We start from the raw sequence: 72089 nt of genomic DNA, 5'->3' as shown, positions 1-72089 counted from the left end.
AATGCCCAAATACTCAAGTAGACACTTAGGGACCGTTTGGTCAAGCGATATGAAATTATTTTATGAAATCGTGATATGAAATAATGAGATGAAGTTGAAGTTTTATTTGGACATACGATTTAGACTTTTTATGTTGTATGTTTTCTCATAAACATAAAAACTCCATAAGTTGTAAGACTATCAAAATTGTTCCAGTTATTTATACAATCTCACCAAATAAACAAAAGTTTATAAAATAGCATTATACATTATCACAAAGTTATTCTAAAAAAATACAACATTTATTGATCAAATCTTAATTAATTCAATAGAAAAATAAAATTGAACATAAGTTGTAGTGTTCAAGTTGTTAGTAGTCATGAAAATTATTTTTACAATTAATGCCACAGACAAAAGTAATTAGTCTTCTCCACTCAATATAATGATGGGATTTTTTTTATTATTAAACATTAATTTAAATGAAGTAGTAATAAATTTGGTCAAAAATAATGAATTTGGTGAATATAAATGGTAAGCTAAGAATTGATTTGAAGTAAAAATAAATTTCATAATGGAGAGAATAATCGTTATATGAGATTTAAACGATTTTAAAAGTAATAATATGAATTATAAATTTTATTTACATATGAAATAAATGGCTAATAGATATATATAAATTAAATATAGGTTATTTTTATAAAATATACACTTGTGAGTCAGTTTTTATATTTAAAAAATCTCATATCATGATTTAAAATTCTCAAATCATGATTTTTTTGTGAATTTAGGATTTTTATCTCATATTGTGAAATCATGAGATAAAATCAACGTAAAATCACATGTCCAAATGTTGATTTCAAAGCATGAGATGAAATCACATGGTTAAACGCCTACTTATACTTGTATAATATTGAAAAAATAAACATATTCATCTTATATGACTACCTACAAGACAATTTCGTGTTCTGCGTGTATTATGTCATGAAGGATGCATGTGTGTAATTGTTCAATTTTATACAAATTTAAATATCTACTTGTGCACACCCAAAATTGAAAGACATTAATGTCAGCCGACACCAAGTTAAATGACATATTTATGTATTATGCCAAGTATATGTGTTCGAAATAAATTAAGAGTAGAAATCCTCAGTTGTTTAGGATTAATTATTTGATATTTATTTAATGCATGTCTAGTTAGATTGTTTTTGTCCTAGTTCATATAGGAATAAGTTTTCTAGTCCTAGTTTAATTCTGTTTGTTAGTATTATAAATAGGGGTGTCTTGTTACATATTTTCAATATAGTGAGATACAAGAGTTTTGAGTTATTAAGTAAAGTCTCTTATTTATTCTCTCTAGCTTAATAAATTTCTTCTATATCACCTTTGTTGGGTCTTTCACTTGCACATATATTATTCTGCTGTGTGATTTTATTTCCTTCAAATTAGTATCAGAGCTTGTGTGAGATCTTATTAAAGTTTTGTGTAAAATCCGACATATACAAAAGAATATGGATATTCAATATTTATCCAATTGTCCCATTTTTGTATTGATGGCAAAATAATTTTGAGAGTTGGTATTAACAACTGACGAATTTTTTCAATGCGATTGGACTATGGTCCATTATTGATAATGGATTCGTGGAAGCTCCAGAAGGCACAACATTGACTGGTGAAGCAGCTAAACAATTGGAGAAAAACGGACACTTGGATTATAGGGCACGTTTTTATTTTGATAGCAATGTCGGATTGCATGTATATAATATTTTTTTACATGCTAAGACAACAAAGGAGACTTGGACAATTTTAATGAATTCACATCGAGGTTCCGCATACGTAAGAAAAGTCAGATTGCAAAAGCTTATAAGACAATATGAGCTAGCCCAAATAAAATCAATAGAGTCCGTTAATTTTTTTTTGACAAAAGTTAATAATATTGTCAACGATATGAGAACAAATGGAGGAGCATTAGACCAAGTTAAAATTGTTGAAAAAACATTGCGATCCTTGAGTATAAAATTTCACACCAAGAAAACGGTCCTAAAGGCCACCAAAGATCTTAGCACTTTGACACTTGGTGATTTAGAAGGTGAATTGGTGACATACGAGATGTCCATAAATCAACAAAAGATAGAAACAGTTAATGAAGTGTTGCAAGTAAAGGTTTCTCAACCTAATCGAAAAGAAGAGATATCAAACATAGCTGAGAGTTGAGACAAATCAAATAGGTGAGAATTTCAGAGGTAGAGGACAAGGGAATAGGAGTAACTTTCCACGTCATGGTAGAGGTAATTTCTCTTATCAATAGAGAAATAATAATAATTTTAAAAAGGAACAACAAAGTAATCAAAATTTTCAGAGACGTGATAAATCAACAGTTCAGTATCATAATTATGGAAAATTTGGACATTATCAAATAGATTGTTGGTTTAATAAATCTGAAAATAGAAAAGCACATACAAAAGTTGACTGAAAATTATGGAGATAAACAAGAGACTTTATTATTTTCTAACTCAGGAATCAAAGAAAATAAAGGAAATGAATGGTTCATCGATTCTGGTTATAGCAATCATATGTCTGAAAAAAAAGAAATTATTTATTGATCTAGATGAATCATTTAGAGCTATCGTAAGACTTGGTAATAACTCTAAGGTGTTTGCTGTTGGAAGAGAAAAAATTTCAATTACTACAAAAACTGAATCTTCTCACTTTATATCTGATGTATATTATGTTCCAAGTCTTTATCATAATTTTTTGAGTTTAAGGCAACTGACAGAAATGGGATATGACCTGCGGTTTATGTATGGAATTGGCACTATTAGTAATGATAAAATAGGACTAATTACAACGGTAAAAATGAATCAAAGTCGTTTGTGGCGTCTTTATCTCAATCGTGGAGACTTACCTTGCTTTAGTTCTGTGAATTTTGATGAAACTTGATTGTGGCATCTATGCTTTGGGCATCTAAATTTTGGAGTTTGAAACATCTTGCAAGAAATAAATTGATTGATGGTTTGCCTTCCGTTGATTTTCCTAATACAAAGTGTGAATCTTGTATTTTGAAAAAGAAGTACAGAGAACATTTTCAAAAGGGCAAAGCCTGGAGGGCTGATGCACCATTGGAGCTAATACACTCACATTTGTGTTCAGTTAAAGTTCCTTTCAATTGAGGTAGTAAATACTTTATTACTTGTATTGATAATTTTAGTCAGAAAATCTGGTATATTTTCTGAAAAGTAAATCGGATGCATATAAAGTCTTTAAAAGATTTAAAGCTTATGTGGAAAGGCAAAGTGAATATTTTGTTAAAACATTAAGAACCGATAGGAAAACTAAATTTCTTGTTTGTGATGACTATTTGAAGAAGTTTGACATTAAATATCAATTGACTACTAGATATACTCCTCAAGTAAATGGTGTAGCTGAAAGAAAAAATATAACAGTGATGGTTATGATGAGATAAATGATGCATCCCAAAAATATTCCCAAAGAGTTCTGGGCAGAAGCTGTCGCCTGTGCCATTTATGTTCTAAATAGGTGTCCTACTCGATCTAATTTTGAAAAAAACTCCACAAGAGGCTTGAACAGGTAAAAAATCAAATAATTCTCATCTAAAAGTATTTGGTTGTCTTGCTTATGCTCACGTTCTTGATGTTTTGAGAAAAAAATTGGACGATAAAGTAGAAAAGTGTATTTGTATTGGCTATAGTCATGAGACAAAGGGTTACAAGTTATTTAACCCAAATACAAAAAAGATAATTGTAAGTAGATATGTAATTTTTGATGAGCAAAGTACTTGGGAATGGTCAAAAAAAAATCCAGAATCATCTTGGTCTCAACTAATAATTTTAATTAAGGAGGAATGAAGTTCTAGCAAACATCAAGAGGAACAAGTAGTTTGTCCTATTCAAATAGAGACATCCAGCCGCCTACAAAGACATTGCCATTTATCACCCCGTTTTCAAGATTATATTGTTGATAATGATAATAATTTATCCAATGAAGATATTGTGAAAGTTGCACTATTTGTAGATTGTGATCCAATTACTTTTGAGAAAGTTTCTAAAGATGATCGTTGGGTGGATGAAATGAATGAAGAAATTAATACTATCGAGAAAAATAACACTTGGGAGTTGATAAATTTGCCACTTTCAAAACAACCAATTGGAGTCAAGTAAATATACAAGACCAAATACAAATCAATCGGAGAAGTAGATCTATTGAAGATAATATTAATTGTTAAAGGATACAAGTAGAAGGCAGGTATTGATTATTTTAAGGTCATTGCACCTGTTGCAAGACTTGATACTATTCGAATGATTATTTCTCTTGTTATAAATAACTATTGGAAAATTTATCAAATGAACGTTAAATCAGCTTTCTTGAATGGTATTCTTGAGGAAGAAGTATATGTTGAGCAGCCTATAAGGTATATAAAAGAGGTCAAGAAAACAAAGTTTACAAGTTGAAGAAGACATTATATGGGTTGAAACAAGCCCCTAAATCTTGGTATACTCGTATTGATTCTTATTTTATTGGACATGATTTTCATAAATGTCCTTATGAGCATACATTATACATAAAATTCAATTCTGATTGAGATTTTCTCATTGTGTGCTTATACGTGGATGATCTGATATTTACTGGCAATAATCCCAAATTAATTTATGAGTTTGGGAGGCTATGACTAGCTAATTTGAAATGACTGATTTGGGATTAATGTCTTATTTTCTTGGTATTGAAGTCTCTCAAATGAAAGATGGAATTTTTATCTTTCAGAAAAAATATGTGAGTGATATTTTGAAAAGATTTAATATGGATAAAGCCAAAACAATCTTGACCCCCGTTGAAAAGTTGAAGTTGACTAAAGATGGAACTGGTGATTTTGTTGATTCTACATATTTTAGGAAATTGGTAAGGAGTCTAAGGTACCTGACTTCTAAAAGGTCTGATATTACTTATGGAGTTGAATTAATTAGCAGATTTACGGAATTTTTGCGGCATCTCACTTGCAAGCAGCCAAGAGAATTTTGAGATATATTCAAGGTACACACTGTGATGGCTTATTTTATTCAAAGACTAATGATAGTAGTCTTGTTGGATTCACTGATAGTGAATGGGATGGTGATGTGATGGGATGGTGATGTGATGGAATGAAAAAGTACTTCTGACTATACATTTTATTTAGGATGTGGCGTATTTTCTTGGTCTTCAAAGAATCAACAAGTTGTTGCTTTGTCAACTGCTGAAGCAGAATATATGGTTGTAACAAATAGTGTTATACAAACTTTATGGTTGAGAAGGGTGCTTGGATTTCTTCAACACAAGCAAAATAGTTCTACAAAGATATTTTGTGATAGCAAGTCTGCAATTGAGTTAACAAAGAATCCAGTTTTTTATGACCGTAGCAAACACATTGACATCAAATGGTACTTCATTCGTGATTTGGTTCAAGATAAAGAGATAATGGTTGAATATTGCAAGACTGAAGAACAAGTTGCTGATATTTTCACAAAGACATTAAAATTGGAGTTGTTCATAAAGTTGAAGAAGATGCTAGGCATGGTCTCATTTGAAGATCTTGGTTTAAGGGAGGTTGTGTTGGAAATAAATCAAAAGTAGGAAACCTAAGTTGTTTCAAATTAATTATTTGATATTTATTTAATTCATGTCTAGTTAGAACTTATATGTCCTAGTTCATATAGAAATATGTTTTCTAATCCTAGTTTAATTTGGTTTGTTGGTATTATAAACAGGGATGTCTTGTTACATATTTTCAATATAGTGAGATACAAGAATTTTGAGTTATTAAGTAAAGTTTCATATCTCTTCTCTCTAGCTTAATAAATTTTTCTATATAACCTTTGTTGGGTCTTTCACTTACACATATATTATTTCGCTGTGTAATTTTATTTCCTTCAATATGTGATCAGAAAATGATAAAGAAATTTTAAAGTCATTTATGCCATCAAATATTATCATTTTTACCTAAAAATGATTGAAAGATAAAGAACTTTGTCAGTTTGTCATTTTCACGGGGAAATTTTAAATAATAGGCCTTGTTCATTTGACTTAGGAAATCAATTGAAAGCCCAATCCAATATAGGAATTATGACGGGCCGAATTTTGAGTTAAAAGCAATGGAAAATGAGTACACGACTAGGTGCTTTATGAGTAATGCTTGGACATGGAGAGGAACGAAGCACTCGGTTGTTCTTCCCTTAGTAAAAAAAGTATCAAGATCGGAGAATCAAAAAGCGATTTCAAATTATGATTTCATTTTTTAAAGGCATAATACATAAATATATTCTTTAACTTGGTTTTATTTTACATTTATGCCCTCCAACTTTGGGTGTGCACAAGTAGACACTTAAATTTGTATAAAATTGAAAAAGTACACACACATGTCCTACGTGACACAATACACGTAAGATGCCACGTAGAACACAAAATTATCATGTAGGATGCCATGTAGGACGAATGTGTCTGTTTGTTAAAGTTTTGGATAGTTAAAATGCATACTTGTGCACTAGTAAAGTTAGATGTCCTAGTTTTCAGCTGACGCCAAGTTAAGAGTCATACTTATGTATTATATCTTTTTTCAAATTATCTAAAAAGCATAATTTGAAATTTCAAATCATGATTTTAATTTTTTAAAATATAAAACTTGACTCATTAGTTTATTATATATATAAAAGACCGATCGTTATAGAATTTGCAAAAAAAGTCTAATTCTCAGCGTGATGAGATTGTTAGTGCTTGTGAAAAGATTATATTAAAGAATAACTAGTTGTTACTATTGTATACTGGTGAATCTTTACAAAATTATATTTATTTAAAAGTTTGTTATCGCAAACATTTATTTATAAAGGAAACATGGAGATATGCAATATATCAGTGCAATATTACGATATCTTGTGTAAACCTAGGCTAGCTCATTTGATAAAATTGTATAAGAATTGGAGAAATTTTGATAATTTTCACAACTTACGGGAGTTTTCATGTTTATAAAAAAATAAATAATCTAAATTGCATGTCCAAACAAACAATTTTAATCGATATCAATCTAATTTCATATCACATGTTCAAACGGCCCTTAATTAAATTCTATTAATTTTAATCCATAAATAATATGGGCATTAATGATATTTTTGTAAAATAAATATGACTCATTCCTAAAGTCAATATTGCCGTCCTACCATTTCATTGCCATTTTTGGTCACCATTTGCTAGGACGTGAAAACGGACCCCCCGCCTCTGTATATTTAATAGCTAACTAATTAAAATATGTATTTTTAGTCTCTACAATAATAATAATTTTGGTATAGTTTTATAAGTGATTTTTTTATTACGTCACACAGAAAATATATATATATTATAGAGTTAATTGTACTTTGGTTCCACAATTTTTATAGTTAAACCTGATTTTTATTTCCGTTATATATGGTCAAGCATGTATAACGTTACATGTTAAACGTGCTTTGCCAAATATCATAAGGATCAAATCAAAATTTATCAATATATGGGAAATCAAAAATACTTTTATCTTATTTTATATTTAAACTATTTTAAAATTATGTATATATTACCATTCAAATATGAGATATCAATACATTATTATTATTATTATTATTATTATTATTATTATTATTATTTTGTCTAAATCAATACAAATTTAATAAAAAATATGAATAATTAAATAATAAAACAGTTAATAATTCTGATATATATGAAATATTGATAAATAAAAGATCTATTGAAGCAATCTTATGCTTAGCTTGCACGCTTAGCACAAGAGAGTTTCTACGCCACTACTATTCACACAAAGTTACTAAGTATTATAATTCCATACGCAATGCACTTTCCTTGTGTAGAAATTGTCTCTCCTTCTTCCCATTTTCATACGTTTATAATACTTTAATTTAATAAATAATTGATGGACGCAACAATTGACAACCGTTGCTTGCTTTTCTCCTTTTGTTAGTCTATTATTAGTCTCCGGTTTGTTTGTTTGTTTTCATTTTTCGTGGTAGATATTCATGTTGAAATCCAACTAATTTAAATTCGCTCCATATGTAACTTATTCAGCGGAAACACTTTTTACTAAATATTTTTCTATACACAAAACTCAAAATCAAGACCTTTAATTAAGAAAAGAACATCTTCATTCACTGCACAACATCATTTGGTGATGCTCTCTAATTTCAAATTGCTTATTTTAAAAGTTATTTTTCATCGTAAGTAATTTTGAAAATATTTTTGTAGAGTATATTTTTTTGTTTGGCTAATCATTATTTTTTATAAAATATCGATCGGAAGAAAAATTATGCTTACCCACGAATTTAAAGTGCTTTTGAAGAATTTTTTTTAGCTTTTGCTGCTACTAAATGATAATTATTTTTCCTCCTAAAAACTCGACCAATACCTTAACTTTCTAAAATAAATATAAATATTTTCTGTATGCTCCATCTAATAAATTGTTGTAAACTCAAGCATATGATGCTACTTTGCTTACCGCCCATTTGGATATTTTATTATACTAATTGTCTCAATTTCTTTAACATCGGAATATTCCTTCTATCGTGGGCATGGCAGATGTACTTTAATGGTATTAGTTGAATTGAATCTCTAATATTCGACCCAAAACATAAATTTATAAAATTTTAAATTCATCTCTATTTAAAAATATGCTTTTGTTTGCAAGCCCAACTTAGCAGCATCTTTTTGACAACTGAATTGGAATAAACACAAACAAAACCAAACTTTTGGATTATCACTTGGTAACAAAAATCCGAAGCTGTGGAAAAATCATTTTAAGAAAGACACAATTGTTCGTGGAAGTTTTTACAAAAAAGACCTATTAATTCTGACAAATGGATTATAATTATAAATACATGAAAGCATACTGATGAAATTAATGAATGAAATAAAAACAATTAACATAATATGCTCATAAATCTTAGATGGTAACTTGAATGATAAGCTAAATAAGCAACATAATCATGCAGCATAAAATCCAAACTGAAATCAATTTTATCAAATATCAAAAATCTCACTTAACAGCTAACAAATATTAAAAAAAAAAAAACTAATATCACTTGTTAGTTAGTGGATGGCAGACAAACTAATAGTAGGTGATTGTGGGATCTCTTCTGCTTCGAAATTAAAAAAATCAATTGACATGTGCTTTTACGTAAACCTATAAACATTAATTACAACTTTGATTTAGACGTGATTATTTAGCAAATAGATCATAGCAGAAAAACACTTCAAATAAAGAGGCAGATCCTATATTTAAATTTTATGAATATAATATTTAAGATTTTAATATTAAAACAATATATTTTGAAGTTAATGATTCTTATTTAATATTTCTTGTAATTTTAATAAATTTGTGTACATAAATTTATGTTCTAGGTTATTAATAGGATCCGACATTAATACATTGAATCCACCACTGTTCAAATAGCATGCCCTTTTTACTCAATGCACCATACTAATTGTTAAATATCTTAATTTAATTATAGTTAATTTCATGCGTGGTTTGTTACATTGTTATAAGATGTCATCAAATTAGAAGTTGTACTCTGCCAATAATTGTCATGTATAAGAGACCAATAAATTTGAGCCACATCAACTGCTAAGTTTAATTTGAACGAGTTAAAATGAATAGCGTCGATGAGCTAATGAATTATAGTGCAACTTGCATAATTCTTGACAAATTTTGATTTATTTATTTATTTTCTTATGATTCATTTAATTATTAAACATAATAAAAAAAAAGTCTTCTTCTTTATTACAATATATGTGGCATATCAATAATATATATATATATATATATATATATATATATATATATATATATTGGGAAGAGGTGATTAGACATGACATGACACAATTACAACTTACCGAGGACATGACCTTAGATAGGAGGGTGTGGAGGACCCACATTAGGGTAGAAGGCTAGTTCATAGTCTCATCATTCTTCCTTATTAGTAGGCGTATTAGGGCACTATAATTTCCACTATAATTTTCTGATGTTTGTTATTATCTATTACTTCCACTACTTTCTCTACGTTGATTGCTTTATCTTATTTGGGTTGCTTTCGTTACTTGCTTTTCCATATTGCTTTGAACTTCTTATTCTTATCTGACTTCTTTTTTTTGATTTTACTAAGCCGAGGGTCTTTCGAAAACAGCTGTCCTACCTTGGTAGGAGTCAGATATGCATACACTTTACCCTCCCCAGACCCCACGTCGTGGGATTTCACTCGATAACCCGAGTGACCTCATTCTCTGTATTTTTTATTTCCTGATTCGTTCTTCAAAATCTGAATTTGAACCGTATCTGAGAATTCTTCAAAGATTTCTACATAAAAATCATTACTTTTAATAGAAGTTACTGATTCTAAATATGAATCAATATTCTCTCTGTCTAATTTTGAAATTTTAACCTTCTTTTTGTTACACTGGTAACTTTTGTGGCCTTCTTCTCCACAATTATAGCATTTACATTGTTCTGCTGTTTTAATATATATGTATATATTACTAAATTCAAATTAACCCAACTTCTAAATGAATTAAATTTGAATGATCAATTAAAATGAGCTGAATTTATAAATGAATATGTTATTAATCTATTCAAATTCAGATAAGTTGGACGAATCATATTTTTAGTGCTAATTTTGCTCATAAATATTCAACAACATATCCGCAAGTAACTTCAAGAATCATAACATAGTTAGTATATTTTTACAAGAATTTAATGAAGACAAGGATGTACACAAATTCTGCCACTTTCCGGTTGGGAAAAGTCTGATATATATTTAACACATGTAGAAAGAAGTAATTCCCTGGAAATTGGAACTAAAGTCCAAGATAAGAAAAAGGTGACCCGTATTTTGACCCGTTGCACTGAACAAGTTGGTCAATTGGTTGTCTTTCCTTTTCTGAAGTTTGTCCTCTTGTCTACAATATTCATCGGTTCGATTTTGAGTATTATCGATTTTTAATTTTTAAATACGTTAAATTAATAATAAAATTAATAAGATATTTATTATTGATTTATTAATTTTTGGTCCTTAACGGTTCAATCTTCCGTATAACCAATAAGAAAATACTCTTAAAACAAATATATGATTTCTGAAGTCGCCGTCATAGCAACTTGCAAATCCTTGCCGCTGGACTTAAAGCGACAAAGCTTAAAGGGTAAATACTAAAATATTAAATACTAAATAGTATGATATAGTGATTAACTGATTACATATTTATATTCATATTTTTTGTTTGATATTTGTGTATGAATAAAAAACTAAAAAATTAAATTAGTAAACTATTATAATCTTAATGGGTTATCGATTTACCCAATAACCCAATATTATAAAACCAATATCGAATCGATAACCCAATAATTATTTTTTATAAAATCATTAAATATCCGTTAATCCAATAACAATAAATCAATAACACTTTTTTCGATTTAATTTATCAATCGGTTCAATTTTCTCACACCTTTCTGTGCTCCGCTGCCATCCTCCTACCCACAAAATTCGAAACTTGGTAGGAGTTACTCAAAACTTCACTTAAAATAATTAATTAAAAATATTTGGCAAATCATACCCCGAACGCTAGCTTATATACTTAAATTAATGCTATGACAATTGACAACCCTTTTTGAATTAGTAACTTTTCTAATGCCGCCACAATCCAAAAAAAATAGCTAATTAATGAGATGATAATTGTTCTAAGGGCCATCGTTACACAAAGCACACAATAATTCATTTAGATACTTAACCAAAGTGGAAAAAACGAATGGTAAATGAATAACTATTAATAGTTGGTTTAATACTTGCAATTTTCATAGATTCCCTATTTTTTCATGAACAATCAATCATACATTTCAATATATTCCATTAATTATAGTTTTTTTTTTATAAAAAAATTGTTTTCGTTTTTCATGGATTTCCTACTTTTATGAACAATCCAAACACACGATACAATTAAGATGTGAATTTACTAAACTTAGCCACAACAATCACTACGTACTACTTATTTGGATTTGAACGTATTTAGCAAATTGAATAATGCAAAAGCATCCATATAATTCCACTATCGGCAGTGTATGTACCTCGTAATTTTTCCAATATATATAAAATTGTTCAAATATCAATAAAATTAGCATAATGTTATTCTCAAATAGAGCTGTGCATAATATGAAAAGAGATAAGAGCAAATTAGTAGTAAAATAAGACTTTTGATAAAGAGCGCCTAAAATAAAAACGTAACAATTACTAATATAGAACTAAGGGAATATCTTTCTTTTAATAAAGAAACCAAATGGAATATAAAATTGAATCAAATTGCAAATTGAGTCAGATAAATAAAAAATTGATTAGTGATTTAATTTGACTTGATTTGATATTCAAAAAAAAATCAGACTATATTTGAATTGGTTTGATTTAAATTAAAAAAAGTCAATTCGAGATCAAATCAATCCGACATGAAATATATAATTTTAAAATTTATTTTATACATAAAAGTATTTACTTGGATATAATTTACAAATATTTCTTATACTTTTTCATAGTTTTTATCTTTTAACATATTAATTTAATTTGAAACTTAGAATTTTGAGTGGTCCATTAAAAGTTATAGTCCATAGATATTACTAACTCTAATAAAATTTAAATTAAAATCAAATCAATACTAATACTAGCCCCCCCCCCCCCCCCAAAAAAAAAACAAAACTATTCAACACTAAGAATGACAGTAATGTTGAATATTTGTTTCGTTTATATTAGTTTAGACAATTAATATATATATATATATATATATATATATATATATAACCTAATTGTATTTTATCTTTAATGTTTAATCATGTAATTAATACTTTTTAGATTTATTTTAGCATGATTTAATACTTTTAAATTATGATCATTTTCATTATGACATATTAATTTGCAATATTTATTTAGTGATTTCATTATTATTTTTTGTGAATATTTTAGTGTAATCATTCATCTCATATTTTGTGTTATTTTCTTAAGAAACACCCTAGATAATTGTATTTTGGTAAGACTTAAAAAAATTTTAAAGCACAAGTTAATTATATGTTGGTATGAATATTTTACTGAAAAAAATCCAGGAAATTCAAAAAATCCGAACAAATCTGAGGTTGAAAAATTTGAATTTAATTTATTTAGTTTGATTTGGTTTATAGATTTAAAAACCGGACATAAATTATTTGATTTGGTATTTGAAAAATCGAAATCAACCCTATCATGTACACACCTATGTGTTGCAATAAATTTTAAAGTGATAAAAAAAGATTCAATCACAAATAAAATATGAAGAGACAAAGATATTTTATTAACAAACAATATGAGTATAATTCTGTTTCTTCTTTAATTCTTCTTTTTGAATTTTCTTTGTGATTCGACGATCGTTAACAACGTATTTTTCAAATATTTTATTTATACAGATATAAACTACAATTTAAGATAAGAGTAATCTACAAAACCTTAAACAAAACATGACTTTATCTTGTAGTCCCACAATATTTCAAATGTTAGGATATGATATGCAAGCAATGCTGCTAATTGGGTTATTAGTTTATTACTTACAAGATTCTCTTGTTTCATCAATATAATTCAAGCTCATTTGTATCCATGGATTGAAAAACTAACTTTTATCTTCTTCTTTCCCGAAATTGGCAGGTCTACCTCATCATTTCAATAAAAAAAAACATTTAAGAAATGAAAAAAATGATTAATTTGAGTGTCTTGCTTTCAATGTATCGAGAATTTATCAAAAACGATAATATTACTCTATTGTCGTTGGGTGTCGACTGGCAGATTCGAAGTTGGACACGTGGACTGTTGATGAAATTCAGAATGTACCATTCGCATTCAAAAGTCACAGCCGCCAAAAATATCGTGCAAGTGTTACGCTGCCACTGCTGACCACGTGTGTGTCCATGCTCCTTCTTCACACGACACGTTATACTATTCTCATAGTTAAACCCATTCAACTTACGGGTCGGATAAATTAACCCGTCCTTATCGCCTTCATACACCTAACACTCCTTCTAGAAACAAAATTGAGACGGGGACCGAGGGACAAGGCGGGTTCGTTGAATTGTTATTTGGTAAAAACATATTTCCGTATTTACCCTTCCATTTCCCTTGAAATTACTTGCTTTTTGGGCGGGACCCGTTATTCTTTCCCGCATCTAACGGGTGATAATAGACGGTCAGGATTTCCCCCGACATGTCCTCCCTATAGATCAACGGTTAAAAATCGTGCCCTCTTAAATCAGGATTTGGATTATATGTTAAGAGATTCATCAGTGGAATCCTGTATATTGGCCCCATTTAGAATTAGGAAAATAATAATATCTAAGTACAGCAGGCCAAGAAGAAAAAATAAAATAAAAACAGAACAAGTTGCCATTTTGCAAGAAATGACTAGGAAAAAAACTACATAAATCCCCTTTTTTTTAGAGATTCGAATAACCTTTTCAAACAGAGATGTAAATAACCATAAATAAAGAAACAGTACATATAATAATTGAAAGGAAAAGAAAGAAGGTAAAAGGCTTAAAAGTATTGGATGAAGTCATTCAATCACAATTAGTGAGTTAAATATTTCACTTAATAAAGCCACACTGGATTAAAATAATGACGTATCTGATCCCCTTTCTATTCGGCAAAAAAAAAAGATTAATTGTCAAACATAAAAGCATTATAACTGTACATTATAAAAATAGGTTTAATACTCCTAATCTAACCACTAATGACCTTATCTTCCAATGATTAAATTTGCACAAAAAGGAACTAGATGCAAGGCCGAGTTTTCATATTAATGCATCATTAAAAATTAAATGGTAGAAAAATGAGGCACTGACTAAATACCGTTCCAATCTTATCCGAACACTAATTTTCATTAATCTAATCTTATTTTAATCTATCCATTCGTACAATCCTTTCATTATTAAAATATAATACTTATTAGTTTTAAAACATTGAAAAAGATCTTACCAATAATTTAATTTAAAAACTCTAAACCGGAGAAACAAACGCCAAATGAAAAAGCAGGAAATTTCCCGTTATTTCAGAGACATCTCGAGGCTATTCCGGTCATTATACTTTTCGTATTCCTGGCCCCTAAGCAACCATAAAGAGGAGCATGAATGTATTGAATATCAACCCAAATAGTATTTATTTTCTCAGATAGGAGAAAGAAAGAGTAATTGGAGAAGAAAGAAGAACAATTCGAGTCAAATTCAGTTCTCTAACGTCTTCGATTCTCTTTTCCAACGATTAATTCGAATTTTTAGGAGTTGTTTTTTGTGTAAATTCTTGTTAAAGTTTCATTTTTTTCACTTTCCCCATTTTTTTTGGGAAAATAAATCACTCAGATCTTAACATATTTGTTGTATATACCGCACTTATCTTGAAAAATCTCTGAATTTATAGGTTTTCACACATTTGTTCAGGCTTAGATTGATTATTTCTGAATTGATTGTACACAATTTAGGGATTAGGGTTTCGAATTGCTGTAAAATTTGGATCTTTGGTGGTAATATTCAGAATTTCAGCTTCCAGATTGGTAGGTCATGGCGGTTCCGACGATAGCACTGTACGCAAGTCCGCCGAGTAGTGTGTGCTCTACGCCGTATCAATGCCACTCTCATGCGTCTTATGATTTCGATTTGAACGGTAGATCAACGTCGTCTTCCTCGTCGACATCCTCTTCGTCCCAGAAATCCATTGTCGGTGGCCTGTCGTCTCTGTTCTCTTCGTCAACGGTGAAGGCCAGCTATTCAACTGGAACGGAGGATTTGGGATCTTTGTGGCATGATAGAGGCGACGAATTGAGTAGCTCTTTTCGTTGTTCATCCCTGAGCTCGTCCTTGAAAAGGGATCAGAGTCCAGTTTCTGTGTTTCAAGGGCCTGTTTCATGTAGCACTAGTAGTAGTGGAATTGGATCATATTCCAGAAGTCCTCAAAAGAGAATTGCTGGGGATGTGTGTTCCATTCGTTCCGGGACTGGTGGATTGTTCAGTGGTTTTGTTAGGCACGCTTTGGGATCCTGCGTTGATCACGATCCGGCGACTTTTCAGGTCCTGGATGTAGATTCCCGTTCATCAGGGCTATTGGATGAACTCACCTTTAACATGGAGGAAGGTTTCTTAGAGTCCAATTCTGAACCTTATGCTAAAAATTTGCTGTTGGGTGCACAGGCGAGGCATAAAATCTTTTATGATGATTTTGTGGTGAAGGCATTTTATGAAGCTGAGAAAGCACATAGAGGACAGGTGATTGTTTCTGCTTTAACTTTTTACTAATTCCCTTCGCTATTAGAGAGTTTTAGTTTTTACTCATTGTATGTATTGGTTTTGTAGGTGCGAGCGACTGGTGATCCGTATTTACAGCATTGCGTTGAGACTGCAGTTTTACTCGCAACGATTGGTGCTAACTCGACTGTTGTTGCTGCTGGACTTTTGCACGACACACTTGATGACACTTTCATGACTTATGACTATATTTTCCGGACACTAGGAGCTGGTGTTGCTGATCTGGTTGAAGGGGTATGGAGATTGACTTGTTTATTCTTGTTTTCTTATCTGAAGCTCCCTGTTGACACAGTGTTTCTTAACTTTGGTCATTTAAACATGGACACCCGACTTTGTTTATAGTAACTTTTCCATATGCAAAGGGAGTAGCATTTAATTTTCAAATGTAGATTAAATTTCGGTGGTGTTACTGATTTGGTTGAACGGGTATGGAGATTGACTTGTTTTGTTCTTGTTTATTTATCTGAAGCTCCCTGTTATTGAAACTGTGTTTCATAACTTTGGGCATTTAAACATGGACAATTGACTTTTGTTAATGGCTTTTTTCCCATATGCAACGGGTGTTGCATTTAATATTCAGATGTAGATTAAATTTGGCTTTCGTTTAGGATTTGTTTTAGTAGGCATTTGGACAATACATAGGTTGAAGTTGAAACAAGAGTGTTGAGTTGAAGTTGAGAAAGAATATTTGGAAACTGCAGTTATTTTTGGGTAGTCATTTCTCTCTGCAAAAAATAGTTGTAGGTTTGCCATTACAATACATTGGTTCATTTGAAGTACTATGCACAACAAGTTTTGAATGTTTCATCAGTATTCAAAATGTCTTTGCAAATACTCGCGGCCAAATCACTATTTGCAAAAACTGAACTTTAATATTGGTATGAGCATATCTTTGATTAGTGAAGGTTAAGAGATCATAGGACTATCAAGCATCTACATTCTTCTATGTTTAATAATGAGAGTCCCGAGTGTTAAAACTTGTTTTAACTTGAATCATTTCCTCCAGGTGTCAAAGCTTAGTCAATTGAGCAAGCTTGCACGAGACTTCAATACAGCTAGTAAAACTGTCGAGGCAGATCGATTACACACCATGTTCCTTGCTATGGCAGATGCCAGGGCTGTTCTCATAAAGCTAGCTGATCGTTTGCATAATATGATTACTTTGGATGCATTACCATTGGCGAAGCAGCAAAGATTTGCAAAGGAAACTTTGGAAATTTTTGCTCCCCTTGCTAATCGCCTAGGTATCTCAACCTGGAAGGAGCAGCTGGAAAACCAATGCTTTAAACATCTTAACCCGGATCAGCACAATGAACTCTCGTCAAAACTCGTGAATTCTTTTGACGAGGCTATGATTACCTCTGCAGTGGGGAAATTGGAGCAAGCGTTAAGGGATGAATCTGTTTCTTATCATGTGCTTTCAGGGCGTCACAAGAGCTTGTACAGCATTTACTGCAAGATGCTAAAGTAATTTCTCTTCCCATTTAGTACTCTTTTTAAAAGTTGTATCAATGGATTAGGCTAATCATAATTATTTAGTGCCTGTAGTTAATAGATATACATGCTATTTGGGGCCTGTAGGAATCGTTTTTCTGCAGAGTATTGAATGTGATGATACATACTTGTCATTGTCATCACACCATAGAAACTTTTGAAGCCTTCTGCATTCCGTGCAATGTTGCTTTCTTACTGATGTTGACTTTGTGACAGTTAACAGTATTTTCATGTTCTACAGGAAGAAGCTTAATATGGATGAAGTCCATGACATTCATGGGTTGAGGTTGATTGTTGAAAATGAGGAAGACTGCTATAAAGCACTTCAAGTTGTTCACCAGCTATGGCGGGAGGTACCTGGGAGATACAAGGACTACATTGAAAAACCCAAATGCAATGGGTAAGCAGCATGAGAGACTTGATTCTGCCTTTCCTTTTTCTTCCGAGTTTTTGCACCTAATATGGTTGTGTAATTTTTAGGTACCAATCTCTTCACACAGTTGTTCTCGGGGAAGGCATGGTACCTCTTGAAGTTCAGATCCGAACAAAAGAGATGCACTTGCAAGCTGAATATGGCTTTGCTGCTCATTGGAGATACAAAGAAGATGACTGCAAACACTCCTCTTTTGTTCTTCAGATGGTGGAGTGGGCTCGTTGGGTTGTCACCTGGCAGTGTGAGACAATGAGCAGAGACCAGTCATCTGTTGGCCACACTGAGTCGATTCAGCCACCTTGCAAATTCCCAGCTCATTCTGAAGATTGTCCCTTTTCTTGCAAACCTGATTGTGGAACTGATGGGCCTGTCTTTATCATTATGATTGAGAACGATAAGGTTCGTCTATATCATTTTAATCTACCTGTGAATCCTGAAAGTTACAGAATTGATAATCATGGTGTCAACTATCAGAATGTGTTTTTAATTCTCGTGTTTCTGCTTTGCAGATGTCTGTGCAAGAATTCTCGGCAAACTCAACCGTGAAGGATCTGTTGGAGAGAGCTGGTCGCGGCAGCTCTAGATGGACACCCTATGGATTTCCACTGAAGGAAGAGCTAAGGCCAAGGTTGAACCATGAAGCAGTTAGTGACCCCAACTGCCAGCTAAGAATGGGAGATGTTGTAGAACTAACTCCTGCTATACCACACAAGTCGTTGACCGAGTACAGGGAGGAGATCCAGCGAATGTATGATCGTGGTGTAAGCCCTCTTCCTGCTGCTGCTAATACAGTTGTTGGTCTGAGGAGTTGAAAGCTGATGTTTTTCCCTTCTCCTAGATCAAGGTCTACCTTTAATCGTGTACATAATTACAAACGATAAGCATTTGGTACAGAACAGCCGTGGTTCTGTTTATATAAAAAATTAGGTAACTGATTTATTCAAGTCTCGACTTCCATTTCTTAGTGCTTTGGAATTGTAGACTCGCTTTCGTTATTAGCTGCTTTTCCATTTTCCCTGATATTTTTTATCCAATGGTATATACCTCTATTTTACCTTTTTCATTGCTCAAAGATTTCACTGTCCCTCTTCTGCTTTTATAGCTGGATTGCAACATGAAGTTTTACTACTTATGATTTTCTTGTATGTTCATGTAATCTGCTTTGATAACTGATTTACACAAACGTCACCTCTTTTGGGTCACTATTTAGATTTTATCCGAACAAGTGAAGATTCGTGTTTGATGTTTCCTTGCATATTGTTCAATTCTACAGATACATACAGTTGTTTCTGCTATTATATAAGCTCAATACTCGCTCAACAAACAGTTGTTGCTGTAATTAAAATAGCGGAGATACAATAGTTTTATAGAGGAGAACAACATGTTCTATGCAAAGAGAGGAGTACTTAATTTCGGTTGTATTCTATTCTAGTGATCTTCCCAACTCCAAATTTCTTAACGCAATGGTGTGAATTTTCTTTGATTACATGGAGATAAACATGATTCAAAGACGTGTACTGATTAGCACAAAGGACGAAATTAAAATCTGAGGTTCATCCTTCAACGTCTACTTCCACAAATAATGTTGCATAGAATTCTGCCATGAAAGCACACATAAGAGCATCACCAAAACACCAGCAAGACCCCCAGAGGAACTCCCAATTCTAAACACAGAGGAAGGTTCTGGAGATGCGAAAATCGAAGATCTACTCCCTCGTCCTTGTACTGATGATGAAGAAGTGCTTCTAATTGCAACAATCAATCCAGCCAGTAGAACAGGCAATACAATTCCTCCACAACTTCATCTCGTTTCGTAATAACTGCTCTCTTTCTTTCGTCTATCGACATACAATGGCGATAGAACTACAGCGGAAACAAGGGCTAGAACCATAGCTACTCCTTTGTGCATAATTTTCCATTGGGATCAAAAGGTTGATTTCTCGTTTGGTCAAAGAGAATCGACCTTCAATTGGATCGGATCGATGATAGTTCAATTTTACAACATTAAGTTGCATAGTGAAGGAATTTATAGAGGAGCAAGATGAGCTATCAAAGGAATGTAGGTGTAAAGTGTAGGATCTCATGATAAAAGTGACCGAAAACAGCCGTCCAAAAAGCATAAAAGAAAGAAGATTAATTATTCAAAAAATAAGACTTGGGCAAGAAGAAGAGGCAAAAAGTGAAGGAAAATGGTAACTTTTCCTTGAAAAAGATGTTCACAATTGACAGCAACAGTTGAGAATTCTGGTTTATAACTGGCAATGAATATTCATTTGGCTACTTTTTCTTTACTATTAGTATGAACAAGTGACTATATTGGGGAGGAAAAGAAATGCACCTCTTTTCACATTCTTTTGGGATTTTCATCAGCTCATTTAATTCGTTCCAAGACAGGCATGGTTCTAAGATTTGGACCATTTAATTTGTCTCTCATGCTCAATTATATCAGATAAATTATTTTATCTTTATATGAATGATTGAAGAAAATATGTTATATATGATTGTGAATCATATCTCTCTTTTTATTACATGATAGGATTGCACATTGTTGCTCCTTACAGGGGAAACAGAAGGTAATGATAGTAGTATATCCTTAGCTGGCAGACGAAATTTGTGGAAAATCTAACAAGTCTATTGTTCAAGTAACAGCTCAAAGTTGTACAAACCCTTTGGTAATGGTATTAACATAATAATATGACATTTTCAAAAAAAATTATTTATATATACTGATTGATAATCATATATTAAAAAAGTACTTTTTATCATCAAATACTGAATAACAAACGATTAAGAGAGATATTATTGCACACGTGAACTTTGAACGATGACATTACTGAGAAGTACAGTAATTTATTTGGAATAAATTCATTACTTTCTTTCATTTATTGTCCTAACTATCAAACAAATATATTGTTGAACAATCACTCTACTAGACACTAGTAGTCAAATTAAGTCCATAGCAATAAAACACTTTAAATTGGATATTCAACTTTTTTTTTGGTTTCGTGTTCAATATTCAGACTAATTTGAATTCGTATTAGAAAATCACACTTTTAAAAAATAAAATACTTTCATTAAAAACAACTTCATATAAAGACATGAAATCGAAACTTCTAATTATGTATAAAAAAAATTTTTACTCTCCACGAGAAGCTTGGTAAAATATCTTTTTGTTTTTGATTTTTTAAGCAAATGATAAGCTAATATGGGATGGAGGAAGTAATTGCATATATTTATCATGAAGAGAAAGGAAAACCCACCAAAAGCTCATATATATTCACTTTACTTACCCACTCATGTTACTCACGTATGACAAATGAGTCATGATCCTATTTTTACGATTTTTTTAAATTTTCATTTTTTTTTTTTACTAATTTGGATTACCTACTCCCTCCCTTGGACTCTTTTTATTTGTCACATTTCATTTTAAGAGATATAGTTAAACTAATTTTTAAAACTAAATTGAATTAGAATAATTCATTATCTTTTAAATTTAAAATTTAGATGTTCGCATATTAATATAATAAAAAAAAATTATCTTAAAATATTAACCAAAATTTATATAATAAAAAAGAAGGATGGAAATAATAAGTTCACAATTAACCCAAATTCTGATGAGCGAATTGTGATAAACTGAACTAGTAAGTCACAATTTCAATCATAATGGGTCGTCCACCCGTTACTCCATGAAGTATAAAATACTCCATTAACTCAATTCTTTAATTTCAATTTATTACGTGACATGTTTAAGAATATAATATTAAAAAATATTTTAATTTATTCTACATATTTTTATGACAAAATTCAAAATTTATTTATTAAATTAAATTAAATTTTATATCAATTCAAATAAGATAAACAAATTAAAACGGATACCAACCAATTCTCCATCAATGTTTGAGTTAAATGCCTACAATTTCTACACGTTTTGGATCCGCTCTGAAAACAAAAGTTACCCATTTTTTCGGTTCAGTGTCCAAAAGGAATCTTGTTTACTGTTACAGTGTTCTAACAACACAGATACCAAGGTGATGAGATACTGCCATATCAGCAGTACATGTCCACAACAATCAAAAGATTTGTCGAGTTACATATAGTCAGGCGCGGCTGACTTCTTAGCTTAAGGCTTAAGAGGTTCTTAAATTTATTTTTTAAAAAATTGTACATTAACAAAAAAAAAATATTTTTTACTAAACAATAGAGAAATCATTTAAGACAAAAAATAATAAATTTCACATTAAAAAACTAAGAACGAACACAAACATTTAAGTAGTGGATTATCAATGTTAAGGTCCGAAACTTAAATTAAAATTTTAATTTGGCTATCATCACAAACAAGAAAAAGAATAGAACGTACATAACTTAATAGATGAGTTTTGAGTATGAATATGTCAAAAATATATACACCTTCAAATCAAATTTCTGATTAATTTCAATTATAATATTAATTCATTTTATAAAATAGCACTCATTGATTAATATCTAAAATAAATTATAAGAAATTAATATAATATATTGAATTAAAATAAAAAGAAAATCGATGCATGAATGTTTTTGTGTTCATGCAGTTTCAGAAAAAATTGAAAAAGGAATTCATTATGTTATCAATGTATATAACTTAGTTCCGATATAAAAAGAATATATAAAATTAAAATTGTAGGGTGAAGCAAATATAAGTACCAATTAATGAGTAAAGAAAATTATCATAATTTATAAACTTGTTGATATAAAATAACCTCAAACTAATAATGAAAAAAATATTGTTACAATTTTATTTATATAAATTATATGATATATAATAAAACTAACAATGATGATAATAATAATAATTAAAAGTAAATTTGGAGCCTCAAACTTTTCAGGGGCCTAAGGCAATGGCCTTACTGGCCATTGGCCAAGCCTTAGAGGCACCCCTGTTTACAGTTTGAAAAAATGGAAAAATTACTTGTACTAGACGTTAATCCGAAAGCGTATAATTTTACATGCCGATGCAGAAAAAATAAAATCTAATTAAGATAAGAAAGAGTTATGCATACAACTTATTATAAAGTGGGAGTAAAAATATGGAACTCTTTAATTATGTGAAAGTTATAATATGTCACATTGCTTTACTATAAAAGAGATCATTCTACAGCCATATAAGGAATCACTGATTGGTGGTGTGCTAACAGACCATCATATGTCAAGTTGTTTTCAAAAATGAATTAAACGTGATGAATAAAAAATATGCACAATGTCAGGACCCCAAGAGAAATTAAATTTGGTAGAGTGTATTAAAAGAAATAATAGATGTATTAATTTTGTGTATTAGTAATATCATGTTTGGTACATTTTTTCAATCTATACATTAGTTATACACTTTAATCTTTTTTACATTTTTTTCACTATATTTGTGGATGGTATCTTTATAAAAGATATTTTTTAAAAAAATTATACAATGAATATTATATTTAATACATTGAACCAAAAAATGCATAAGAAACAATCTTTGCATAATTAATATACAAACATTACTAATATACTTTATTTATCATTATTATTATTATTAGTATAAACTCTACCAAATGATTCCTAAAGTATTTTACTGTCTTTTTTGGTCTATTTAAAAAAGATATTTATAAATTTTCAAATCTTAATATTTTACGTGACACAAAATTTAAAATATATTTATAGTTTTAACATCATAAAATTCAAAATTGTCCATGTATTTTTAATTTGTATCCAGTCAAATTGGCAGTGAGTGAGTATATTAATGTATGTGCTTGCTAGCCTTTGGCAGATCCTATTGTTGTGTTGTGTTATCCTTTGAGGGGCAGTGATGGAGAGTCTGCGCCTCTGCTTCCACAATCTCTTATCCTTCCATCTCTCCATCATCTCCACAATTTTCCGGTGGTTACTTTCTCCTTTACCCACCATCAAACGCTTCCCTCTCTTCGTCCCCTTCCTCGACGCATATGTATCCCTCTTATTCCGATCCTCCAACTTATCACCATGCACTCTCGATTTAGACGACCAAACCACCATCCACTTCTGGGCTCCCAATCATCGCCGTTACAACAAGCCCAATCTCGTCCTCATTCATGGTTACGGAGGCGATGCAAAGTGGCAGTTCATGTACCAAATCAAATCACTGACCCAATCGTTCAACCTCTACATTCCTGATCTGATATTCTTCGGAAAATCGCATACGACTAGGAAGGAACGGACGGTGGAGTTTCAGGCGAAATGCGTGGCTGAAGGGTTAAAGGGACTGGGAGTGAGAAATTTCTCGATGTTTGCGATTAGTTACGGGGGATTTGTTGGGTATCGAATGGCGGAGATGTATCCGGAAATGGTGGAGAAAGTAGTGATACTGAGTAGTGGAGTGGCGTGCTCGAAAGATCAGAAGGAAGAGCAGCTGAAAAAAATTGGAAGAGATCCGGTTGAATTGCTGATACCGGCGAAACCAGAGGATCTGCATGTGCTGGTAAACTTGTCAATATACAAGTATAATCCTTTCAAGTGGGCCCCTGATTACTTTCTCCAAGAATTCATTGATGTGAGTCCCTTGTCATTTAAACCATGTTTAAAAATATTCATATCACAAACGAGAGGAAATAGTAATTAACTGACACTAATAAGTGATAATACTCCTATTTTTAAAATTGATTCTGCGCTTCAATAATTGGTTTTGCTGTCACATTTCTGATAATGGAAGTGTGTTTATGTAATTTTGTTGTTGCATGCAACATTTTAACTTATCATAATTAATCTATTACATAAGGTTATAATAATTAATTATTTTGAAAAGACTATCTTTACAACATGCAGGGAATTTTACGAGAGTGGGGTTTGATGGTATGTTGAGAGGTAGTGAGTAGACAATCAAATGGCAATGTTAGGCATGAATGTTTACTTTTGTACTTTTGAAATCATTTTCGTTATTTGAAGGAACTTATTTTTTCTAGAGCACGTGTTTCCAAACATTTACCCCAATCAAACATAGAAAATTTGAAAAAATATTTTCCTCTCTACAATCACACCCCGAGTCCACTAATGCTTAATTAACAAATTAAGATTACAGAGATCTAAAAAGTGGCTCTCTTGATGCTCTTTCTGTATTGTTTGAAGATGATAAGTAGGAGCTACCTGAAGGAGAAGCAAGAGCTAGTTCACCACTTGCTGTCCAACCATACAGATTCCATATTGCCTATCCTAAATCAGGTCAAACTCCTCCCCATATTCTTTAACAAATCAACACATTTATAGCAAAAGTTATCATAAAAAATACGTGTTTGTTGCTTAATGTGGTGTGTACAGGAAACTCTGCTTATTTGGGGTGACAAGGATAGAGTCTTCCCTCTTATGTTTGGCCACCAGTTGCAAAGGTACTTTCCAATTCTATTATATTTTTAAGTGGACTATTAGATTCTTCATACTGAGTTTGTATTAACTTATAGGCATTTGGGGCCAAGAGCAAAGTTGGAAATAATCAAGAACACAGGACATGCAGCAAACATCGAGTCTCCTGATTCTGTCAATGCTTTGATTAAAGCCTTTATCTTGCCGCAAAGCAAAGACTTAAATGCTTGCATCTGATGGACACTGGAGTTAAATCTGTCAATGCCGATCGATACTGCTAGGCTTAGCTGGGGCTTCTTGCTCTCTATTTATGTTACATACCTCTATTACTGCCTCACTGTTTGTAAATAATGAACTATTAATGGGACTTTGAAGCTTCAAGAACCCTCCTACATGTTATAAAACAAGTTAAATTTAATGTACGTTTCATGAATAACATCAACCAAAAATGCATATCAGCTTAACTTTTGACTTGTTGCCTCTACAAATACACTTATGAAAACACGTCTAACATGGTAGAAAGATACCATAAGGAAGTAAAATTTGACACTAAATAGCTAAATCTTCCATAATGAGCAGAATGAAATTGGCTGCCCTTTCCACCATAGATCCACACAACCATCTTTCTCTCCAACCCTCATCTCCCAATTGCTGTCGTACTTCCTCAACAACGCTCGAGCTCCGTCAATGACATCTTCACCAAACACCTCTTTTACATAACCAACACTCCTCATTCTTTCACACCATTTCTCCTTCCTTTCATTCATTTCTCCCATGTTCGTCAACGCCTTTGCTGCTTCTCCTTCCATCATCCTCCTTTCTTCACTTTCACGCCCTTTGTAGGCCACACTCGTAGAGTCCAAAAATCTCCATAAGTACTCCACTCGCCTTGAGAACGTCGTCGTAAAATCAGCACAGTTGTTGCAGCTACACTCAGTGTTGTTCTCGCTGAGAACTAATCCTTTCGGGTCCAAACTCTTCAATATCCTCAACAACTCTGTTCGATCATCCGGGTTAGTATGATTCAAATTATGCAGTCTAAATTGAGCACAGATGACTAAGGTTTCATCAGAAAAAGAATTTATGATTTGGGAATTTAGATTTTGAAGAGGGAAATTGTCCAGTCTGTTGATCTGTAGATTAATGTTAATAGCCTTAGCATAGGCTAGTAGTTGTGAGGAAAAATCGTAACCTGGTGGCCCGATTACAAATGGAGTGCCTCTCAATTCTCCGTTTTCTATAGTGGGCGTAATAACGGTTAAGCGAACCAGTGGTGGCGGTCCACCTGACCGCCGAGTCAATTCTTCAAGAAGAGTTGGCCATTGGAAACCATGAGAAACTCCAATGTCAAGGATGTGAAGGTTCTTTAGCCGATCCTGTTCTCCAATAATCTGGAGAACGGATGAATTCGCGATGTTATTGGGGATTCGGAACCAGGGACTAATGTCGTTGAAATTGATCAACGAGTCCCTGAAGAATTTATGATTGGCAGAAGCGAAATTGTTAACTCCAACAGATGCAGAGGATGCTGATGATGAGCCAGGGGAAGACAGATGATGAGTCAAGGCGCGGAGTCCGTGAGCAGCTAGCCTGTGGTTGGCGTCGCCTGTGAACGACTCCAGCTCATGGAGAACGCACAACAGATGTTGCACGCGGTTCATGTTTCCGACAGTGATTGCAGCAGCACAAGGGTTGAGCAAATGTTCTGCCCATCTTCCTTCTTTGTTGTAACTGTTATTTCCTGTCGCTTTTGTTGGTACTCTCTTGGGTCCTGTTGATCTTCTTACTTGCACTCCTTGGTCCACTATTGTATGAGCATCTTCTGCCTCAATCATCTGACGGTTCTGATTCTTATTCCTTGACACCTTCAGATTATGATCAGAGCCTGATATTTTCCTTTTCTTAGACAGATCCAACGGCTGCGGAGGATCCAATAGGATGGGCTCCAAAGGGATATTGCTGATCGCTGTGTTGACTGGGGAGCTGATGTTGAATGAGTTACAAGTATTGTCGATGATGATGTTGTGATTAACGATCTGATCATCTTGATCGGGAACCCACCATGAGTCCGCATAGAAATTTAAATCATCGGTGTAACTATAGGGCTCCTCGAGGAACGACGGAACATCAGATAAAGTACTAGCTAACCACTCTGAGATGGGGTCACAGTTGGAATTAGGCTCAGCTTCGTCAATGGCCATTGTATCACAAAACCAGGAAGAATTTTGATGAGAAAGGATGTTTTGGTGTTTGGTCATTGACTAGGCAAGTAGACAAGAGTTTATGATTAGAATTTGTTGTGTGGAATTGAAATAAGTGCTAAAACAAATGGTAACAATAGTTTTTTTTTCTTCTTTTTTTCAGAACGAGACAGAATGGGGCATATTTAAGGGGCAAAATTGCTGTTATTTTGGAAGTTATGCTGGTTTTTTTTTCCTGATATTATTTGTTTGATTAAGCTGGTAAATCTTGTCTCTGATTCGTGCTGTTATTTGACTTATTTTATGTCGTGTCACGATTGTTAAAGAGTGTTATCAATAACACAATTGGAGGATCTCAAAATACTTTGTTTTTGTTATCGATCATTTCAAAAGCTCAAGACGAAATTAACTAATTCATAAATTCTCATTTTACTTTTAGTAGAAATTATTTTTGAAGATCGCAAATACTTTAATTATGACATATAAATAGAATAAATATTTAATAAAAAAGATTATATCTTAAAAGAGTAAAATAGTCAAACAAACCTTCTGAGTAATATTTTTTTAAAAGGCGTGTAAATAAAATACACGGTAAATATTTTGAGACCGAAAGAATATTGTTTATCAAAGTTTCCGGGATGGTGACAGGTTTGTGTGTTTGAAATTTCAGGGGACGGCAATCTCTTCATCACCCTGATTAATTAAATCTTGTTTTTGTTTGATATTGCTTTCTCCCAGGCTATTGGCTGATGCACTTTTGGCATCTTTATTCTTTCCCCAAAACTACAATTGACCTCTAAACAACTCATAATACTACTCGTCTTTTTCGGGAAAATGTTTTTTTTTTCTATTACTACCAAATATCCTATTATTATTTATTAACACCATTTATAATCTTCATTGCAAGTTCTTTACAAAATCAACAAAAGTTCTCTTTTGGATATTATAGAGTTGGCCCATTTTGTTGTGGATCTTAATGATCAGGATCAATAAGTTCTTTTTTACTTGATAAGAGTTTGGCAATCTTTTAAAAGTAAATTATCATGAGAGGAAAGTTTACGGTGAAAAATTCCTTATATACATCAGTATTATTTAGTTGAACGAAAGAAAGTGTTGTTACGAAAGTATTGATCGAGATTGATGATGCTTGTTGTATTAAGGGAGAGAGTGGTAAAAACATATCTAATGAATCTTCTTTTTTGAGTTTTCTATTTGAATTATTAGGTGTTTACGTTTTCTATCTAATCTATCTGATGGTGTATAGTATACATTTTTTCTTGAAAATTGGTGTAAAATAGCACTCCATGCCGATAATTAAAGGAAATAATTAGAGAATTAAAAAATAAAAAGTTAAAAGGGACAATGGTCAAAAACAATGGAAATATCACTTTTTTTGAGTATTTCTTGAATTATCAAATATTTGTATTTTTTATCTGAACTATTATCAACTATTTATCAAAAAAACGTTTTAAAATTAAAAAGCCAGCTATCATGTGGACAAAAATTTATGGGAAAATTAAGTTTTCAGACGCCTTTTACGATTATATTCAAGCACTTAGTTTAGTCAATTTTAAGAAATCCTCTAATAAATAGTTAATAACAGTTTGGTTAGAAAACACAAACATCTAATATTTTAGGTATGATACTTGTTAAAAAAGTAATACTTCAGATTGGTTTTTAACCATTATCTCATTAAAGAATTCAGTAATGTAATTATTGATTGGCTAATGACTTTTTCAATTCATTTTTTTTTAGCTATATACTCTCTATTTTCCATTGTCTCCATCCCCGAGTGCTAGCTACGAGTTTACAGCTTTGTAATCTTTGACTTTCACTCGCCACATTTAGTTATATGATTAACATATAATATAAATTGGAAAAAGATTCTGTTCATTTCCAAACAAACAGAACTATAAAGAAACAAAACAACCTTTTAGAGAAAAACACAACAGTTACAGGAAAAAATCAACAGACCCAAATTACAAGAAGAAGACAAGGAAAATACTCAAAAACAGAATTTAAAAAAAAAAGAAAAAAGATTAACTGCTAAGACAATGCAATTGTTGCTTAATTAGTTCCTCCAAGCACACCCTTGAGTTTCTTAATTGTTGCTTCATCAAGGAATGTTGTTGCCGCAACCAACTTAGTTGGCAAATCATTAGCAAATAATGCAAAATCAGTAATCTGTAATCCAGGATTAGAGCTGCTAAAAAATACATAACCCACAGAAGTGTACCCAGCATCACTCACTTGAAAATGCAATAATCCTTGTGGGAAAACCATTAAATCACCCTTTTTAAGTGTTTTTAAGTAAACAGAATTTGCTGATGAAACAAATCCAGCAGTAATTGATCCTTGCACAACAAGTAAAATTTCAGAAGCAGCAGGGTGAGTGTGAAATGGGATTACACCACTTGGGGCCAAATCCAAACGGGCCGCAGAAAGCCCAAGACCATTAAGACCTGGAAATTGGGCCGCAAATGCTGGGGTGACTGCCGCCTTAATAATGCTTGCTGTGTTTCCAGCAGCACTAAGCCCAGAAAACACGAAATCGTCAACTGTTACATTTGTAACACTTTTGCAAGAATAACCAGAAGGTGATTCGGGCGCTTTTAAGTCTGCAACGCAGAAATCTTGAACAGCGGCATCGCTGCTCAAGATTAGGATAGCCAAGAGAAAGAGGAATTTAAACATTTTTTTCAATTTTTTTTTTGGCTAGGAATAGTTTAATTTCTTATATAAAGTTTGTGAGCAAGGAAGGTTAGTTTGTACGTGTGTATATATAGAGAGAGGGAAATGAGTTAGAATTTGGATATTGAAGTGCAAAAAGGGGAAATTAAGTGCCACTTGAATTTCTAAAGGGAATGGTAACCACAAGTTGTGTGATAGGGCTATCATCAATGTGGTATGTCATCTCCGTGGAAATTATGCTCACTAGTCACTTTTTGTTCCTATTTTTGGAAAAATAATTACTGTTATCGTAAAGATATGACAAATCTGTCTGAATTAACTCCAAAAATTAGCTTACGAGAGTAGAATTGTCTGAGTCCATATAAGCAACTCACGAGTCCATTCCCCAAACAATGTAAAATTGTAGCCCACTCTAACAAGCTTATTTGGAAATTCATTATTTGCTACTCACATTATTAGAATATTTATAGCTAACGAAGCCTGCGGGCTAGCTTCTATTTGTGCGTGTTTCTTCAAAGTTCAAACTATATTTAATTGTTAAAACTTTTCGAATTATGCGGAAAGTCAATTTCCATATACAATATGGTGTGATATTATTCACTTCTTGTTTAGCCAATACCGTTCCCCAAAAAACGATACTATATTAACAATATCCTTACATCTTATACGTTTTCTTCTTCTCCTTTTCAACTACCACTATAGCACACCCAACATTGTAAGTTGAAGAAATAGACAAAAAAAAAAAGTAGAAGAATAGAAAAAAGTTAAGGAATATCTTTTTGGCATTACATACATTATTACTAGTTCATTAAGAGTCATGTGGTCGATTGACATATCTTGATTTTCAACTTTATAGGTCTGACTTAATCATCAAAAAATCATTTCAAAGAGTATTAATCGCTTAGTGCATTGCTTTATGATGGCAAGATGTTGTTTCTCTTCTAAATTTCTTCACAATACAAATGATATACAAAGTTCAATGGGGCATCATATGGCCTTTCTTTAGGCCACTTTTCAAATTCTAAAATTAATTAATTCAATGAGGTTTAATGTCGCCTTTAAAAATTATTTGGATAAATATCTCTTTGTTATTTTTTGCAAATCCATTTAGCCAACTGTACTAATAGAGACATAATTTAAATAGCAAACTCAAAAAAAGCAAGTATTCTTGAGCCGAAGGTCTATCATAAACAACATATCTACCAAATAAGAATAAAGTTGCGTATAAACTAATTTTTTCATACCATACACCGAATATGTTATTGTTAAAAAAAAAATGTTGCAAATACCCATAAGGTGAGGGAATTGATTTAATGAAATGAGTGGTCCTAATTAAGGTCACATGGTGGGAAAAAGTAAAGAAAAGGAGAAGTCTATAAGAAGACATATGCTGACAGCTCGAATCCAGAAAGGCATCAAAGAGATAGTTGTATGACATAATGCAATATTATTAGCTAGAAAATGAATTATGTGGACAATAGCAATTGTCTTTCCTCTAAAGGATATCACCATTGAAGTCATGATATACACAAGAGGACAAACTATGAAGAAATTTTAGCCTTGATTGACGTTTGCTATGGTGCAATGCTACCTTGTAACAAGGGCGGAGTTAGAAATTTGAGTTTAAGGAATTTTTAATCTAAAAAAAAGGCGTCTTAACAAGTTTTGGATAAATTATTCGTACATATTTGATAATTTTAAACACAAATATATTAACTTTGGTTCAAAACTATTGGATTACGCCAACCTATAAGTAGAAATGTACGTAGTTCCGCCTCTGCTTTGTAACGAAACTTTTGACAAGATATGTTCTCCTGTTATATATTCAAATTATTTCTGTAGCACATAATCCTCAACCATCCTTTACGGTCGTTTGGTTGTTTGTTAGCTAGGAAGATAATTATTCATATTCATGTATTAAAACTAACATAGTTAATAATATGTTTGATAGCTATTTAGTACGCTGCTTCGTATAAATTTAGCATATTAGGTACGGTGTTTGGTTATCATTTTACAATTCCACATAATTAAAATATCTATAAGTTTTGAATCAATCTATATATTATTTTTCATGAGAATCATGGAAGATGCGAAATAACTAATAGTAATACAATGCAAAACTCCTAATAATATCTGGATTAATCTAATTAGATTCCGTAGGATAGTATTCTCACCAAACATTGACCCTCTTCCAAAAGTTATATTCTAGGAAATGTGCAAGGAAAGACAAATGGGATAATTGCAAGTTACAAATTAAAAAGATATTGCACACAAACATACAAATTTAATATCTAATAATAACGTTGTCCTAATAAATATGCATCTTCTGAAAAGCCATAACAGATTTAGTATCACATGAAGTTTGATTTTTGTTTTTGTCCAACATAAAAATATGTTCAACTATTGCTAGATATTATACATTTTATTGAAGTTCACTCAATATCAATTGTGGCAACAGATTAATTAATATATATTCTTCTTTTTTAGTTATTCAAAAAAATAAGAACCTCTCTTTGCACTACCGGATGTTGTTTATTCTTCCTTAGAATTCTGATACTCTATACAATTTCTTCTTATAATAATACTCCTAAAGACGACATTCAGTTTGGAACATGCAGAGATAGTTGTCCATATTTTTGCGACCAGCTCATGCATGCATTACATGGTGGCTCAAAAAATCTACCGTTGTCATATATTCCATACATCGCAATAGATAGATATCATATTCATGAAATATGATGCCTTTAGTGGTGACATGGAATTTGTAAAACTGGCCTGGCCTCAGACCTTAGTTGAGGAACTAGTTTGGGCCAATAACATAATACTGGAACAATGGCCCTAAAACTTAAAAATAACTTCTGGACTTCGGCAGTAATGATAGGGCAAGCCTAACATAATGACTTAAGGTACAATATAATTGCACAGATAGCCAATTTTAGGTCACCTATTTAAGGCATAAATTAAAAACTTTCCTTAAGAGTTGTTGACACTGAAGGCTAAAGCAATTCACAATGCGGTGTAGGCGGGGAGAAATAGAATAAAGAAGTTTCTACTGAGTGTAATACTTAGAGCAGCAGTATTTTAATGCTTTCATCTAAAGTGACGCTGATGGTGATAGAGGCACAAGTTCAATTTTAGAACCCACAAAGTTAGGTCATAGAGACAAAGCAAAAGCTTTCTAAACTTATGTCGAGTAAATTAGATAGTACACAACTTATGTCAGATAACTTAATTAATTCCTTGTGACATATATATAAGGAAGGGTATTATGTCTTGCGAAGTTAGGTCATAAATAAGGATATTTTGGCCCACAAATTTTCACTGAATAAACACAAGGGGCAAAAATTAAAGACAATCATATTTGATAGTAAGAATTAAAAACCATCTCGAAATAAGGGCGTCCGCGCAAAAAATTGATATAGAATTACAAGTCAACCCAGGAAAGGAAGAAAAAGAAATTTCCACAAAAAATTTTGAGACAAAAGGTATCGCCCACAACTTGATTTAGTTAAAATTCAAATATGCCATAAATAACTTTTTTGACTTCCTAAGAAAATCGTAAGACAGTAAAACACATGCATTGACACTTTCTTCACATTATTACAAAAAGAACGTATTTACCTGTATTTCATGATGTTTATAACTGTTCAAGTCAGACACATTCAATATAGAGAACAAGTAATTCTGCCTGTTTTTAGTTAATAATATGAGGTACAATATTATAGTTATATTATACCAATAAATATATGATTTTCTTGGTTTTGAATCTCTATGGTACAAATCAGCATTACAGCTCGACAATGACTAGTCATGCCTCTAACAACAAGTATCCTTGCCTCTCTACAAGCTACAAGGTCCACAGCTTACCAAACAGAAAATAGGTAATCTTTAATGTCCTTCAAAACAAATCCGGGCAAGATGTCATCTTAAAACTTTCCTTTATGACCTACAATATGAAAGATTAACAGTCAAAAATAGGCATTTCGTAGTCGCACACTACTATAATTTTTCGAAAAAAACAAGGCATGTAAACAGAACTTCATACCTCACTAAAAGTTTATCAAGAAATATTACTAACAAATCCAATATAAGTTTAAGATGGAGCTAATGTCAAACTAAGTCCTACTATAAATTATACACCCCTCATTCTGGGACCAATATGAAGCAAGCCTTGCGTTCTTTTGAAGTTTAAAGAGGATTACTTCATTTCCTAACTATCATTTAGATGTCTAAGAAAACTTTAAAAACTCAGGTTTCTAAAACAAATTCGCCATCTTTTTTCTCTTGTAAACAGGATATTTTTGGGGATATAGATACTCTAAGTTATGTTACAAATATAAACAACAAGCAACCAAAATATGGTCCTTGTTGAGACCGTGAAAATGATTCTTACAGATATGAGCAATCAAGTATAGAAGAAGACTATCATCCTTCACATATATGCCGATTCATCTATATTTCTCAAAGTTGTACGCCGATTCATCTATATTTCTCTAAGTTGTGCTAGTTCAGACCTAGTTAGGCAGTAAAGAAGGGCAATGGCAAATGAATTTCAGAAATCACAGTGGATATTGTGAATTTCAGTAGAATTTCGCAAAGTTGCAGAACAAGCCTCATGACAACATATACAGAAATATTACACATGTAATCATAACTGTAAATCACTGGTGGAGTCAATCATTACTTTAGGCTCTTATAAAGAAAAACTTCACCAAAAGTAACAGCCTTAATACAAGTAGGTAAACTTGCAAATATTGGCACAGAAGAGAAAAGATTAATTAGCCCTAGATCATTCACAGAATCATAAAGAAAACTGTAATATTCACAATAAAATGTCAGAAGGAAAATGGACAAAATCCCGCAAAAAGGAAAATTGCTAATAATGCCAATCAAGAATTACCAATTTACAAGAGCAAAAACAGAAATGTTGACACAAATCTTCTGCTGAATCCTTAATTTTTGAAATCCATGGAGTGCCATATTCGTTGCCAAATCCGCTGTTCAAAGAATCTCAATCTGTATAACCCTAGCTATATAAAACATGTTCCAAGAGCTAACAATAATTAGTCAAAGAAATTGAAGCCATAACAGATTCATCAAATGGAAATGTGTCTTCAGAATCTAGAATGTGCCTTCAACAATTGCCTTCTCTTGATTATCAAAAACGCCACCACACAGACCTGCAAGATCGCGGCAATACCCACAAACATTAACCCGAGCCTCTTCCCCCAATTTAGCTTGTTTTCCTTTTGTGCTGAGCTAGGTGGGCTTAACTTAACATTATCCTTATGGTGGTCTTGATGGTGGTGTGGATGTTCCTTTTCTGAGGTTTTGATCTTCGGAGGAGGTGGCGGAGGGGATCCTTGAATTGGTGGAGGAGGTGGAGGAGCCAATGGCGAAGGCGGGGGAGGCGGAGGAGCCAATGGCGAAGGCGGGGGAGGCGGAGGTGGAGGTGGAGGTGGTGGTGGTGGTGGAGGCGGCGGAGGAACAGACGGAGGCGGCAGCGGCGGTTGTAAATTAGGGGAATTCACATTTCCCTGAGACTGCACAGGAAGACTAAATAAACAGAAGAAGACCCCCAATATGAAGATTACCCAAGTCGACAATGACCGATCCATACATGGGCAACCAAATCTCAACAAAAATTAAGTCCTCCCAATCCTCATGTCATCTGGGTCGGACTCAAATCCCCCAATATTTTCCCCAAATCGAAAGAACTAGGGTTTACAACTGTTGATCCCCAGGGAAAAAAATAATTCCTGATCTTGAAATAAACAACTAAATGTTCCAAAATAATCACCCAAATATGCTGATAATTCAAGAATCTGACTAAGCGAGGTAATGGGTCGATAAAGAAAAATTTTTACCTCATATATTCACAAATATCTTGTTGTTGTTGACAAATTTCTTCCCAAAAATGGTCGTGATCCCCCTGTTATTCTTGAGAAATGAGGAAGATGAGAAATGGGGGACAACGAAGGGAAGAAAGAGAAAGTGAAAGAGAGAAATGGAAAGCGCAGGCGGGGGATTCAACGGTTGGTCTAATTTGGGAAATCAATCCACGATTTCATCGCCCGCCACTGTTAACTCTTAACACTGTAACCCCTTTATTATCAATTTCTAACTATCTTAATCGCTAAACAAATAAATAAATATTGAATAATAATATTAATATTTTTAGTGTAATTTCATAAAAGTGGTATTTGAGATAATAACATATTTAGTGAAATTTTATAAGTAAAGATATTTGGAATAAAATATATGCAAATCTAATCACTATCTTAGAGGTAGAGACTGTTTTTGATAGATATCAGTTAAGAAAAATAAAGATCAAAGCAGACCAAACAAATAGATACATGGTATATTAAACTATTTAATTTTGATAAGTTAAATTAATTAAGTATAAATATTTTAACAATGAAGAATTAGTTTTTGTTCCTATAGAATGATTGAACATGAAATAGAATAGTTAGTGCATTAGTTTTTTGATGATGGACTTCTTATTTAGAATTAAAGAATTTACATGAAAAATAATTTTAAGAATTAATTTCATCGAACTAACGAAATAAAGGAGTACTAATGCATGATAATACGAAAAATAATGGAACGTGGAGCTTCCTAGACTCTTGCTCTTCAATTATATAGTTATATTTAATTCATATTATTATTGTTAGAGGAAGCAATTTAACTTGCTAAATTGAATCTTAATTAGTGATTTTTGGTTTGAGCCATGACAATAAAAGAACTTATGTTTGAAATGTTATCTTATAATGCGAGAATTCAAATTCAGTTGGATCTCACTTCGAATATAGGACACTAGATGTGAAATAAAAAAAATATATATATAATTTTTTGAAAGTTGATAACGTCAAATCATACTTACAAATTGTTCTATATTTACTATGTCATGAAACTTTGTATAACTAATAATCATTTGGTTTTTTCATAAAACTCTGCATTACTAGTAAAAACGAATTAATATAGTATTTAATTTGACGGGTATAATTTATGTATTATAACAAGGAATAACATATATAACGTAGAGGGCATGTATTAATAAAATGTAGATAATAGCACTTCAAATGACAAATAACACTTTAATTAGAACACCTCGTCACATCATAATCTTCTACCTTTATATGATCGAATTTCCATCAAGTTAATATTTTTCCAACACATGACAAGTATTGATGAACAGGGGAGTAATTATTGCTCAAAATTTTACAAACTTAATCAAACCTCTTGTTTTTCAATGTTCCTCTCTAGTGAAGCGAACAACACATAAAAATTAACATACTTTGTGATAAAATAGTTAAAATTCTTCTATTCTTAACCAAAATTTTGGAGATCGAATTCTAAAATTATTGAGTGAATTTTTTATTTTTATCTTTTTTTAAAAAAAAAAAGAAAAGAGAACATGGCACGCTACCATATTCAAATCTCCATTTTTTTTCGACGACACACATACTATGAATCATTGATATAACGTTCAACGTTGTGGGCCTTGTGGCAACAATATTGGTCAATGAAATTAGTATAGAATCATGGAGTGTCACATTGAAGGCAAAAATATTATAGGCTATTTATTTAAATATGATTAAATTTTAGTGGACACAGTTATTTGATATTTATGTCAATAAAAAATAGCAGATGCTCAATATAATTAGACTTGATTTTAAAAGAAATATATAAAATGCTCCTATCTTAGAAAACCATGTTCTATGATTTGTGCATCTCACTCACCAGATATCTAGTGAATTAAATAAACAAAGTACAATTTTTAGTAAATCTGAATTGTGCAGTACCATAACGTCTGCCAGGGAATCCAATATTTCCAGCCCTACATGCTACTTATAATTATTTCACTCCACATATTTTATGTTATATTTCTTATCTTAACCAACTTATTATTCTCTCTGTATTTCCCTTTTCACCATTTGCCATAAATCATAACGATCTAAAATCAGTATATATCTAATTTAAAAATAAAAAAGATAGCTGTCTAAAGGTACACCAACATTGCAAAGAATAATTACACACACTTAACATATTCAATTATTTAGAGTCCATTATTTTACAAGTCTGATTTGTTGTATATAGCTTTTTCTACAAATCAGACAGCCTAAAATCTAGTAGGACTATATATACTTTTTGCAATAAAAAAAGTATCATTACCAAAAATACTAAGCAAAAGCTGAGTTAAATTATGAATTGTCAATAATTAGATCTATCCAGAAAAAAAAAAAAGTAACAGGATGATGGTGTGTGCTGTTCACAGCAACATATGAAGAAATATTGTATAAAAGTCCTACCTGCAGAGGATGAAAAAGTTCCACTCATAACCAAAAATAGCTTTATTGACTTAATCTTGAAACAAAAATTCTTGCAAAACCCTCCAAAGTGACCTACTTTAAAAAATTAGAAAAAATACCACTATTAATGTTATTAAGAAGGAAAACAAAGAACTGCATTGAAGTTTGAAGATCACTAGCAAGGATTTAAATGAATCTATGAATACAATTTAGGAACAAAATTTGAAAATTTCAAAGATATATAGTCCAACATAAAATATTATGTTACGTATTTCAATATATAACATTATATGGCGAAAATTCATATTAGTTTGTTAGATTACATATAATTTCTCTTGACATTATTTTATTTTTTTGCTTCATACCAAATACACACTTTGTGTATAATATGTGTATAGTCATATATAATAAGTGTATTATATTTATATATCGATTAAAAAAAGTAGATACAGTAAAACCTCTATAAATGCATATGCTTGGGACCGGGATTTTTTTTTCATTTATCGAGATTATTAGTTTATCGATAAATGCATAAAATATTTATTTATCGATAAATAATTATTATTTTAGAGAGTATTTTGCAGTATGTGTCATAAGAAAGAAAAAAAAATTGAATTAAGAATTTCAAAAGTTTAAATCTAGGAAACTAAAACGTGTAGTCTTTGCATATTTATTATTTAAATTTAGGAAAGCTAAACGAATATAGTGAAGTTTACTGTTTCTAATTGTATTCATGTATATAAAATATGAAGAGATTTTATGTTAACTATAAAAGAAAACAACAAGATGTTTAAAAATCATAATCCAATTATAATGTCGTCTCATTATTTGAAAAGCGTATAAAAATCATCTTTAATCAATAAAATAAGAAACGCAATATGTGAGTATAAGAAAGATAATCCAACTATTAGCCAAAAAGATTTGCAAGCATGGGTGAAACAAAAATTTAATTTGACTATTAGTCAATCAACAATATCGCACATTATCAAAAGGTCGGCAGAATATCTGTCAAATGAGATGAAAAATAGTTAAGGATGAGATTAATTTTAGTTTTTATGGAAGAAAAAACAATCAACTATAGAATCATATTTTAAAAAGAAATAGTTATTGATCTAGTATTATTGTCTGATTAAATATATATAAATTCTTGATGTATTCTAGTAATTATTATTTTATATTTTTTTCTGGGCCTTTAATACTTTATTTTTAATTATCATCCAATGCATTTAGAGAGAATATTACTTTAATATGACTAGCCCAAGTCGGAACCGGATAAAAATATTCATTTAGTCAGATTATTACTTTATCGAGATTTTACGATAGTGAATTTGACGTACTTTTTATGTAAAAATCTCTTTTATACTACATAACAACACACAAAAGCTTAAACAACAAAAATCTTGCACTGTTTTTTTCATAAATTTTAGTTAGTATAATCAACATCAATTATACATTTATTATATATTGGGTAAACTAAATCCACTTGTTTTTATGATATTTTTTCATGAAGATGGTGGAGTTTAAGAGTAGCCTGTTGAAAACTATTTGATACTTTTCATTACCCTATACTTGGAATTAGCGGTGTACATAGACCGGGTTGGTTTGGATTTTTTACAAACCAAACCAAACCATTTGTGTCGGGTTATTAAATCTATAAACCAAACCAAACCAATAAAAGTCGGGTTTTTCAATATCAATTTTTCTCGGGTTTTTCGGGTTTTTTGGGTTTCTCGGTTTTTTTGGGTTTTTCGGATTTTTCATAGTATCTAATAAAAAGCATAGAGCAGTGCTTCTTAAAAAGAGTTCTAGTACAAAATATCAACATATAAGATGGACGCAGAACACTGTTTGAAGTTTTAACTTTATAAGATGTTTTTTTTGTATATTATTTAGATGGGCTTTTCAAGTCCAAATATAAATGTAAGAAAGAAAACAAAAATTATAAAAAAAATTATAATTTTTTTAAAAATATTTATAAATTACATTTTAATAAATATTTTTATGTATAACATAATTTAAAAGTAGTATATCTATAATCGGGTCGGTTTGGGTTCGGTTTGACTTTTTTTAGTTAAAACCAAACCAACCCTATAATGGTCGGGTTTTTTTTTTCATACACCAAACTAAGTCAAACCAAACCACTAGTCGGGTTTTTTTTTCTGGTTTGGTTCGGTTTGTCGGTTTGGTGCGGTTTATCGGTTTGTGTAACGACCCTTAATGGTCGTTTTGAATACTAGGGCTTTTTATTTCATAAAAGACTCACCCCATAAATTTTTAATAGGTACTTTGGACTAATTGATAACTAAGGTTATTTAGTTGAGGGGTAAATTTAAATAACTAATATATTTAGTGGGTTAAGTTAATAATTTATTTAATACTCTATACCAATTATTAAAATAAAAGAATAGGATTTATGAATTGTAATACATAATTATTTTAATTAGAAAAGAAAGGAGAAGAGAAGGGTGTACCTGCAGAGGCGGACGAAGAGGCAATCGAAGGCCTCCTTAAGAAAATTTGTTTCAGGTGATGAATTGTTTTGTCAATTACCTGCTAGGATAGGATAAATATATATATATATATATATAGTATATTACTTAATGTCCATTTAGTATTGGGAAAAAGAGTAATGAATATGGAAAAGTTGAACTTCCAAATCATGTTACCTGTCGTTCCTACATTGGGGTAATATGAAGAAAAAAAAGTTAGCTATAATGAAAATAGTGTACATAGGTTGTGGCTCAGTTCTGCAGTTTGTCCACCTTCGCACTTACTTCTTATTTTTGTAGTAAATTATTATTACAATTATCACATTTTAATTTATGTTTTGATATATTGAGATGGATAATTAAATATTAGGTATAAGGTGTTATATGAATATCATCAAATTTATGATATTGGAAGAAATTAAGGCTTAACCTTTTCTTAAGATTTAGGAATATGAAACTTGAGATATTAGTTGTATCTAAACTTAGGAATTTGATTATAGATTTGGATGAGTTGTGGGATCTAGGTTAAACATATAAATAATATTGTTGTCTATAGACTAGTTTACTTATAAATATTATATACTTGATAGATTGGAAACGGTCTGAGGCATTGAAGAAAGGAGGGACATTGGTGGATTAACTTGCTTTACTTCGGTTCTTCGGTTAAGGTAGGTTATGGTTTTATTCTACATCATAGATAGACTCTTAATAGTGATTGATATTCATGGAGTAATATGTGTGAAGTTTACTACGCATTTAATTGTTGTGGTTTGGATGATTGATATGTTATTGTGATTGGTCTAAAATCCCGAGGCCATGAAATCCATAATCTTGAACTTGCCTTATCAAAAATGGTGCATTGAATAAAGAAGGCTTGATTAAATATTGTTAATGAAGAGGAATATAATCATAAGGAATGATAAATTAATTACATTTGGATCGGGTGTTACGTTCCGACACGGTATATTTGGATCGGGTGTCACGTTCCGACACGGTATATTTGGATTGGATGTCACGTTCCGACACAGTATATTTGGATCGGGTGTCACGTTCCGGCACGGTAATATTAAAGGGAAATAAATTAAAATTACTTAATGCTACCCAATCTCCAAAAACTCATATTTCAAAGAGTGTGGTGTGGAGGCTTGAGTCCTCATGTGTGATCTTGATATTGTTGACCGGTTATGTAATTGTTCGTTGGTTGCCACCTGTTAAGTGTTGTTGTTGATTTACCACTATTATTTTATGTATATTAATTTTTATTTTGAGTCGACCGATGATACCTACTCAGTACATGTTGCCCTGTACTGACCCCTACGTATATCTTTCTTTGTTTTATTTTGTGGAATGCAGCGAGTCTTCCATCGGCTTCAACTCGACCTCAGCTCTAGTTAGTCTCCAATTCAGAAGATTTCAAGGTGAGCTACCCTTCTAGCTCGTGATGGAATTTCTCGGTTATGGTATGGTGTCTTTAGTTTTCGGACACATTTTGTTATTTGTTTATTCTGGTGTTTGATATTTCCAGACTTAGATTTAGAATTTAGATGTCCTTAATGTGATGACTTTTAGATTTTGGGGAACGTCAGTAATAGATTTTAGTGGCTTTTGTTATTTCTGACTTTAATAAGATTGAGCTTTCGCAGTGTTATCGTGATTTATAAGTTGAATCGTTAATCTAAGCTGGGGTTTGTATCATTGGTTCTCCCACCTAGGATGTTAAGTGTGGGTGCCACTCACGGCCCATTTTGGATCGTGACAGTTTGCCCTGTACAGCCCTACTTGGAATTATAGGAAATCAAGAAAAAAAAAGGAAAAATGAATGAGAAAGTTAAAGAAAAAGACTTTCTTTTCCTCATTTCGATATATAACATTTTCTGTATGAAACCCCATAGAAAATTTAAAAATAGAGGACGCATGTTAAATAACGATGTCCAAATAAGATACCTCGTGCCATTGCTACTAATTTTAATGAGGTTTTGTCAATCCTTAAAAACACTAAAGAGAAAATGACTCTTTCAAGATAATTTTTCTCATTTTAATGGTATATATTTTTATGTGTGAAAACAAGTTCATTTACTCTAGATAAATATTTTCTTGCAAAATATTTTATGTGATACCAAAAAGGAAAGCAAATTGGAGATTGGATGGATTGATGTTAATGTGTTATTTGCACTCTTGTTCCTATTTAGTGTTGTTTTTATATTTATGCCCTCTCGACAAAGAATTTTTTCCACAAGATATAAGTTTATATTATCGTATCATAATATACACATATTATATCTAAACATGACTTTTGTTTCTAAGGAATTTATGCCCGCTAGAATGAGTACTATTGCTAAGGGCAAAATTAAAGATCAATCTTTTGAAGAGTAAACATTAAGGAAATAACTTATAAATTGAATAGAAAAAAAATGACCTTTTCAGATTGTGTGTAAAAATAAGATTTTTTATAAAAATATCACAAAACTTGGAATAGAAAATTGCATGTGATCTACAAAATCAATTCTCTCCAAAAATCAAAAGATCGGTCAATTTAAAAGAAAATATGCAATTTTATGTGTGCCATATACTGTATACCGGGCCCAAAACCGAAGAATGGTTTGTAAGAATGAGCCCAAACGTTTTGATCTGATTACTGGACCTAAGCCCTAAAACAAGCGTTTCGTGCGGCCTGGCCTAATAAAAACACAGAGTTTAGTTTGTAATTAAAAAATAACATTACTTACAAATTAAGATGTATCAATTTTTTATTTATTTTTTTTAATTCTTCAATCGTGAATTTCCAAGTGTTATATCCTTATGTCATTTAAAAGAAGAATGAAAAGATCGAGGATATCACTCAAGTTAAAGGCACCTATAAAATTTCGACTAGATGAAGGTAGAACAAATATGATCTTGTAATACATAATTCAAGTTTCCATCTCTAGTTGGAGGTAGCTGTTGAAGTTTGAATTTTCATCAAAGAGCATTCAAAATACGACAAAACGCAAAGAAGTCAAAGAAAGTTCAACTACTATTATACTTACGTAAAAGCTAATTTTAATTATGTTTAATTAATATAATATTTTATCATCTAACTCTGGCCGGCCCTAGGCTCGGTTGGGAGTTTTGGCAGAACAAAAGCAAATCGAGCTATTTTTTGGAGTTCAATAAAATTTTCTTCCAAAAGATTACATCATGCAAATAGAGAAAATTACTTTTAGATCATTTGTTTTTAACTTTTTGACTTGGCCACGGGATGATGTATTTTCCAATTTGATCCCTTAAAAGAAACATGAGGTTGGGTAGAGAGATGTTGGAGTTGAAGAGACAGGAAAACCTTTTATAGAAATGGTTAAAGTATTAACTAACAATATGGGCCATGGATATGGGAATGTGGGCCTACTTTTATGGGGCCCATTAGCATGTGAGCATACTGTCGTATCTTTCAAAAACTACAATACACCAAAAGAGCATTGGGAACTGTTGCTTCTGTTCTTCACAGTGTCCATATACAAAATGTATACAACTTGCCTTTCGATATATATACAAATATGAAATCAATTAAATGAGGTCGGAAAAGATAGAGTATACATAAATTTTATTATTATTTTGAATAAATAAAAAATTTATTTTTAAAAGATTCTTGACTCAAGTATTTTTTCATATATATATATGCTAGTAATACATTTTGTTTTCAAATAATCTCTATAGTAAAAGGCGGAATTATATTTTATAGATGAGTTATGAGTCACAATTCTTTTTATTTGAGGATTCCTGATAGATTATTAATTAATGCAGATAAAATAAACATTTGCTCGAATTTGAGTAGCTAATGAATTTTGTCAAATTTATAGCTTTAATATTGGCTCCGCACCATGTTTATAACGCAGTCCTACGTATCACGATCGCATAGTTTAAAATTGTATTACACCTAGAGGTGGTCAAGATAGTCCATGCAATTAGGGGTAGCAAAATCAAACTCAATCCGTTCAATTTAATCTAATCCATTTTATTTGGGTTGGTTATTGACTCGTTTATTCATTAGCTCAATTCATTTCAATCCATAAAAAAATGGGTTGATATGTAACCTGAATTGACTCATGAGAAATCTTGTTAAAATATTTTAAAAAAACTTTATTTTTCAATTTGATATATTATATATAGCCATAATAAATGATTTTTTTTTATTAGGTACTAAAATAGTTTAAAAGAACCAATAAAACAAAATAGCTTAAAAGAACAAATAAAATACTTAAGCTTAGTAAAAATTGAGTTGGGTTGGATCTTGATCCGTTAAATAACCCATTACCTAATTCATTTTGACCCGCTCAAATTTAGTCAACCCACCATTTACTGCCTGTAATTACTCACTTTGTCCAGTAATAGTTGTCCACCATTGACTTGACACAGAGATTAAAAAACAGTAAATAATTGAGGTAATTTGACCAAATCACCCTTATTAAATATAAGTAATCTAAACATTGAAAAATTAATAGTATTTACTAGAAAAGTTAAAATAGATACATCATGATAATCTATTCATTGGTTTTATAAATTGGATAAGGATTATTTGACATTCCAAAATACTCTCTCCGTCCAATAATAGTTGTCCACTATTTAAGTGACACAAGGATTAATAAACTATAAATAGAAGGATAATTTTATCATATCGTCCTTTGAATAAACTCCCTCTATTCCATATTAATTGAATTTCTAGAGGGTTTTTTATTGTTCAAAGTTCAAGACAAATGTTTGAAACTTTTTTCATGTTTACCCTTTCCATTAATGAAGGTTTGTAATTTTCTAGGAGTAAGCTATATTACTTACAAAGTTATACTCCAATAAAGAACTATTTGTATTTATGATTTCACATTTAATCATCTTTATGAGACTGATTAAAAAAAAGGGTAATAAAGGGAAATATGGTTCAAATTTTGTCCTTGATTGTTTTTTTAACATGTGTGCATTATCTTAGAAATTCAACTAATATGGAATAGAAAGAGTAATAAATACAATGTCTTGAAAAATATAACGGAAAAATGACTACTAATTAATAATAAGAAGAAATTAGGAAATAAGTGTAAATTATCTCTTGATTTTATAAATTGGACAAGTATTATTAGACATTCCAAAAATAATAAAGTGGACAAGTAAAAATGGACGAAGAAAATAATATAATGGACAAGGAAAGATGGATGCAAGGAGTACATTATAAGAAGTTAGGGATCGTTTAGTAGAGTGTTTTGCAAAAATAATGCATACATTAATTAGGTGTATTAATATTACCTTGTTGGTACATGACTTTTTCATAACATAATACACTCTATTGTGTATTAAGGTTTGCATTACTAATACCGTAGATTTCTAGGTATTAGTAATGCAAGGGGATTTAATGCTTGCATTATTATGGTGAAAGACTCAATTACTCTTCAAAATCTTTTTTACATCTTTTCTGTCATAATTATTGATGATATTTTTGTAAATAAATATTTTTATGCAATGCATATTGTTTTGTAATATACTAAACCAAATAAAGCATAAAAAATATTCTATATATAATTAATACAAATATAATTAATACAAATATTGGAGTCGATGTTGCCTCACAGTTGTCAGCGGCTCCCAAGGGCAAAATTGCTGGAAAAAGGACCAAGGAATCAAACAGTTCAGGGATCGATGAACTGGAGAAGAGATTGGCTGCACTTAGAAATCCTTGATCTCAATATCTTGGACTAGTCCGTATGGAGTTTCACCACACATAAAACATGATTCCTGTAAAATTTATGTACCTAATTTTGATGATAAATGGTTGTCCAAAAGCTACAAACAATGTATTTTGTTGTTTGATAAAGTCAATCTTGGCATGACTTTTCTTTAAAAAAAAAAAAGTACATGTGATGAATTCATCATAATATAAATATTTATTAATATATTTTATTTAATATTATTTTAATACCTTTCCCCGGACCTTGCGCATAGCGAGAGCTTAAGTGCACCGGACTGCCCTTTTAGTATTATTTTAATATACCTCGCCTTATGTGATTTTCGCTTTATTAAAATGTGGATGCACAAACTTTTTGTCAAATAGAGAGGGAAAAGTAATTAAAGGAATACAGAAAAATCCAAATCTCAAAACCCAAAAATGTGAAAGACTGAAACAGAAGAAAAAGGAGAACAAATTGTGTTAGCCTGAATAGAGGTATAAAGATGGATGCATGGGGATGCTGCAGTACGTACGTACCAGCTGGGAGAACAAAAAGAAAGCAAAAATTCATTGTTTGCATAAATACCATTACTTTTTTTTTTTAGACGGTTGGATTGAGTTGAATTTTGAATCAAACTACATTCAAAACTAAACCTTCGTATTCTATGGTTCATCAAAATGTGGTTAAAGAATACGCTTGTGTGTTTGAACGAATTAAATAAATTATTTTCATAGACTAATTTTGCGTCCTACGTGTTCTTCTGCTATTGATAAGCATAGAGATTGCCTCAGCTAGATTCTTTTCGCTTGCTTTTTCGTACATTCTGAAAACTCAATAACCGAATCTATCTATCTATATATTCTCTTCTTTTATTCTTTTTTCTTCTCTCTTTTACACTAGCCTGTAGGTAGATGGGAGTTTAAAACTTTTTAGTACCCGGACACTCCTTATATGATTTGGACTATTTTTCTTCTTTTTAAGTTAGCTAGCTAACTTTTGAGTTGAGTTATATTTCAAGTCATATTTATATATTATATCAAAATCAGATTCATGGATTCAATATGGAATCTTTGAATCGTGCTTGGAAATATAAATATGCCTTTTGGTATATAATTGTGATGAAAATGATCACACATCATATCGAAACGAGATTTCAACAGTATTTTTATATGATTTAGACAATTATGTTTTTTGAACTATATTTTAAAATTTTGGTAAGACTGCGTACAATAAACTCTTATGATCGGGCCTTTCTCCGAATCCTACAAATATCAAAAGCTTTAATGCACCGGACTGCCCTTATTTTAAAATTTAGGTAGACTAAAATTTGATATCTTTATGTTGTGTTGTGAAGGTCAAATTGTAGGCTGGATATACAGGCTGACGGTTGAAATAAAAGGGAATAAAATCAGTATAGGAAAAAGTATAAAAACTCCACGCAGTTGTCACAGGAAAAAGAGAAGCAGAGAGATACTTGACATGAGGGCACGCATATTAAGGTAAAAACTCCTCTTGATTTCTTTTATAAAATACTTATTTTGAAGAAAAGATAATGTGAAAATATCTGATATTATTAATTGCAATACCAGATTAAATAAAGCATAATATGAAATAGGCCTACACATTTAATTACAAGTGTCGTAATAATTAAAATGAACTATAAATTTAAGTATATTTAATTTAAAATCACATATTTTAAAAAAATTCTCATATAAAGTTAAAATTAAACAAATAAATTAAAACAAACGGAATAGATGCACATGTATTCATTCATTTGCATTTCTAAGAGCCTCTTTGGATACGTTAATATTGTTTAACGAGGGAGGAAAACTTTTTGGGGAAAAAATTATGTGGATTAACAAATATTATTACTATATTATGCAATAAGAGTATAGTTTTAATTAATTACGTGAATTAGCTATAGTTTAATGAAATTTATTATTATATGAATCTGAGAGCTCATATACAAATTTGAAAACGAATATACAAATCTCTAAAGTAAATCTAGAAATGAATATACAAATTTGAAAGCGAATATATACAATCTCTTTAAAAGTCCAATTTGTATAATGCAATGTGATATACAAACGAAAATTGATATAGCAAATAAAAGTCTAAAACGATAATTATAAAATATAATTAAGTAAATTATAGCTAAAAAGCTTAATTATATTTTAAATTTTTGATATTTGTGAAAGTTCCCACGTTTAAACCGGACATCCAATTTGACTTTTCATGCTAAACTTTGTGTTATTTTCTGTATATTTAGAGGATATGTAGACGGGCCCCTTCTGTTTAGAGCACTGCTCTTTCACATCAATATTTGATTTGTACGATCGGCGGATTCCCTTACCCAACCATCGCATCACTGGTCAATGATAATTTAGAATTTGAAATTGATGTATTTTGAATTCTTACGCAGCGAAGGTAAGGTTGAGTTAAGATTTTGAACTGTCATTGGGTAGCTAATTTAAAAGTGAGTTATGTACGTATTCAATTTAGTATAAGTAATTTCACATTTTGATAGTTGATTAAAGGATAAATTATTCATGTATATAGTTAGATTTGTAATTTAGAAACTCAAATAACTAATATATATATATATATATATAAGTTATGAGGTTTTTTTTATGTATAGTTTAATACATGATAGAATGCAAAATATCTAATATATGTAGAAATAATTAATACATTCATAAAATAATACATAAATGTCATCATAAAAAAATTTAGTAAATTATTTATATGTGAATTTTAAACACAAATTAAGTGTGTTATATCAAAGCTAATAAATTATGCCGAACTCAATAGAATTTGCTCAAACAATTTATTCCTCTGCCATTTGAAGTTTTCCTTCCAAAATATAAAATACATGAAGTTTAAATCTTTGATTCTGGTTCTAGCCCATTGGAATTTATGTGCTCTAAATTAATAAGAGGATATATGTTAAACTATTTTTTATAATAAATTTAAAATTTTGATTAAGACTATATAGAATTCCACCGAACTAATATGTCAACTCTACTACATTCGCCTCTTAAGTTGACTAGTTTTCCAGCTGGCGAGTTGAATTTTTATAAATATGCATGAGTTTCACTTAAAAGATACAATACAGTTAATTCTAAAAAAATGATATGCTGAATTATATACAATCAAAATTATCTATATTAGTTATCTATATTAGTTACCTATAAAAGATAATAAGACACGTTTAATCGTAAAAATGAAGAACTACTACCCTGAGTTGGCGTTTGTACAATCTTTTAGCTGAAGTTCAAAAAAGTCCCCGGGGAACTTAATTTGTGTTTTCAGACAAAGAAATATCATTTGGAGCAAAGTTTTGTGGAAGTTGAGGATGTGTGAGTTCTAGAAAGTTAGATTTTTCTCATACGATCATTCAATTAATTTTAAAAATAAAAAAAGTAAAATTTTATGACAATTAATTGAGCAATTATTGAGAAGTCAACCCTTGGCAACAAATTAAAATCTCCTAGAGCTACGTTAAATATTTGATTTCATTGCCATAACATTAACATCCAAAAACAGTCGAAACATATCTAAGATTCATAATCTAATGACAGCTTAGAAACCAAGATTTCAATTCTCCTTTGGCCCAGGGAAAGGAAGATTTGGGACTAGTGAGCTAGCAAAACTAATCTCTAGAAATGTATCATCATTCATCATCAGAGGTTTACCCTAGAGTCATATTTGGTTTTCTGTTTTTCATTGGTTCCATAATGCAAACATGGGAACTGAATGAACAAGGTCCATATTCCCAATTCGGCCTGAGCTCGAAGAATTATCATCATTCCCCTTGCGTCCATCTTCAAACTTGTGATCTTGAACGTGTTCGGGTGAATAATATGCCTGGGGATTCTCTAACCCGACACAGAAATCACAACTCATTTCATGACCAGAGCCAGAGCATTTGGGACTTGGGGCATTAGAAGAGCTCCTGCTGCTTGATCCTGCACCACCCATCAACGGCACCATGTCCATGTATGAATCTACGGGCTGCTGCAATTGCTCTCCATTTGTTATGGCCAAAATGGGCTGAGGTGAAGTTGTGCATGAATTATAGTCCTCATAGGCAGATGGACAGACGACAGAATCTTTTGATGGGGAGCGCTTGGCAAGCTCTCCAGCGATTAAAGTCGAGCTTGAGCAAATCCGTTTGACATCGTACCTACTAATATCAAAATTGGTCACAGCGCTTGTCCCCCTGAACTTGATCGCAGCAATATCATAGGCTTCCGCTGCTTCCTCTTGCGTGCCTGAAATAAGAAACACGGCCAAATAATAAGGTTATCTACAGTCAGTTTTATGTGGAGAATATTCACTACAAATTCCTGTAAAGTTGGGATTTTTGAAGATGGAGGAGCTGATTCCAAATCATATGTTATCAAATACTGAAATAAACTATGATTTGGGTTTGTATTGCTACATCCTAATTATACTCAAATTCAAAATATTCTAATTTTTGAGTCATAGAGGCTAAAGCTGGCTCCACTGTCCCACCGGACATTGTGATGCACTTTGTGTAAACATTTTGTGAGCTGAGAGTATGGGTCACATGAATTACATTTACAAATGCTCTCAACTAGTGCGTAGGAGGTTCATCCGAATCCCCTTCAATTGAAAAATTATACTCCCCCTATTCCATATTACGAAATTTTTCATTATTCAAAATAATTGAATTGTTCAAAGTTAATTTTTATGTATATATATTAGATGTTGAACCCATTTGGTTAGCCCGTGTTTTTACTTTTTTATATTTAGAACCGTGAAAACACGTCATTGCTCTCAATAATCCATAAAAATATGTAACGGAAAAAATATACATCACAATCTGAGTAATCAAAACCTCTCGCTGAAGTAGCTGCAACAAAATTACGATTTGAACTTGTAATATAACTTTTCTGTAGCTATTAAAGCATGCAGGTTTTTGACTCAGGGCAATAAAAGGTAATTACTACTACTACTGCGCTATTACTTTTAAGTATAGAGAGAATTCAGAAGTGGCACAAAGTCACATATTTAAATATGTCGTATTTCTTTTTCTAAAAGTTTATAGCACATTGAAGAGAATAAAAACAAAATACCCTGTTAGAAAAATGAAGAAGACAGCTACAACGAATAAAATTCTGAATGAAAATTGAATAAAGCAGAGTAAAACAATAAGACAATAAAATCACTTACTGAAGGTGCCAAGGTACAAGTCCTTGTTGCCTGCAACTCTTCCAATTCTAGCTTGCCACCTCCCATGCTGATGATGCCTGCCCAATATCCCAAGATTTAATCAATGGGTATTGCTATAGTACTAGATTTTCATAGGTATGGTTTATTAGTTTTTGTATATGATTGCACATGCATCATAAAGTTTGCCTGTGCCCCTATTATTGAACATGCATGGATGATTGCATTCAAAGAAGGCTGCAAATTTTGAAGCAATAAAATAATGAATGAGGAAAACAACTTTAATCGTAAAAAAAGGTTGGTTGCCTTTTGGTTTAATGCTACTACGAACCTTGTTACTCCTCTGTACATTGATGCCCCTCTTGAGAATCCACTGCTTTTCCTGTTTTAACACAAAAATGGGATTGCAAGTATGTTTCATCTTTTTCAGTGTAACATGCCATCAAACAGAAGAAAGCAAAAGAGGACTAGTGAAGAAAATAGAAGGGACATTACTCCCTATATACCTTCTCAACTGTGCTACAAACTCTTGCCTATTCATGTTTTTCATCTCCTCCAGTTCCTTTTCGTAAGTGTTTAGCTGACATTATACATGAAAGATAATTAATTAGCGAAATAGAATAATAATATTTTTTAGTATCATTAGAGTTCTCAGATGTTGAGGATATAATTAAGTAAATAAAAATGTAATTTATCTAGCAACTTAAGCTTTTAGATGAAATACCTAGTTCTAGTCTTACCATTATTCCTTATCATTTTTTTTTACGTGTTTCGCCAATGAAAAAGAAGAGACATGTTTACAACAACAACAATATAGCCAGTGTATTCTCATAAGCAAGGTTGAAAAAGGGTAGAGTGTGTGAATCAGACCTCATCCCAACATCATGGAAGTTGGAGGCAGAGAAACTGCTTTTGAAAAACCATCGATTCAAGTAATGCACATCAAAGCAGTTAGAAGGAAAAATATAGAGGACATAGCAAGTAATAGGAAAAGCACACTTTAGTATTCAGTAAACAAGGAGCAATAACAATAATCAAAGGACACGATAAAAAGAGGCATATTGAATATATAACTAATTAAATAATAATGTGCTCTCTATAACAACTTAAATTTTTAGATAATAGTCATTCACTATCGGATGCATAATGGTGCAACAGGTTCATTTGAAACAAATATTTTTCATGCACGTAAATATCATACCAAAACCACTAAAATTTTGAAAAATATTTAGTTTTGAACCCAAAATCAGGAAAGTGCAACGGTTCAATTGTAGGATTATAAAACTTTGAGCTCATCAAATTTAAATTATGAATTTGTGATAAAAATCTTAAGTGTACTTACGGGGGAATTAATATGCGTGTTTGGACCCCAGTATTTTAAAGCTGCCAAATCGTATGCTCGAGCTGCCTTTTCCTCCGTGTCATAACCACCTGAAGTTTATTTTAAGTTCAACAATTAAATTAATCACGCACATTAGTCCAAAATGTAGATATACATAATACAATCACATTAAATGTCAACAATTTATTTTAGGCCCAAAAGTCAATATAGAGCAGGAGAATGTCAATTACCTAGATAGACTGATTGATCCGGATGTTGGAGGAAGCAAAGGTTAAAGAAGAAAATAAGAAAAAAGAGTTCATTAGTATATTCGTTGAAGAGAAACGTTTCGAGAGTAAGATGCTGAAATCAAATTCAGTGTTTTTTTTTTTTTTACCATTGAACTTGTTAATTATAGTTAACCAACTAAGCTACTAAGATTATGCTAAACTAAACCCGGTGAGGGAATGAAACAGTATTACATACCTTGTCTACCTTTCCTAGTTTGCCCTTCCTTTCTGCAACTGTTATCCCACAAATGCGCCTCGTATCTTCCAGTCCACCGATGTCTAATTTAGTCAATTCCATTTCATTAAATAAGGATTATTCAAAATGATCAAGTATTAATATCGTTAGCATTTTTATAGAGGCCTAAATTATAACTGAATTAGTACCTCGTGACACCGCGGTACTGCGAAGTTCTTTGCCCAAAAGTATCAATGGATTTACGCGGAACTGATTCCTTTGAAACACTAACATTTTTAACTGCCACCGGGCGCTTTTTAGGAGCGGCGGCAAGCGACAGCGCTTGGCAATTGCTAGGACTTACAATTTCTTCAGCTGATGACATTAATGGCGCAGCAGCAGAAGCCTGGCGTAACCACGATTTGAATCCAGAAACAGAAGTAGCTCCATCAAATGGCAGATGATAGACACTACCAATAGAGTTCGCAAAATCATGACGAGAGCTCTGAAATTGATTATTTTGAACCATCATCTGTGGAGGCGAGATCAATTTCATGTTTGCTCCAATTTCTAGCTGGTGTTGTTCGTGATCAAATTGATTTGTGTTTGGTGGAATGTTAACGTTGATTTCAGCAATTTGTTGTTCATCATTAGGAGGAGAATTAGCGTAACAGCATCCAAGGAAATCCTCAAGCTTCGGGCCGTCTTCTTCCGGATTATTAGCAGTAGTCATTTCATGATTCTCATACCTCCAACAATCTATTTTGAAAAACAAAAAAAGAATTACAGTATGAAGTTCATTTTGGTACATGATTAAGCAGGGGGGAACAAAAAAAGGAACAAATCAATAGGAATACCTTCAGTGGGTTCACAGCGTGGGAAAGGATCCATCATACATAGAGAACCATCAGAGCTTAAAGGCATGGCCGATAAAGGAGTATTTTCAGCAGCTTCGTTTCGTCTTTCGTAATTTTTTACTTCTTCTTCATCTTCGTCGGGAGTGAGAGAGAATCCCAACCAATTACTCATTATAACTATGAAGCAATTTGAAATCAAATATTTCTCTCTCTAGAACTCTGTGGGCGTTTTTTGTGTGGAGTTTGAGCTCATACTTGGAAGATCTCAGTGAAAGGAGACTGGCGTGTACATAGATATATATGTTATACTCTTCCGGTGCCCATAAATGTCTTATTTTCGCTAGTGGACTTAGTGGAACATATAAGATGAGAACAACTATTTTATTTTTTCTTCTCATACAAAAGTTTCAGACATTCGATAAACTGATTTGGAACAAAATTTTAAAATAATTGTGATACAATTAAGCCCCTCTCTATCATAACATTATTTATCCGGACACTTTTTGTTACTATAATAAAATATTATTATAAAAATATATATTATAATATAAAATTTCAATTTTCTTTTTTACATAAATCTTCTTATGGAGGTAGACTTTTTACCTAATTTTTTTTAATAAAAAATCTCCTGAGGTCAAGTTTTTTCTATGAAAAATAAATTTAAAAAGTATAAAAAAACAAAGTTTGATGAGAACTTGGGTTGGATAAGCCCGAAAATTGGGTGATTTATTTAGTTGAGGTTAGAGTTTAAAATTGAATCAATAATAAAATGTCACAGTTATTTTAAAAATTAAGAAAAAAAATATTAATAAAAAATGTAACCAGATGTATATTTTAAATAGAATAGGTGAATGAAAGATATATTTGGACATTTTGCGATGCTATATTTGATGTAAAATTTGGTGCAAAGTTGCTTCAACCCATGCTAAATTTTGCACCAAATTTGGTGCTACACTATTCATCACACCAATTGTCATTTATTATTATTTTAGTATTATATTATTAGACAATATTTTTAATTAAATATTATATAAATTGGTATGTTTTAACTAAAACATTTTATTAGTTTTACGTAATATTTTTATAATATTAATTTTAGATTAAAATTTTTTTTTTTATATATTATTTTCCTTTACTTGAATTTTTTTTGAAATTAAATTTATGTTAATTCTACTATAAATTTGAATTTGATACAAGTACAATTAACCTTGACAAAAATTAAATATGCAAAAATATAAATTTTGACATAAAAAATTACGAACAAAGAAGCTAATTTTGAACAACGTAATACATTAATAAAGCATTTATGGGAGCACCGTAGTGATCTTGAAAATTGAATATTCATATAGAATTTAAAATAAATTTTTTAATTATGTAATGTTTATTTAATTATATTTCTTTAATGATCTCACTTTTATTTGTATTATCTATTATTATTTATAATATGTGATATCTGCTAGCATTTTATATAATTAAAAAAATTATGACATAAAATAATTTTATATTAACTACTATGATTTGAAATAATATGAAAATTATATATAGTAATGTTTTAAAAAGAATTTTATTTTATGAAATAAGAAATAATAAATAAATAATAATATAATAATAAAAATGAAAAAAAAATTGATGTAAAATTTAATGCATTTACATCAAATTTGATATTTGGATTGGAGATGCTGTAAAAGAGTATTTTTGGACAAAAGATAGTGTCAAGGCTTTTTCTATTTTGTGTGACCGTATAAAGAGATTTTGTCACTCCTTACAAATTGAAGTTGGGATATTCATTTATAAAAATTTTGGTATTATTATAAAAGAGTCTGAGAAGTAGGCAGAGCAGAGACAAAATGTGTAGGCTGTGGTTGTTTATAGAGGCGCCTCGATTTTCGTTCCTCCCCTCTCCTTTCATTTCGTTTCTCAGTTTTGTGGCAGTGTTGCAGCGTCAGCTGTGGGCATATGAGAGAGAAGCTCTTTAGTACTTTAATCTAAAAATACTCCAAATTTCAATTTACACATTCAGTTTTGTAAGTTTTAATTCTCAGATTTTAGGATTATTAATCCAAAATATGTATTATAAAAAAAAACCTTCAATCAATCTGCTTCAATGTACTATTATATTATAGCAACTCAATAATCAAGGTTTTGACTATTATATTATATTTTTGATCTAACTAAACTCTACCTACGTGAGTTTGATTACCTTGTCAGTTTCGAGCTAAATTCAAACTTGGGCCTACTTAACCATTTTAGAAGCTAGCAAAGGTGCTTCTTGTAGAAACAAATGGGCTCCAAGTTTAGAACTTGAAAATCTTGGACTGCATTTCTATTGGACTTCTGTTCCAGTGAGCGGTAAAAGAGAAGGTCTCATTTAAGGAGAAAGCCACTTTTAGGACTTCTGTTTAAAACATAGCCAATATTTGCTATGTACTTAAAGTTGCTAGTTAATTAGCTAACATAGCTATAGTTTGAATTAATTATGGCTCGCGGAAAATATCTAACTGTAATTACAGTTTGAGTTTTGTATAATTCGGCGATTATACAGTTGAATTTTGTATAATTCGCTCAATTTATACAAACGTTGTGCGTAAATCGAATTGTGTATAGCGAAATATACAAACAATATAAATTGTATAGCGATATATACAAACGTTGTGCATGAATTATATAGTGAAATATACAAACGTTAAACAAAAAATGTGAATTGTATAACGAATTATACAAACGTATATAAATGCTGCGCGAATTATACAAACACTGCTATAACTATAGCTACGAATTGTAATTAGCAAACTATAACTATGAAACATAATTAAGATATTTTTGAGTAACTATATGTGAAAATTCCCCTTTCAATTTTTAGTCAGTCGCCTCCTCTTACTGCAACCAGCGATTAATTGGCAAAAAAACACACACACAATTTTCTTATATGCAGAAGCTTGTTTGTGGAGAGTCATTTTGGAAATAACTTGTGACTACATTTAAACAAGTTTTTATGAGGATTCTCTGTTTCGGAGATGGTCTTTAATTTTTGCACCTACTATTCATGTAATGAAAATTTATGGTCCAAATTGCACTTAACTATGAACTTTTTAGAGAATGTTTTTCCAAAGGAGTTCTGCACTATTTAATTCTAAGTGCAAGACTTTTAGAGAACTTTTGCTTTGAAGCAGAACTTTTGTCACGAAACTTATGTCTTGGAGAATTTTCTTTTCTTTTGCCTTGTATTATATTATTAAAGTTGTCTGTGACATCTTCAGCCGAGTTAAAATACTTCAAATACAGAATATGTTTTAAATAGCGGGCCTAAAAGAATGACTGAAGCATTCTCTATCTCCGTTTTAAATTAGGTTTGTGTTCTTAAAAAAAAAATTATGCCTAGGGATGAAAGGAAAATACATTTTTATTCAAATAATCTCAGCAAGTTGGAAAAGCTTGAAAGAGTATCGCATCGTTCAAGAGTTCAGATTTCAGAATACAAGTTACATTAGAATAAGGAAATACTATATAACAAAACAATAAGTATGCTAACAGAAATCACTGGGTGACAATGCTAACTATAAATTTTAGGCACCTATGGCCTGCTTAAACAAACAATCAGTTTACAACTCTACCAGCAGAGAAACAGTTGTGACCAATATGAAGCAATTTAAGAATAGGTAAAATAGAAGTATCAGATAAAAAGAGCAAGTATCATACGAATTAGAAAAACAACCGTATAACTTGTTTTGTGTAGAATACATCAAGCACTTGTGTATGGCATTGAGCTGACAGCAGCATGCTTGACTCCCTACTAAACAAAGGAAAACACCATCTTTTTTCAAGTCATCCACCATTTGAGTGCATTCAAAATGAGAATAGATATTTTCCTTCATTCATTGATAATAGCGTGAGGTATTATGCCCTTATAACTTGACAGGGTAGCTCTCATTCATGAAATTAAACTCTAACCAAATGATCAAATCAATAATTGGAACATGAAAACCCTGTCATGTAATTTAAATAGTGAAAGAATGAAAAATTATGGAAACTATATGAGCAACTATGATGACTTTTTCATCAATGGCAGTCATAATTCTCACAAGAAAAAAATGTTAGATGAGGATGAATGTATATACATGTGTTGCATCTAAATGCTCATCATCAGAGTTCAATATATCCTTAGTGGAATCGATTGGGGAGAGGTCTGGGTGCCCTTTGCTTTCTGTCATATCCTCTGACACACATATATCCTGCAAGGAGATCAAAGTTAAAATACATAAGACTATTTTTTTTCTTCAGGAAGAAAAATATTTCTTGTCATTTTTATCTGTCTACACATAAAGGCAATTGTGAATTATGGTTGTGACATTTGACTTGGCCTTTTAGGAAATTTACCATCATCAAATCCAACAGTAAAGGTGAACAGGGCTAAAATGCCTATGAATATGTCTTTTCACGGTCATTGGAGTAATAATATTTGGCCCCCAAGTTTACACCAACACACATGATATAGTACTTTGTTCCAACATTTCTCTGTCACCTAGTTCATGTTAGGTTTTCCCTGCTTTTCTCATCTTATTTGAATTTGCTTAATATGGAAGGAAGCACAAAATAGCTATCATAATTGGCTAATCCTTTTCTTGAAGGAAAAGACTTTGGACCTCTACAACTTGAATATCATTCTTCACACTTTGAACATCCCCAGTGTAGTTCTTTAGGGCTGGAGAGTCATGTTCTGGGGAGCCACAATCATGTTCTGGGCAGCCGCATGTAGGCCCTTAGGGTTGGAAAGTCATTCTTTTGGGAAGTAATTATTTCTTTCGATATTTTTGTAGGAGTTTATCCTTTATATTGTTCATCTCCTTTCAAATGGATGTAGATTAATTGGCAAAACCACATTATAATATTATCTATTGATATATTTCTTTTTTGTTTATGATTTTATCATAGTTCAGGTTTTCCTTTTCTAGCGTCCGCATGACACTCTTTCGATTCCAACAGTTTGTTGCATATTTCTATTATAATTGAACCATATATATAGTGCAAAGATAGGAGTAAGATTTGTGTACATCCTAGTCTCCATAGACCCACTTGTGGGATTACACTTGTTTTAGCCAAGACTTACTTTCAATTTTTTCACTAGACTTCTGACCATTCTTCATAGTTCTATTTAGTAGATCAAGTTCAGAATATGAAAGAATATGAAGTAAGATATTCTTAAGAAATATGTATAACAGTATAAGGGTATAAAACCTCATAAAACGGCAGCACTTTTTTTCAATTTTGTATATACAGAAGAGACGATTCATACCTCTCCAGAAGCAGTATTGAATCTCTTCTGTTGACAAGCCTGGTTTGATATAATGAGCATAATCAGTATTTAAGCCAAGTCTTGATGAAACAAGATCAGATAAAAGTAAAATATACCAAGCTATATATTTCCTACCTTTAAAAATGCTTGAAACTGAAGTTCCACAGTATAAAATTCTTCGTCTCAAATTCCATATTGATGCCCTTGCAACATGAATTGGGTATTCGCTCGACTCGTGATCAGCGAAAACCTAATGTACAAAAATATAATTTGTGAGTTGACTGCAACACAAAAACTAGTGACCCTACAGCAACAAAGAGGACTTTATGGGGAGACAAGCACACGAGATTACCTCATTGACTTGGAAGTAAGTACCATTTAGTGGAAAACTTCCCCTATTTGCCGTTCGGCAGGGTATCTGTAAATTCATGGTAGTATGTATGTATCATATCCAAATAAGAATCTCTTAAGGAAACAATATGAAATGAAAAGCTCATATGATTAACTTACCAAAATAGTTCCATAAACTATTTGATCATTTGAGGAGTAACTTGTGCTGCCCGAGCATATCTCTGAATCATAAAGTTCTAATTCCAGGGAGCTAGAAACTTTTCCATTTTTTTTCGATTTATACATAACTTGCTCTAGAAGTTACAAAAAATAGTCAGTTCAAACTACGTCTGGCCAGAAACATTATTAAAAGAGAATTTTTATAGCAACATTCATACTAAGCATCCACAAATGAGATATACTTTTTACCTGTTAGGCTGATGGCAAGAAGGTAAGGGCAGTTGTCATCAGGCTCCCGTTTCTCAAACTGTAAAGTAATAAACATTAATGATTATAGTTGCATTGAAGAAATTTGATAGATTAAGATGTATAAGAGATTACCCCACTCAAAAGAGGATGATCATCTGGAAGCTCATACCTGCAAGACCGATTTCATGTGTTCAATATACATGTGGGACATACTATTTACTCATGTTATAAGCATATTTGATGTACATAGAAAGATGGATTAAGTATTACTATTACTTACACTGAGTGCTCAGTCCTTAGTCGAGTCTTTGTCTTCAACTTACGAGAAGGATGCGAAGCAGATTCTGGTTTCAAAAGAACCAAGGCTTTGGAAACTTCTTCATCTCTATACAATTTACTGATCTCATCAACAAAGCTCAACACACTTTCTTTAAACTCTTTATTGGACTTGTCAATGAAGTTCAAAATATTTTCTCCGAACGCTTTAGTGTTGAGTTTGATGGTAGGTATCTCCTGCTCATGCTCCGCCTCATAAGAAAAGTCTTCAATGTCTTGTTCCAGTGATTCTAGAGGTCTGTGCTCTGGAGATTCTGGCATTTCTATGATAGGCTCACAATTTTGAGTCTGGAAGCTGGAATCCAAGAAGCTTTCGCTAGAATGGGACAAATTTGGTAACGACACACACATGTTTGGGACATCATCAACTCTATCAGGCTGTTTAGAGGCGGCCTCTCCTTTCTGTTGTGGTCCTGGGAGGCGAAGCCTAGTACTGCATATTGCAAAATGTATTAATATTCTAATGCACAAGGATGAATTTGTCCTTTCCTTGGAATATTGAGTATTCATTGTCGGAAAAATCAAGTGTCTTATGGAAATGTCAGATATTTCATACAATAAACAGATTATTGTAAGGCCTAGACATCAATTTAATCATAAAAAATAAATTATTTTATTATTATGAGCAGTAATCCGATGCAAACCTTGCAAATGCACTAGCAAAGTGCCTGCATTCGGCTCTCATTGGGCAGGCATCACAGTTTGGCTTTTTCTTTGTACAGAAAACCTGTGTGATATTGAAGAAAATTCTTGCGGTTAGTGCTCTCTGAAGAAATAATAAAGCTAATCAAATTATGGTATCATTGACTGTTGAGTGAAAATCTGACCTTTCCAAATGTGATCATGTGATAATGCAATTCATATCTGCCACGCATACCAACTTAATGAGCAGAAGAATTTTCGGAACGATTTTTCAGTTATTTAGGATCAAAGGTTACAACAAATCCATTGAACAAGAAAGCTCTAGAGAAAGTGGAAATGCTTACAGTGTTGGCATATCAAGTTTGCATAGACGTGGCCAAAGGTACTTTTGTATGGAACTCTCCAGGGGGAACCTAATAGAAGATAAAATCAACACTTAATATATATTAGATCGACTGTACCAACACTAAATAGAATTTATTCAATACATACTTCTCCAAAAGATGCATTTGGATCCCATCAGGTAATGGTTGCAAAGGGACCCATCCTAGACGTACTGCTATCCGAGCAACATTTATGTCAACCTTTCAACCAAATAAATAAATAAATAAGAAAAATCCAGAATGTTGAGATTCCAAAGGGCAAACGAAAGTGGATAACCACTATATGCTGAAAACTTACAGGAAAGGAATGATGTCGAAGTGACAAAAGTCGAATGCAATCCACGCTCTTCGGCCCAAGCCCAACAATACTCAACAAGTATTCTCTAACAGAAGCAACGGAATAAGAGAATACTCTATGATATCTTAGCTTTTAAATATCACAATAACCATAACTTTGACTAAATAATTTACGTTCTTACTTCACATCATCCGTCGGGACATCTCTTAACCACTCAAGGTCAGTGCTTCCATGATGCTCAACCAATCGGTTAAGAAAATTCTGCAAAGTGCGCCAACTAATTGGTTAAGAGACCTTACTTCCAATGTGGTACATACACATTACATATTAAGAAATATATTATATATCTATAAATATTTGAATTTGAACCCAGTATTATTATATTACCTAGTTCAGGTTATTATAGGAACCTATACATTTCAACTATTGGATACAGGGCTCAATACAATCAATAGCCTCTACCAAAACATAATAATAAATCACAAATATTTTTAATAAAATTCATGTGTTTTATTTGAAATTCACTCTTTTAATTTCTTTGGATGCAAAGCTATAAAGTTATTCTTTTACGGATTCATTTGTCAATATTTCTTTTCATAGACAAAAGAAAATAACTGATTTAGAAAAGTTGAGTGTAAAATAGTATGTAATACCATCATAAATAGAAAAGAAAAAAATCAGATATATCGGAACAAGAAAAAAATAAAAACGTGGAAGGTTTATGTACTAATATGAGAGATAGAAATTTAACCTACTTAGCTAATTCATTTTGACAACCCAAACTAAAACTAAATAAAAGAAAAAAAATTATCATAAATAATTTTTTTATATATATATTATTTAAAATTACATATCATTTTCATGTCTTTTAATATTAAAAATTATGATTTTCTTTTATAATGACACGAGAATGTATTAATTTTTTTTCTATATTATCAAGTTTTTATTTCAATATCTGAAGTTATAATTAATTTTATTTGTTCAGCAAAAGTCCTCTTATTATTATAAAGTTACAACTCATATTTAGAAATTTAATTATTTCTTTATACAGTATGACATTAGGACTGTAGTAAATTTTCTTTTCAAAATTTAATTGTTCGTTGTAATATTTTTTTTCCAAAATAATTAAAATAGGGAAACAAAAAACACAAACCATTAGGGATATAATATTTTTATCAATTATTGTAGACATATATAACATCTTTGTTTTTGCTCATCTTTCTTTTCTGGTTAACGTAAACAGATCAATTAATCAACTATACGTTACATCATAAATAAAATCATAAATGAAATGAGAGAACTCAAACCAGTGTACCTTAATTTTTGCAGCAAGAACATTACCCTGTCCTCGACATTTTATTGGTTCAAAAATCCTTTCAACATCAGCATGTCTAACAGCTTCCCAATTAATGGAATCCCTATTACCTTCAGTGGAACCACTATATCTTCCAGTAGAATAGGTTTTCCTCAATTCATCCCAATCAATTTCTCTTTTTGGCAATTTATTTTTCTCTCTCGAGATTGTGTCGGGCAAATTACCTGTTTCATTTCCTGAATCGCAACTCTTAGCAAAGGTTATCACTTCTGGGTTGCAAGAATTGACTGAAGACTGACTTCCACATGTACTTTCATTTCCTATAATTTCTTCTTGCAAACATTCTGATGTAGTTCTAGAAGATGATTCATATGTGTCAAAATCTTTCTCATCTTTTTCAAATGAATCTGGCATTCCCTGTGTAATTGCTAGAGCTTGTTCTTGTTGTGTGGTCATTTCTTGCTTATTTTGAAGTGGGAATGCTGAAGCAAGAAGCATGAATGCATTGCTGCATAGTGGAATACAACAAGATTGTTTACACTCTACAAAATGAGAAAGAAATGGGGATATAACACAATAAAGTTTACCTTGAAAGATGATCTGATACATTTTGTGTTAGGTAAACGCCAACCACAGAGTCTACCACTGACCCTTTCCATTGGGAAAAAGTCCTATTACCTGTAAGTTTTTAGCATAAGAATAGAAGTATTGAATTACTTTTAAAAGAGAAATGTTTGAGTTGTACCTAAGACAAGACGCATGCGGGCAATGAATGAGGCTACCCTTCCTTTAAATATTTTTCTTTGCTTCTCCCACCATATATTCTTCTCTGTATCCGGGTCTTCATCAATTCCACCATTTTCTATGAGTTGTTCCCACACTCGCTCTGACTCCATATCAAGATCAACCCTGGGCAGTTTTTCTCTGGGTTTGTCCTTTCCCTTGTGAGGGATTATTGGACCATGAGGATTTCGCAAGACAAGCTGGCCAGCATTGTTGCTGGTTGTTTTCTTTTTATAGGTTCTCTTATCACAAATTTTTAATTTTTTTAAGTTGCGAATAAGTTCCGCAACCAAGGATTTCATGTTTGTTGAACCTGCAAAATTTTATTCAAGGTTATATAGTACAAATATTATGATAAGTGCAAAAAGGATAAATGCATGTCTCTAAGTAGATTACGCTTTGTTCTAGGCAGCAGATTCTTGTGTTGTGGACATTCCTGAATTTCACTGCAAGTTGGTTTATTTGTTCTAGGAAACAAACCTTCATGTCGTGGGCACTCTTCAACATCATTGCAAGCTGATTTATCTGTTTGAGGCCACGAATCTTCATGTTGCGAGCATTCCTGAATTTCATTGCAAGCACTTATTTGAGACCACTTATCTATAAAAGATTCAATCCCATTGATTGCACTTATTTCTGACTTAATGCAGAGGGGATCTAGTATAGCAGTTGATCTTTTGCAGTTCTTAGATCTTTTTCTTTTGGTCGTGACTAGTGGAGACAGAGTCAAGGCAAGACTTAAAGGTTCTAGTTCTGTATTTTCTTCCCTGCGAGCAGACTTGGTCCTCTTAGGACGGATTGATCTCCTCCTCCAAGACTTAATCATAGGGGACAAGCTGAACACACACTCAAATGATTCTGGATCAGCCATTGCAGCTGCAATTTGATTTTCGTTAGGTAGGACCTTTCCAACAAAATGTGATCTAAATTTTCCATTCTGCTCCAAATTCATAGTTGAAAAACATGTATTTTTAGCACCATTGACAATATCAAAATCTGTCCTGGTAACTCTCTTGGAAATTGTAAAAGAACTCTTTTTGTTTCTCCTTGCAATTTTGACACGTTTCCTTGTAGCTCTCTTTATACCATTTCTTCTGCCCATCCTCTTTGCACTGGAAGTCACTTTGCACTTCGTATTAGTATCCAATGCACTCCAGCCTTTGTCTGCATAATCAGCAGTACCGGTGTTATTTTGTGTCCTGTAATTTTCCAGAAAATCAAGCTGAGAATCACCTTCGTCTCGTGCTTTATGGTCATTCTGGGAGATAGTTTCGTTTCCTGCCAAAGGCACGGCACCAATGCTTCCTATTGTCCTCCTTTTATAAACTTTCAGAAAACGATCCCGACAATTAGTTGGGCTGATTGTTCCATGGTTGTTCTGGTAGATATGAGCTTCATTTCCTGCCAAGGGCATCAAATCTATTTGAGTTTTTCTCCTTTTATAAACTTTCAGAAATTGATGCTGACAGGCTCTTTGGTCATCGTGGTAGATACTAGGATCATTTCCTGCCACAGGCATGGTGCCGATGTTAATTTTCTGAATAGGGAAATAAATTCCAAGAATTCTTTGAGAATTAAAAGATTTCCAGCAAAACAAAAAAAAAAGACAAATGTAAATGAAATTTGGTTACCTTGGTTGGGTTGGGAAGTTGACTCTGACTCTAAATTATCTTCTAGGCCAATGGAGCTATTTGTATCAACTGCCTGCTCATTAAAACTGTCCAATGGATTTGCCAAGAATTTGTTGTAACTATGTGTTACATGATTTCTAATCACTTCTGCTGCGCCTACGGAAATACCATCATTCTCATTTTCCAAGTCGAAATGGAGAGATCGTTTACATGACTTCGAATCATGTCCAAGATCTGTAAGAATATCATGCTCAAGACCTGGTGGACTTATTGCTGGGATAACATGCTCCAGAATTTCTGGTTGAGGAGTTGAAACCTGTAGGACTATAGATTCGGGAATAGTTTCTGGAATCTTACTATTAGGTGTTTGCATATCAACATCTCCTGATAAATCATCTGAAACTTTGTTGCAGTCCTTTTCTAGTTTCTTCTTTGTCTTGGTACTTACCTTAAAGTTACCTGATTTTGGAATCGAAGGCTTTATCTTAGGCTTTGGAGTCTTTTTGGGCTTACTTTCATCAAAGATTTTTGGTGTGTGTTTTCTCATTCTTGGTTTCTTCAGTGGTCTTTCATTCAAGTCTAAGCTACCACATTGTTTCTTCTGTGGGTTACCCTTCATAGGAGTTGAAGGAGCCACTGACGCAGCTTTAGAATAACCATCCAAATATTGACTTAGAAATTTGCTCCTCCCTCCGATCACACCAGAAACCTCCTCATCCTTTTTTTGGCTGTTATCTGCAAAAATGTTTATAAGCTGATAAGTGGACTTGAACTTAATGCAGATCTGGACAGAGAAAATTGACAGTGGTTTAGTTTGTGTCTAATTACATTAATTATTTTTTAAGTACATCAGATATGGTTAGTTCGTGATTCCAATATTAGAAATACAGGGGAATAAGAAAATGATCAAGAAGGAAAGCACAAGTTGTAGCATTATTTAATTAAGCATCAAGTAAGTAAAATCGAGAAACCAAGTGCAAGCATTACCGCTAATTCTACCATTGCACAATGCTACTCTTCCAGTGGTTATTGTAGAAAATGGTAACTTGAGGTTCGGCAGTATTATCTTTACAGAGTTTCTGTACTTACAGTTAAGTCGTACTTTATATGGTTATTTGCTGTATCACCTCTGTTAGATAGTTCACTGTTATGCTTTTACTTATTCTTTTAGACTGAGCATCGTAAAAGAGTGACTTGGTTCAAAACCTATAGCTTATTCTTACTGTTTTCCTCTCTTTCTCACTGCATAGCTTATTATGGATTAGCTTCAATTGTAGTAATTGCTACAGTTATATACTCATATTCAACTACGATCAATAAGTTCAACTAAATTTTGTGAATCTGAAAAACTACTCCTTAGTGTTGCTACACTAGATGCTGCACCTACTTAACAAACATTCGATGGAAATTTTGCAGGACTGCTCAACAAATTACTTCATTGTTAATTACATGAAATTACTGAAAAGCGCAGCCATCATATATTAAAATCTATGGATGCAATGAAACATGAAAAATCCCAGCATACTGAAACTATTATATTAAAATTAAGTTATGCATTGACCATATAAAACAATATTTACACAATTAGGTTACAATTTATAGATCAGTTTCTTCTAGGATAACCATCACTTGATAAACTGATAAAACGGATAACTACAACTGTTATAACAGATCAAAAACTAGTAAAAATATTTACACAGTCAGAGAGTATATAACTTACCTGAACTATTTGTGGACAAAAAATTGTTGACGCCAGCATTGATAGAATTAAATTCTGTTGTTGCTGGCATGGACTTGAAGGGTGTTATTGGTGCCAAAAAAACTACTTTCTCCAACACTTCCTTATCTGCATTGCCCACTTCCATCTCTACTTCTTCTCCTATTTCAGCTATACGAAAACCCAGCAAAAATTATCAGAACAAAACACCCAAGAATACAGTAACGGAAAACAAATTAGTCAATTAAATAAGAGATCAAGTCAAAATTAAGCCAATTTTCCGTCTCTACAATTATTCAATTTGCTTTGTTGGCCAAACGAGTGAAATTTGTTTCTACTCAAAGATAAACCAATTCGTGAAATTTTATCTATTTCCTGCAGGAATCATGGAAAGAGAAAAAGGAAAAATGCATAATTTAGCAAAAACACACCTGATTTTCCACAGTAAAGAATGAAGGTGGATGTGAATGTAGCAGTTAAGATGTAGGGTTAAAAGAATTTTACTTCTACCAGGAGAGTACAAGTTATGTCCAATGACTTAACTTTTTAACCGTAGAGCCTGAAATTAAGTACTTAACGTATCCGGTGTACTCAAGATTATATTTAGGTTGATATTGTACTCAAGGTGATTTTATTGATTATTATTATTAGTATATTTTATTTGAACTTGAGAGTCTATTAAGCTTTACTGATATGATACTGTTGTTATTATCACATAAAACTTTCTCACGATGATTATAATAAACTTAATGTATATTTATATATTTAAATCAATAATTGCAAGCATATATTATTATTAAGTGATATATATAATAAAATTAAAGTTATTTAATTTGATGTGACCGTTGATGTGATGGGTAAATTACTTTCCCAAATTTTTGTTCTTTATTTTTATATCCAATTATATATTACTAAACTATTTTCCCGTATAAGGAAATATATCATTCCTGAATTTTAGTTTAAATAAGTACTTTACATGATTATGATATAAAATGGGAAAAGTACGTGAATAAATAAATATATATTAGTTAATTAGTTAATATAGTTATAGTTTGAATTAATTATGGTTCGTGGCAAACATCTAGCTGTAATTACAGTTTGAGTTTTGTATAATTCGCGCGATTTATACTAAAATTGTGCCCGAATCAAATTATATAGTAAAATATACCAACAATACAAATTGTATAACGAATTAGATAAATATTGTGCATGAGTTGTATAGTGAAATATACAAACGTTGTATAAAAAATGCGAATTTTATAGCGAATTATACAAATATATATAAATATTGTGTGAATTATACAAACACTGTTATAACTATAGTTATAAATTGCGATTAGCAAATTATAGCTACAAAGTATAATTAAAATATTTTTGAGTGGCTATATGCTAAAATTCCCTATAAAATTAGTTTATGTACCTGTAATATTTTGGGTCAATTAGTTCTTTCCTTCTTGGTAAAGGCCCAACTGAACGACTTTCATTGGGCCAATCCTCTTTAGTTGAGTATGTATTTAGGATAAACCACATAATTAGACATACTCTATTATTATATATTTTCTCTGTTTCTATTTACTTGTCAAAAAAATTTTAATTTAATTTTTTATTTATTTATAAATTTTGACAAATCAAGAAAGGATAAATTTTTCTTTTCTATTATACCCTCAATTTATTAATATTGTGTTAATGTCTTTAAAAAATATAGTGAGTAAATATGTTTAAAACTCTATCAATTAATAGGGGTAAATGGTAAGCTCACTATATCAATCATTATTTTTTTAATGGGTGTGTTAAATTAAAATTTGACAAGTAAAAAAAACGAAGGGAGTACTAGTTTAGAGTATGTGCATTGCACGTGTGCATCACGTTAAGCCGCCAGTCACTATAAAATGAATAAAAAAAAAATAGATTATTGAAAATAACAATTTTGACTTAGAATAAAATATAATCTTTTCTCTTTGAATTCGACAATGAAAAATGAAATTTAACTCCCTTTTTTGTAAATGGTTAAAATAGCCCTGCACTGAACTATATATTAACACTTTGTTTGGATGTTTATTATGTATTGTTTCATAATGTATCGTATTATATTGTATTGTATTGTATTGTATTGTATCGTATTGTTTTAATGAATACAGTGTTTGGATAGATTGTATTGTTTTCCGTCGTTACATAATGTCACACATCCATGATTTGAATAATAGAACTTACAAGAAAAGTATGGTACGGGTAGAGTTATTATGAAAAGGTAGGGTAAAAGATGAAATATAATTATTAAATAATAAATAAAGACCAAATGAGGAGAAAATATTAAGAAAACGACACGAACACACCAAATTTGTCGTTACATAAAATTGATTTGTTCGTCGTTGCCTGACGATGGATTTAAACTATACAATATAATAGAATTTAAGTAATAATCTAAACAAACATTGTATTTAAACTAACAATACAATACAACGGGTAACAACCATCCAAACAAGGTGTAAATTACAACTTACATTGCATGAGATAGGATCTTGTAAAAAATGTACTCCCTCTGTCTCATTTTAGCTGTCATGATTTTTTTTTGAGATTTAAACTATATGAACTTTGACTAACATTTTAAGATATATTTTTTTGTTATATTGATATGAAAAAATTGTAACTTATAGTACTTTTCGTATAGTTTTTGAATATCTAATTTTTATTTTATAATATTGAGTTAAAGTAATATAATTTAACTTTAAAAATTAGTCAAATTGACTTTCAAAAAGCGCAATATGACAACTAAAATGGGACGGAGGAGTACTTATCTACTTAATTAGATATTACTGAATGCACTTAATTTTATATTAGAATAATATAAATTGGCAGAAAAATATACACAACATATATACCATTAATATATATGTTGTGTATAGATATGTATATTATATTATATTTATTATAAAATATACATTAAATATATACTTTATATATATTAAGTAAACTAGATTATCAAATGATTCAAGGTCATAACTGTTCCAACTTTTTTTTTCTTTTTAATTAGATGGGTTTATTTTATGCACTTTTAGTGTATTGATGAATTTCTTTTCCTCACGGTCAAAATTTTGTGTCGTGAGTTCTATTAACCGGTAGGTTGCCACCTAAACTATTTGTAATATTAATTAAGCTTAAATGCAAGATTTTGTTCGTGCATTTAGTTTTATTTTTTGTAATAATTATTTCATATAATCGTCAAATAACTCGTGCAGACAAATTGTTCATGTTATGGTTGTTGGACTGAGATGGCTGAATTTTTTTTTTATTACAAGAGTTATAAAGAATCAATTAAATTTCCTTTAGTGTGGTGTTGGGTCAGCTTAAGTACTTCTAAATTCTCTAATCAAATTTAGTTGTTAAGAAAAACCATACTTTGCTTTGTAGATGGACATTTTCAATCATTTTTTGATGTACTACACTAACTGAATTGATTATCTTCGTGCATGAGAATTCAACAATACCTAGTAAAAATAATCGGAAAATCATCAGAAATCTCTAGCTTTTTTTAATTACTCTAACAGTTTAAAAATTCACTAATGATTCAAATATTGAAGTTTATTATTTTGCAAGTACTCATGGGTCTCTATCTAATGTCCAAAAATATTGAACTTTAACACCCCCTTAGAGCTTTAAGAACTGCTTTTCTCAAATTCGACCGTCTGCTCCCAATGCATCACTGATGCTAATTAAAGTTTTTATGTAAATAACACTAATAATATACTCATTATAGCCCTATGAATGAAATATGAAGAAGTTAGGATATATGTAAACTTCTATATTTATGAGGTATAGATTATTTCCAACAATTTTTTAATTTAAAAAATGTAATCAAAATAGAATTAAAAACAAATAATTTAACATGTATAAAGCAAATGACGACAAATTAAACACACTATTCGTTATTCGATTATATATTATTTTGCAGTTACAACCACAATTTCCACGTTTACACACTGTTTACAAGGGATAAGGCCAAAACATTTCTTCAATTTTTTATTATTATTACTATAGTATAACGCTTTTTAATTTTCATCCATGTTCCAACACGGGAAAAAAGTTAAGGTACAAGTACTCTAGAAGTATCCACG

General features: G+C 31.5%; 7 protein-coding genes across 12 annotated transcripts; 2 read left to right on the top strand and 5 right to left on the bottom strand.

The window, feature by feature from the left end:
- The first annotated feature begins 15180 nt into the window (after positions 1–15180).
- LOC129893925 (probable GTP diphosphokinase RSH2, chloroplastic) lies at positions 15181–19326 on the top strand. Its single transcript, XM_055969369.1, has 6 exons — positions 15181–16297; positions 16385–16570; positions 17343–17803; positions 18072–18230; positions 18311–18662; positions 18773–19326. Exons 1-6 carry the CDS (start codon positions 15596–15598, stop codon positions 19073–19075), a joined length of 2163 nt encoding a protein of 720 aa, XP_055825344.1. The 5' UTR covers positions 15181–15595; the 3' UTR covers positions 19076–19326.
- A 4669-nt stretch (positions 19327–23995) lies between these two features.
- Positions 23996–26026, top strand: LOC129894403 (uncharacterized). The gene is made up of 4 exons (XM_055970082.1): positions 23996–24801; positions 25374–25466; positions 25563–25630; positions 25703–26026. Exons 1-4 carry the CDS (start codon positions 24082–24084, stop codon positions 25839–25841), a joined length of 1020 nt encoding a protein of 339 aa, XP_055826057.1. The 5' UTR covers positions 23996–24081; the 3' UTR covers positions 25842–26026.
- Positions 25842–28152, bottom strand: LOC129894402 (protein NODULATION SIGNALING PATHWAY 1). Its single transcript, XM_055970081.1, has one exon. The coding sequence runs from the start codon at positions 27860–27862 to the stop codon at positions 26162–26164; it is 1701 nt and encodes a 566-aa protein (XP_055826056.1). The 5' UTR covers positions 27863–28152; the 3' UTR covers positions 25842–26161.
- Positions 28153–29674: 1522 nt separating this feature from the next.
- LOC129894454 (auxin-binding protein ABP19a) lies at positions 29675–30571 on the bottom strand. The gene has a single exon (XM_055970162.1). It carries the CDS (start codon positions 30497–30499, stop codon positions 29873–29875), a length of 627 nt encoding a protein of 208 aa, XP_055826137.1. The 5' UTR covers positions 30500–30571; the 3' UTR covers positions 29675–29872.
- A 3549-nt stretch (positions 30572–34120) lies between these two features.
- Positions 34121–36590, bottom strand: LOC129896562 (leucine-rich repeat extensin-like protein 3). Of its 3 annotated transcripts, none has more exons than XR_008767996.1 (2): positions 35397–36590; positions 34121–34442 (listed from the first exon to the last, which is right to left on the bottom strand). XR_008767996.1 is itself a non-coding variant. In XM_055972498.1 (1 exon), exon 1 carries the CDS (start codon positions 36112–36114, stop codon positions 35611–35613), a length of 504 nt encoding a protein of 167 aa, XP_055828473.1. In that variant the 5' UTR covers positions 36115–36590; the 3' UTR covers positions 35165–35610. The 3 variants fall into 3 exon arrangements, 1 of the variants encoding a protein (XP_055828473.1); XR_008767997.1 differs by lacking the exon at positions 34121–34442 and adding an exon at positions 34914–35010; XM_055972498.1 differs by lacking the exon at positions 34121–34442 and having other exon boundaries at positions 35165–36590.
- Positions 36591–50481: 13891 nt separating this feature from the next.
- Positions 50482–55179, bottom strand: LOC129895537 (AP2-like ethylene-responsive transcription factor AIL1). The gene is made up of 9 exons (XM_055971259.1): positions 54824–55179; positions 54176–54725; positions 53988–54070; positions 53753–53761; positions 53523–53611; positions 52687–52760; positions 52512–52562; positions 52184–52260; positions 50482–51258 (listed from the first exon to the last, which is right to left on the bottom strand). The coding sequence occupies exons 1-9, from the start codon at positions 54993–54995 to the stop codon at positions 50708–50710; spliced, it is 1656 nt and encodes a 551-aa protein (XP_055827234.1). The 5' UTR covers positions 54996–55179; the 3' UTR covers positions 50482–50707.
- A 3486-nt stretch (positions 55180–58665) lies between these two features.
- On the bottom strand, positions 58666–68531 carry LOC129894237 (transcriptional activator DEMETER-like). 4 transcript variants are annotated; one of them, XM_055969824.1, is made up of 22 exons: positions 68409–68531; positions 67981–68148; positions 66261–66995; positions 65863–66135; positions 65026–65793; positions 64592–64942; positions 64434–64524; positions 63847–64354; positions 62713–62792; positions 62532–62616; positions 62343–62434; positions 62195–62263; positions 62036–62072; positions 61853–61935; positions 61153–61641; positions 61005–61041; positions 60873–60930; positions 60624–60757; positions 60466–60531; positions 60249–60363; positions 60114–60152; positions 58666–59052 (listed from the first exon to the last, which is right to left on the bottom strand). In XM_055969824.1, exons 2-22 carry the CDS (start codon positions 68123–68125, stop codon positions 58982–58984), a joined length of 4326 nt encoding a protein of 1441 aa, XP_055825799.1. In that variant the 5' UTR covers positions 68126–68148; positions 68409–68531; the 3' UTR covers positions 58666–58981. The 4 variants fall into 4 exon arrangements, with proteins under 4 accessions (XP_055825799.1, XP_055825797.1, XP_055825800.1 ...); XM_055969822.1 differs by having other exon boundaries at positions 65026–66135; XM_055969825.1 differs by having other exon boundaries at positions 65110–66135.
- Between the last annotated feature and the right edge of the window lie 3558 nt (positions 68532–72089).

The sequence above is a fragment of the Solanum dulcamara genome, chromosome 7, assembly GCF_947179165.1.
Source record: "Solanum dulcamara chromosome 7, daSolDulc1.2, whole genome shotgun sequence".
In the NCBI taxonomy this organism is placed as follows: Eukaryota; Viridiplantae; Streptophyta; class Magnoliopsida; order Solanales; family Solanaceae; genus Solanum; species Solanum dulcamara.
This window is presented reverse-complemented; position numbering and strand designations above follow the sequence as displayed.

Excerpts from the sequence above, each read along its gene's own strand:
- LOC129894237 (XM_055969822.1), bottom strand. The coding sequence starts at position 68,125 with ATGGAAGTGGGCAATGCAGATAAGGAAGTGTTGGAGAAAGTAGTTTTT. Across the intron at positions 61,642-61,852 it reads TTTGCTAGTGCATTTGCAAG|TACTAGGCTTCGCCTCCCAG; the intron begins GTTTGCATCGGA and ends TGCAATATGCAG. Across the intron at positions 60,532-60,623 it reads TAGTTTATGGAACTATTTTG|ATACCCTGCCGAACGGCAAA; the intron begins GTAAGTTAATCA and ends ATGAATTTACAG.
- LOC129893925 (XM_055969369.1), top strand. The coding sequence starts at position 15,596 with ATGGCGGTTCCGACGATAGCACTGTACGCAAGTCCGCCGAGTAGTGTG. Across the intron at positions 16,571-17,342 it reads TTGCTGATCTGGTTGAAGGG|GTGTCAAAGCTTAGTCAATT; the intron begins GTATGGAGATTG and ends CATTTCCTCCAG. Across the intron at positions 18,231-18,310 it reads GAAAAACCCAAATGCAATGG|GTACCAATCTCTTCACACAG; the intron begins GTAAGCAGCATG and ends TGTAATTTTTAG.
- LOC129894403 (XM_055970082.1), top strand. The coding sequence starts at position 24,082 with ATGGAGAGTCTGCGCCTCTGCTTCCACAATCTCTTATCCTTCCATCTC. Across the intron at positions 24,802-25,373 it reads TTCTCCAAGAATTCATTGAT|ATGATAAGTAGGAGCTACCT; the intron begins GTGAGTCCCTTG and ends TATTGTTTGAAG. Across the intron at positions 25,467-25,562 it reads TATTGCCTATCCTAAATCAG|GAAACTCTGCTTATTTGGGG; the intron begins GTCAAACTCCTC and ends TGGTGTGTACAG.
- LOC129895537 (XM_055971259.1), bottom strand. The coding sequence starts at position 54,995 with ATGAGTAATTGGTTGGGATTCTCTCTCACTCCCGACGAAGATGAAGAA. Across the intron at positions 54,726-54,823 it reads ACGCTGTGAACCCACTGAAG|ATTGTTGGAGGTATGAGAAT; the intron begins GTATTCCTATTG and ends TTTTCAAAATAG. Across the intron at positions 54,071-54,175 it reads CAGTACCGCGGTGTCACGAG|ACATCGGTGGACTGGAAGAT; the intron begins GTACTAATTCAG and ends TGACTAAATTAG.
- LOC129894402 (XM_055970081.1), bottom strand. The coding sequence starts at position 27,862 with ATGACCAAACACCAAAACATCCTTTCTCATCAAAATTCTTCCTGGTTT.
- LOC129896562 (XM_055972498.1), bottom strand. The coding sequence starts at position 36,114 with ATGGATCGGTCATTGTCGACTTGGGTAATCTTCATATTGGGGGTCTTC.
- LOC129894454 (XM_055970162.1), bottom strand. The coding sequence starts at position 30,499 with ATGTTTAAATTCCTCTTTCTCTTGGCTATCCTAATCTTGAGCAGCGAT.